The following is a 70589-nucleotide window of genomic DNA, read 5'->3' as shown; positions in this document are numbered from 1 at the left end:
AGGACGTGCTTTAAACAAGATATTTCAACGCGCACGAGCAACCAAAATGTGTATAGGTCTCTGCTAGAAAATTAAGATTTCAACCTCGTACATAAGTAGAGATAAAGTCGAAGATATTAAATGTATTCTTTCATTGCAGTTTTTCTCAGCTCTTTGTCGCGTAACTTGATTCAATGTGGGTGCAGACATTGGGAGAATTAGCTGAGATACCAGCTGTTGGCAGAAACTACCACACAGACGTATTTAGAAGTCAGAATGTAGTACACGTCTTGGTGGAAATGACCAATGCCCCTAACGCGATGAGGGAGCTAAAAAAACTCAAAACAAATCGGAATTATGTATCGTACCTCATAATACACACCGTGTACCAGGGTAATAAACTGTTTTATCTTGATTTCTTATGGGATTTGAGAGATTGAGGGTACTGTGTGCCATTGACTCCTGAATTTCCTCATTGAGGTCGCTTTCAACAAGGCTCTATTCATGTTTGTGATATTTCTCGCTTGAAAAAATGTTAATTGCATCGTCATCAGTGTCTGAACACAAATCAATTTAGGTAAGGTTGCTATGTTAATTTTGGCTAAAGAAACCCTAATCCAAGATGCGTAAACTTACATCAGAATGCATCTGTGCGCGTTCGAGCTAATAGTAAGTTGTGGAGTTTGTTTTTTCTTGCAGAGGTTCAGCGTGCACAAGGAACCTGAGTGAGAAATAATCATAAAAAATCAAATCGAGAACTCGACCTCGTGCATGTGTATAGGCATAGAAAGTGTCTTAAAATGACTAAGAAAATATCCTGGATAAACCAGAGGCAAAGCGTTTACCTCCTAGCTTCTTTAATAAGCTTGTTTTCAAGAAGCCGGGATATATTTACGTTTAAGATCAGTAGTAGTCACTTGTTGAGGTGATTTCAGTAGCACTTGAATTTCAGTATGAAAGTGTAGCTCAAACTAGTTATAAGTGCATAAAATTCTCGGATGAGCTGAGAGTGAATAAAGGGCCACCATCGAGGTTCAAACTATCTTCAATCTTTGAAAGCAAAGGATGACATAAGAGACACTGGTGTGTTCCATAAAGATGTAAGTAAGTGGCCCTGCTTTCTATAGTTTTATTCTAGTTTGCATCACAAGACATCTTCTTTACTTTTCTTGAAAAACTCTTGATAAAAGCTCGTGGTAATTGGATGGAACGAGCTGCAGAATAAGGATTTCTTGACATTTGCTTTAATGTACTTAGATAATTCAAGAGTCTGCTGACTCCCAAATTCTCGTTTTCCTCAATCATTACGCCAAAAGTCTGGTTGATTTATTGAAAGGAACAAAAAGAAAAAAGCTTGGTAAAAGGGATGACTCCTGCTTTAAACCTATCTCATCCGCCGATTTTGCAAGATAATAGATACCAGTGCCTTATGTCTAAAAAACCATATTGCATCGTTTTTATGCACCATTTTGTTTGCAGTGTGTCCGTTTGATGTAGCATTTTAAGACGTGCTCAAAACAAGATCTTTCAACCCGCACGAGCAACCTGAATAAGAATAAGTGTCTGGTAGTAGTTTAAGATTTCAACCTCGTGCATCTAGAGACAAAGAAAGACGAGTGAGAAGAAGTAAATATCATGGTTCTGCTGCAGGCTTAGTGTTCACCGCAAAAGTACAGTCTTCTTCTCTAGTTTCGCTCCTTTGTTTTCGGATTGGTTTTTAAATCGAATGCTATCCATTTCATAGGTGTTTAGCTCTTCTGTCTTTCTATATATATATGTTTTTCCCAAAAAATGAGGACTCTGTATTTAACGAGAAGGTAAGTTAAAATATTAATTTATAAGAGTGTTTCCTTGAAGTTAAGACCAGTAGCACTGAGAATTTAGAATAAGAGTGTGACTTCGCCTCACCAAGTTATTGGTGTATAAATTTCTGGGATGAACTACAGATTGAATACAGTGCCATCAAGGTCCATAATATCTGCAATCTTTCAGAAACGAGGGATGACACAAGAGACAATAGAGTGGTTTAAGGGTTTCTCGAAATTAAGTTTTCGGATGAGCTAAAGATTGAACAAAGGGCCATCGAAGTCCATATTATCTGCAGTCTTTGAGAACGAGGGATGACAGAAGAGAAAGTGGTGTGATTCAAGGATTTCTCGACAAAAAGTTCTCGGATAAACCACATATTGTAAAAAGGGCCATCGAGGTCCACATTATCTGCAATCTTTGGGAAAGAGGAATGACATAAGAGACACTAGTGTGTTTCATAAAAAATGGAAATAAGTGGCTCTGCATTCTATTGTTCTATTCTAGTATGTACCACAAGACATCTTTATTAGTTGCCTAAAAAAACAATAAAAGCTCGTGCTAATTGAATGTAACAAACTGAAGAGCAAGGATTTCTAGACATTTGCTTGAAAGTACCTGGATTATTCAAAAGTCTGCTGATTCCCAAATTTTTGCGTTCCTATCATTACGCCAAAGCCTAGTTGATTTATTGAAGGGAATAGAAAGGAAAAAGGTTGATAAAAGAAACAACTCCTTGTTTAAACCCATTTCTCTTGCCGATTTCGCATGATAGTTCATCTCTGTACCCAATGTTTAAAGAACCACGATGCATCCTCGCAATGCGCAATTTTGTTTGCAGTGTGCCGGTCTCTTGTAGCATCGAATCGCATAGAACTCTGTTTTCATTTTTTCAATTCCATCGCTAACAATCCCGAACATAAGTTGTGCCATCTTCTGCCATCAAGGAAAATATCTAGTTATAATTTAAGGCGTCAAGAGATATATAATTTGCCACGTTCTCACACAGAACGTTTTCGACGCTCTTTCTTTTATGCTATGTTCCAGGGTGCGCACAATAGCTCCTAAAGCTTCAAAGAAAGTCGACTTTAATCTTAGATATTCATACATATTCTAGATTTATTATATTAAGCTTCTACATTTATATGATTGTATTTAGCTCTGTATTTTAACCAATGTTATCTGTAAAATACGCAATTCAGTTTTACGACGGCAAAGTATTATTCAATAAACGATCTATCTATCATCTATCTATCATCTATGTATCATAATTATAAGACGCGCTTTAAACAAGATATTTTAACGTGCACGAACAACCTCGATATGAACGATACTCTGCTAGAAATTTGAGATTTTAACCTCGTGCATGGGTAGAAATAAAATCATAGAGAAGTAAATGGACTGTTTCATAGCAGTTTTTTTCAGCTCTTTGTCAGTGTAATTAGGTTCAATCTGAGTGCAGATATCGGGAAAATTAGCGGAGATACAACCTTTAGACAGACGTATTTCAGATATAAATCGGGTCAGAATTTAATACACTTCTTAGTGGAAATGATTATTTATGAGTTGCTCGCTTGCTGAAAAGGTGAATGCATCGTTCTCAGTCTCTGAACACAAATCGATCTAGGTACTGTTACAATGTTAATTTTGGCTAAAGAAAGCGTAATCCAAGATATGCGTAAGCCTTCATGAGAATGCATCTGTGCGCTTTAGAGCTAATGGTAAGTTTTCGAGTCTGTGTTTTCTTGCATAGGTTCAACATGCACGAGGAACCTAAGTGAGGAATAGTCTCCGGAAAAGAAATAAAAAATTCGACCTCGTGTATGTGTAGAGGCACAGAAAGTAACTTGTGTATACTTAGTAAATGTCCTGGTTCAGCTAAAGGCAAAGTGTTTACCTCCTAGCTTAAGAGCTTTACTTTAAAAGCTGTAAAATTCTTGGCTGAAATTACCGACTTCCTAAACCGATCAAAAAGGTAAAAAACAAGCTAAACTAATGTAGAATTAGGCACACCACACACCACACATCACAAGACATTGTACATCAGGTTAAATAACTACTCAAAGTGTTTTGTTTTGATCTGTTTCAGGATTAGAGAGAAGAGAATTTCTGTGAATCCTTGGCGGCTGAACTTGTTTAGTAAGCTTGCTTTCAAAAGGAATTATCAACGTTTGATATTAAAAATGCTCACTTGTTGAAAGAAATGAGTCTGGGTGGTGTTACAATTTTTTTTTGGCTGAGCAAGGAGCTATCCAGAATTCGTAAGTTTACATCTCTGGCGTTCGAGCTCATGCTATGTTTTCGTGTTTGTTATTTCTTGCATAATTTAAACCTGTACGAACAACCTCAGTGAGAATTAGCCTCTGGTAGGAACTAAGATTTCTTGCGAACTCTGCAGTAATAGAATATGACTTAGCTTAAACTAGTTATAGGTACATAATATTCTCGGATAATCTATTAGAAGGCCATCGTGGTCCACATTATCTAAATTCTTTGAGAACGAGGAATGACACTATAATTTTATTCTAGTCTGTAATATAAGAAAACATTTTTACCTCCGTTAAGAATCATGCACTCTTGGATGTACGAGGATTGTTCACAAGTCTGTGAATAGTCTGAATTTTCGTATTCCTTTCATTTCTTAAAGGTCTAGTAGATTTGTTTCAAAGAACAGAAAGAGAAAATCTTGATAATGGAGATGACACCTTGATTAAACCCATCTCATTCGCCGATTTCACATGGTAGTTAATACCAGTGCCTAATGTCTAAAGAATCATGATGCATCACTGCAATGTGCCATTTTGCTGCAATGTCACCGTTTCATGTAGTATTATAAGACGTGCTTAAAAGAAGGCAATCAACGTGCATGAGCAACCTGAATAAGAATAAGTCTCTGTTAGAAACTCAAGATTTCAACCTTGTGCATGGGAATAAATATAGAAAGTTAAGTAAGAAGAAGTAAATATCATGGTTGTACTGCAGACTTAGTGTTCATCACAAAAGTACCTGACTTTTTCTTTAGTCTCGCTTCCGTTGTGCGTTTCTTTGTTTTCGGAGTGGTTTTTAAGTCAATTCCTATCCATTTCAATTTGTTTTAACCCATATCATTCGCCGATTTCGAATTTCAGTTCAGTGACACCCGTGCCGTATGTCTAGAGAACTATTCTAGTTTAAGGTTCAAAACAACTTCTTTACCTTTGTTTCTTATGATCCTTTTCTGTTAGAACTCTTAATAATAGTTCGTGGTAATTGGTTGTAATGAGGTTCAGAGCGGAAAATTCTCGGATTAACTACAGATTGAATAAAGGACCATCGTGGTTCACATGTCTGCAATCTTTGAGAACGAGGGATGCTACAACAGACAGTAGTGTGTTTCATAAAAATGAAATACGTGGTCCTGCATTTTATAGTTAAATTCTAGTTTGTATAGCAAGACATCCGTTGTTTACCTTTTTTTCAAAAAACTCTTCATAAAACCTCAGGGTAATTAGATGTAACAAGCTGCAGAACAAACTGAGGATTTCTCGATGTTTGATTGAATGTATCAGGATTATTCACGAGTCTGCTGATTCCCAAACTTATGCGTTCCTATCACTACGCCAAAGTCTAGTTGGTTTATTAAAAAAAAATATAAAGAAAAAAGGTTGATAAAAGACATGACTCTTTGTTTAAGCCCATCTCATTTGCCGATTTCGCATGATAGTTGAGACCAGTGCGTTATGTCTTAAGAACCATGATGCATCGTTGTAATGCGCCACTTTTTTTGTTTGCAGTGTCTGTTTCGTAGAACATCATAAGACGTGCTTACAAGAAGATATTTCAACGTGCACTGGCAACCTGGATGAAAATAAGTCTCTGCTAAAAAATTAAGTTTTAACCTCATGGGTAGGGATAAAAGAAAGATAAGTGAGAAGAAGTAAATATCATGGTCCTACTGCAGGCTTACTGTTCACCACAAAAGTACAGTCTTCTTCTCTACTCTTGCTTCAGTTGTGCGTTTCTTTGTTTTCGGAGCGGTTTTTAAATCGATTCCTATCCATTTCATTGAGTTTAAGCTCCTTTGTCTTTCTGTATATATGTTTTTCCAAAAAATGAGGGCTTCGTAAATAATGCAAGGCGAATCGTAAGATAAGTTTATCGGTAATGTTTTGTTGAAATTGGCATCGGTAGCACTTAAATTTTAATATTATAGTGTGACTTAGTTTGAACTGGTTCTAAGTACACGAAAATCTCGGATGAACTACAGATTTAATACAGGGCAACTTTTTTACCTTTGTTCTTGTTGACTCTTTTCTATCTGTTAGGACTCTTAACAATACCTCGCGGTAATCAGTTGTATAATGAGGTGCAGAACAAGGTTTTCTCGATATGAAATTCCTTGATGAACTGCAGATTGAATAAAGGCCCATCGAGGTCCGCATGTCTGCAATCTTTGAGAACGAGAGATGACAGAAGACACAATAGAGTATTTTAAGGGATTATTGAAGTGAAATTCTCGGATGAACTAAAGATTGAATAAAGGGCCATCGAGGTCCACATTATCTGCAATCTTTGAGAACGAGGGATGACACAAGAGACAGAAGAGTTTTTCATAAAAACGTAAATAAAATGCCCTTTCTTGAAAAACGCTTAATGAAAGCTCGCGGCAACTGGATGTAACAAACTGTAGAGCGAGGATTTCTCAGCATTTGCTAGAGGGTACCTTGATTATTCACGCATATACTGATTTCTAAGTTTTCGTGTTCGTATCATTCCCCAGTCTGGTTGATTTATTAAAAGGGATGTGTGGTTGATGAAAGAGATGACTCCTTGTTTAAACTTATTTCATTTGCTGATTTTGATAGTTGACATCAGTGCCTTATGGCTAAAGAAGCATGATGCATCGTTACAATGCGCCATTTTGTTTTCAATGTCTTTTTCATATAACATTATAAGACGTGCTTCAAACGAGGCGTTTCAATCTTTCAATTTTCTGTTCGGGCTTCGTGGGATGGCTGTAGGGCAAAGTATTTTTGAGCGGTTTCGAAACTCTAGAAAATTACCGTCCAACCAACAGAACGCCATTCTGTTTTCAATGTCTGTGCTATGCAGTATTACAAGGACGAGACGAGACGTTCCAAATTATTTCAAATACGTAACTTTAGTGCACATCTTTGTACTGCTAAAAGAGCTCCTAAATAAACTGAGTCATGAATGTCGATTGCGTAAATAGAAAAATTCCGAACAAAATGAATTCTTTCAACGTGGCTGTCTCATAGTGAGCTTTAATGTTGCGCAATGCCGTCTAAAGGGATGAGATGGTGGTTTTCAAGTTTCAAGTCGATTGGAAATTGAGCACTTGGTTTGTAGCCAAAGTGAATCATCTTGCATGCAATCAAAAATTACCCGATTAACATTGGTATTCCTTGCCGTTCGGCACTAGCAAAGAGGAGAACAATTCCTGACGCAAGTTCAATTTTTTTCTCGGTCCAAATAACATATTTAATTCCACAAAGAAGACTATCCCAAAAAATGCGAGGTGAAAAGAGCCTGTTCCACGTTGCTTTTTGATCAATTTTGTCCAGTTGAAAAGGTGGGAAACACACCGTTACCTAACAGCGATAATCACGCGACAATACCACGGACAACTCTCGATTGGAACCCCTTGTAATCCTGGAAACGAAAACGTGGCAGACAATGGATCTAATGAATATGAACATGGCTATACGCACGTGTTTATAAACTCTGCGAATTTCTCTAATCTTCCTCTGCAAGACAAAAGCGCATTTTGCTTGACATTCCCAGTTAGTTCGCATGCTGAGCTGAGGAGTTAACCGATCGATGCCTTGAGACTTTCGAAAAACGTAAGAGTTTGCCTTTCAAGCGTTAGTTGATTTAAAAAAGTCGTTTTTCTTTGTTGATGCTCTCCATTTTCCCCTAAAAGCCAACTAAAGAACACGCAAGGAAGTGATAACTTTGACCTCTTGCAGCCATTTCGCTTTGTGTTTGTAGAAAGGCAAATGGTATGCCGGACATCTTGAAAATTATTGAGGTCAATAACATGAAAATTGTTACGGTTTGCTACCGTGGTGAAGCCACGTTCTTATATATAAAAATATGGTCGTTGCCTTAAGATTGTTAGACAAACCATTATACTTCATATGAAAAGTATTTAGGTGTCAAAAATCGAGCAAACCTACGTAATCACTTTGTATCTGCTCGACCTAAAATTCGATGAAAATAACAGAATATGCACTATTCTGTAAGTCACCGTTATAGATGCAAAAGAATATTGAGTTGAAGAAAACTTGAATTCGATGAAAAGAACAGATTCTGTAATTCACCGTTGTAAATGTAAAGGAATATTAAGTTAACTGCCCTCATATTTGATTAAATGAGTTAATTCATATTGAAGTCAGGACATTTGTGTTAAACAAGGATTGGCATCTGCGTAATACTTCTTGACTCTTCATTTCCAAATAAATCAAAGATAAACTCGTCATAGAGATGAAACACACGACCGTTAATTCTGTATGATAGTTACAATCAAATAAATTTACCACTTCCAATTGTAGCAATGTTGGGTAAGCGGTAACAGCTGCAATGTTTCTTTCTCCCTATGCAAAGGGAATTGGGAAGTAAAACAGAAATATACGTTAGTTGGAGCGTTTGAGACTCTTCGTTTCATTTCAAAGCGGATTCCAATATCATTTCTTAGCCGCAACGGCCCATTGCTTCTAATAGGATCTTCAGAAGAGGGAAGCCTCTTGAAAGCATGGTCTCATTTCACGCGAAACTAGCTGTAAATCGTATTTGTCCCATCATGCTGGGCACTACTTTGATAATCAAAGCCATGGATCCTATAACTCAATCATCATAAACAATTAAGGTACAATTCTCATCATTTACCAGAGACTGCTATTTGAATAGTCCCAGTTACCAGCACAAGAAGAATCAGAGTTTTTAGGGTGTCCATCTTGTCTCAATGGATTCGAATTCGAGCAGACAAAAGCAGTCAGAGAGGCAAGGCGTCTACGGGCGAGTTCCACCCAAAGCAGGAATTTAGCTAACTTTCTCCGCCCAACCAAGAGCCAATCACAAGAGCGGGGCGCTTAATTTACACAATATTGACACATGTAACCGCCGCCTCCCGATTAGCTCAATGGATAGAGCGCTGGACTGTTGTGTGGGAGGTCGAGGGTTCGAGCCCCAGCCGGACCAATACCCAAGGTCTTTAAATGATTGAGAAGAATATGCTACCTTTCTATTACATCAAGAAATGTCTTCTCGGTTTCGGACGAATAGGGTTAGGGGTAGGAGACGTTAATTTCCCACGTACTATTACTGTGTGATGGATGGGTGGGTTGGGGTTGATTTAAGCGGATGATCCTAGTAGGAAACTACGGCGGCTATTGTTCTGTCGCCTGTACACTGTACGAATCTTTAAATACAAATATGTTTGAGTTGAGTTAAGGCGAATATTTGCTTACGTCTTGTTTATGTTTCCCTGACAATGCACCGTGGGAGTTGTTGTCCCGCAGCGTCAAAGCTACGATCAGTCGTGTCGATGCTGAGACCACGATTCAATCCTTTGGATTTGGAAAGCAAACCAGCTTCACCTTCTGATACTTATTGTGATGACCTTGCAGCATCGACCTTCAGTGCTACAGCCAGTGATGGCGACAGTGTGATTGAGACTGGCGGAGAAAATGAGGCTACGATTCCTTTGGGTTGAGGAAAACGAAAAAGCTGTCCAAACAGACTTTTCCTGCTGCGAGTGGAAAGTACATGCACCTAAGCGCCGCAATGCGGCAACTGCACCTTGAAGTTCAGAAATAAAGGGATGCTGCGATCCTCTAAAAGTAAGTATGCGTCCGATTAAAATTAGAAAACGCCTAACTGTCCCATTTATTAACGAAATCACATTCCTCAGTATCCCATCTTAGAAGAAAGCAGCTAATAAAAAGTACTTTACAGGTGAGTCAACCGTTTAACTCCCAAGATCTGATTGTTCATTCTCCCCTCAGTGTGCCTGTGACACATTTCCATGTAAACAAGTTAGAAGAATTTGGTGCTAGATCAAGATAACAACTTCTACAGGATAATGCTTGATTATTAAAGAGAGAAGTTAAAGGTTAATCACCTCTGGGAGTTCAAGGGGTTGACCATTCATTATTGAATTAACATGTAGGTGTTGCAAGAAAGAGTAGAAAGTTTTTTTTATGTTTAAGGAAAGAGTAGAAAGTATGTTTTTAGAATTATTTTGCCTAGTTTCAAATAAAATAATTTTGGTAATTTGGAAATATCAAAGGTTACACCTTTCAATGTTGGGTCACTCTGGGGAGACTCTCATCAGCTTCTGAGGCTTAGGGGTCGGGGGAGGGGTTGGCAAGTCCTTGTGTTTCCCAACAGTGGTTAAGCAGGTAGTGATATTCACAGGGGGGGGGGAAGGGATCACCTTTCAGGTCTATAAGTTAAGAATCTGGTATATCGAGGGATTTCTCCTCAATATTTCTGATAAACCCCCCTTTTTATTTTCTTATGAGTATCCAGAGGTATACATGTGGCTGGAAACTAGTTTTACCACAGGACACGTTCCATTTCGGGGGGAGTAAAAAGTTTGATTGTGGAAAGTGTTCATTGTGTCCTAAGAGTTGTTTTTAATAACTATCCTCTAATTCATTCACACAATTGCTTCATATCTGATGATCAGTGACTTTTGATTATCATATGGCAGATGTTTGAAGTCAGAACATATTTCAATGGATTGGGGGGTTGGTATCTGGTTGATGTCTTCCGACATCATGTGCAAAGTTGAGTCCTGCAGATAAGGTTTTGCTCATTTGAATGGAGCAAAACAAGTGTTTAGCATACCGGTGAGATGATGGGGCATGGAAAAAATCTGATTTCCACCGTTTCAAGTGGAGAAAATTATGTCTCCATTATCAAAGAGTTTAAGGCGTGGGTTTAAACACTGTTGAAGTAATAATAGTCATATATTTTTTTCAGGTTTAACATCAGTGAAGATCAAACTTCAAAAGTCATTAAGCTTAGTGTAGGTACAATTGCAAATAAACTGAGGTTCCTGATTGTGGCCAGAAAAGGGTGCAATCATGAGGAACATACCAAAGGCATTCAGAGGAACAAGGTGTTGATTAGTATCACCCCATCAGGTAAAATTTCTTTTATCTCAAAATGTTAGGGTGAAAGAGTGTCAGACGAGGGGCTAACCATTAACAGTGGCTCTCGAGACCAATTTGAAGACCTTGAACATGGAGATCAGGTAACAGGTTCTTTTCAGAACAGAGTACATGAGGTTTAGTTGTCAATTATGTTGTTCCCAAGTGCTTATTTTATTGATTTGGTTAATTTATTTTCTTTGAAACTGTGAAATACACATTACTTTGTTATGAAGCATGTAGGGGTGGGGTCAGAGCATAAAGAAATTTTATGGGTAACATCTCGTGGTGGTTAGGTTGCTCCCCTTTTTGTCATTTTTATCCCACTTCCACTAAACTAATCGTTTGACAATTTTTTTAGGGTACTCCACAGAGAGTTATTCGAGGGGGACATTGGAGCCTATTAGAAACCACAAAACCGTAGAAAACAAATCATCCAAAACCGAAAAACCGAAACAAAAATCGATGAAACCGAAAAACGCATACAAAACTGTCAAAGCCGACACATTTTCACATCCCAGTTATCAAAACCCTGACCGATCCGATTAAGTAGCGACAAGAGGAGCATACAGAGTAAACTACACTCATTTCATTACAGTATTTGTGAATGCCATGGACTTGACATTCGTATCTTCTATCTGTTTAAATTATAGGCTATATTTCAGCTGCTCTCTCGAGGTCCAATAAGACTGAATCGTCTTGTAACGCTCTTTTTTTTTTCTTTTTCTTTGCTTTCCCGTAAATCAAACAGAACAGTTATAAATGAAGTTGAATATTGTGGCCAAAAATCGGAGAGCTCGTTGGAAGCTGCAGAGATCTTCAATACATTTTTCTCGGTAATTGGTACAAATCGTAGTAAAGATGTTGCAAAGGCGGCCATTAGCTATTCCGAATTTCTAATCGAAACTGACAAACGGTTTTCCTTTTGTGAAACCACCCCTGCAGAGTGAGTCGCCGTGAGTCGCTATCATTGATATTTAATCAATCATTTAACACAGGCCTATTTCCGAATGATTGGAAAAATGCTAGAGTCTCCCCTCTCTACAAAAATTCGGGCAAGCGCAATGATCCATCCAATTATCGCCCTATTTCAGTAATTCCTGTGGTAGCAAAAGTTTTTGAGCGAATAATCTATGATCAACTGTATGTCCATCTTACGAAGTATAATCTTCTTTCCAAACATCAGTCCGGTTTCCATTCATTACACTCGACGGTTACGGCTCTACTCGAGGCAACCGATAGCTGCGCTCTTAATATAGACCGTGGATTGATCAATGCTGTTGTCTTCTTAGATTTAAAGAAAGCATTTGATACAGTCGATCATGAGATTCTTTTATCTAAGCTTCGTTCGTACGGAATTCGTGGACTAGCTTTGCGTTTGTTTCGCTCCTATTTAGTTGACCGAACACAGATCTGCCAAATCGATTGTTCTAAATCGACGCCAAAGTTCTTTAATTGCGGTGTGCCTCCAGGCACGATTCTGGGCCCGCTTTTATTCTTACTCTATATTAACGATTTACCTCAGTGCCTTAATTTTTCTCATCCTCGAATGTATGCTGACGATACCAGCATTACTTACGCTGGCAGAGATTTAAATGAAATTGATGATTATCTAAGTTAACAAAGATTTGAAATCTGTTCATACCTGGTTGTCTTCTAATAAACTCACATTGAGCCTGACTAAGACCGAACTCTTAATAATAACTTCAAGGCAAAGGCGAGTTTACTTGTCAGACAATCTGTCTCTTACCATTAATAATTTTCCCATTGAGCAGGTGTCGTCAACAAAGTCTCTCGGTGTATCTATCGATGAAAACTTAAGCTGGAATACCCAATATTGAAACTGTTTGTAAGAAAATTTCTTCAGCTTTGGGCTTAATTAAGCGCATTAGAGATTTTGTACCATTCTACACTCTTTTGAACATCTTCAATGGTTTGGTAAGGCCCCAGTTTGACTACTGCAGCTTAGTATGGGATTGCTGTAGTGCAAGTCTGGCCGAAAAACTTCAGAAGCTACAGAACCGTGCGGCTCGTATATTGTTGTCCGCCCCTTATGATTCTAGTGCTCTAGACCTGTTCCGTAGACTTCATTGGAAAAACCTAATGAATCAGAGGCTTTTTGCCGAAGCCGTTATGATGTCCAAAATTCTAAATAGACAGACCCCTGATTATTTATCAAATAAATTCATCTTTCATAATGATACTACTAGTTATAGATTGCGAAGTAGTGAAATGAGGCTGGCTCTTCCGCAACCTCGTACCGATTATGTTCGTAAAAGTTTCTATTATAGCGGTGCCGCATTGTGTAATAGCCTTCCGACTGATATCAGAGTATCTAAAACATTAGGTGAGTTTAAGACGAAGCTGAGTAACTTCAGTTTTGAGTGAACTAATGACACGGCGTCCCTGAAAAGCAGTACTTTTATTTTCATTTATTTTCATTCTAATAAGAAGTTAGTTCAGTTCGTTTAGATTAGGCTTTTAATCTTTGTATATATTTTATAATGATTATATAGTTTTAAGTTTTACATTTGTAGGTATATTGCTTGTATGCGACTGAGTGGAATTTACCGTGTATAAATAAAGTGATCTATCCATCTATCTGTCTATCAACCTCGTTCTCACGCATTAAATTCAGCACCAGGCCATGGAACAGACGCTCACGGTAATTAGTCATGATCTTCCTCACCGATCGCGAATTTCCAATTTATCATAGGTGTAGATATCGCGTGTTCCAAGTGTATAAGAACTGTTAGTCTTCTTTAACTCTGTGTCTTCCTAAACGAGCCACATAATATATATATTGCAGGGGCGTAGCGTGAGATTTCGAGGGTCACGGAAATGACATTTCGAACTATTTCCGCGGAACTTTTTATAAATAAAAGCGATGGAAAATGCAGTTGTTAGTTGTTTATTTTACCCATCTCTAGAGTTTTAACGCTAAAAGGGCTGTTCGCTTCCTAAATTATCTAGAGAGTTGACAAGTTTAGGAAGCCAAATAACGTTTCTTGTCGTTTATGGATTAATGAAAAGGCACTGGAACTAGAAGTTTCAATGTGAAAGTGGGTGCTGGCGTCAGAGCTTGAAGGAGATAATGATAGCACGATTTGAAATAAACGGTATAATTGGGGTTGGTGTGGCTTTTTGAAAGAGAATTACGATTTTTCAAACTAGTTTAGTTTTAAGGGGCTTTTGTGAAACAACAATGGAGCACCCAATTTTTTTTCTTGAGTTAAGAAAAGAACGAAACAAATGCCAGAACTCGGTTCAAGAGACTCAGGAAACCTTTAGTAGATGTATTTCCAGTGTGTCGTCAATGAGTTGTACATAACTGTTCTCATATTCTTATCGCTTTCGACATAAAACAGGTTGGCTTCAGACCTTCCACCCTTTTCAGATGGCCAAAGTCTTGGTCGTCATTGCACAAACCCCCTAGGGATCCCTACGATATTTCAATTGGTTTGTCACGCATTCCTCTCAATAACATTTGCGTTTAGCGGCTATTCGAGATCAGTGGAGGCGCGTGATTGCCGCTCAGATCGAAGAGAAACCGAAACCCAAATAGGTCAAATAGGATAAGCCGAAAACCGCATCGGATATCAAATCCGAAAACCCGTTAGTATTTTTCGCGTAAACCGAAAACCAATGCTTAAATACAGAAAATCCGCAAACCGCAATGAGTACCAAAACCGAAAAACCGACGTTTTTTAGCACAAAAACCGCAAAACCGTTATAAAAAATGGTCAAAAACCGCAAAACCGAAAATCCCAATGCCCCGCCTCTTATTCATTTACCTGCAATCAGTTCTTAGTTACCCATAATAATATTATTTTGTTCAAACAAGGAAGTTACATGTAATTTTATACATCATTTTAATGAGCATTTATTCAAATGGTTTCACAAGAAGTTAAGGCTGACAAGATTCCTGATTAAGGATGAACTTCCATGTGGAGGTGCTAGCCTTGTCATTCCAGCTTTTATCAAAGGGAAAACCAGCTGAAGATGACAGAAGTGATGACATCAAGGAAAATTGCAAATGTCAGAATCCATGCAAGAAATACCAGCTTCAGAGGCCGTGATGGAAGCACTAGCATTTACATGTACACATGTACATACAACACAAAACAGTCAAAGTTCCTGAGTTTTACATGGGTAAAACATTAAATGAAAAATGTTTTTGTACGTTTAAATGACTTTATGCTTTTGTACTCTTGATGGTAAGTGGGCAGCTTTCAAGTCAAATACCATTTTGATCCTTTTCAGACTGATTTACCGCTGAGTTGATTATTGTAACATTTAATAGAAAAAACATTCCATATCCAAATTTGCTCTGGTTATGTAGCTTTCTACCATGTAACAGTTCAATGTGGTATATTATCAAAATTAAAAATTATTTGAAAGTGATAACCACACAAAACATAGCTACAATGGATTTTGTTCTTTTTTAATTGACAGGTGGAACATGTCATTAGTCAAATGAAAAAGTTCCATATACTCAACACAACTTGCAAACTAGATTTGGTACACAGTGCAAGTGACATACTTGTTGTGATAGTGGCACTTGTCAATCTTTTACCACCCCTAGTATGGTAAATTCATGTAAGTGCTTTAAAACTATGTGCAGTTGTCTCAGGGGGAGGCAGGGCTGTCTCGGGTTTCCAAGATCATATAGACAAGGCCTTACTGTAGCTAGTACATGCATACATGAAAGGTTGTCAAACCAAATGTCATTTTGAAAGATCTTCTTAAAATAAACATTTGTATTCTGTCTACTGCCTCACTTGTCTGCATGCATACTCCTAAATGGCAACATATTTAGGCAAAAATAATTTGTAATAGAAGTGACTCAAATAATGGACAGCAGTTTACCAGAAGTTAGGATCAAAATAAATTTGCTCAACAACTGTTATCCGTACTCCAAGAACCACAAAGAACTCTTAATAACTAACGCTTCTAGAAGAATGTATTTCTTGTTTCTTTTTACAAAACTACAACAGCTTTTTTGTAACTGTCCCAGATGTCGCTACGTCAAAAGTCACATGTTTCCATTACGTTTACTCCCTAACAAACTTCCCCCTCGAAGAAAATTGTCGTCCCTGACACTTGCACCTAAATAGGCGTACGTGAATAGCACACATGCATAGGTTTCACGCCCGTAAAGGGGAATGATACTGAAGGTTACACATATCTTCTTGTGAAATAATAGGATCCTGACGTGTCAATCTCTAATAAAAGGCTACAGCAACTGAAATCCATGGTAGCATCTCCTGTCCATAGGATACAATCGCATCATTTGGAAGTATGGGAACTCAGACGTAAATCTAAGTGCATTTTTTTAAACAACCTTGTTCACTAAAAGTTCGCTTAAGACACAAAGCCGGGTACAGGTATGTGCCCAGAGTTCATGGCTACGGGTACTTGCATCACGTCACTCCTTGGCTGATACATGATAGGTGAGGGAGCAGGGAACTGGTTAACCGGATGGAACACAGGTGGAGGCATGGGTGGATACTGCAGGTACGTTCCCAGGTAGCCAAAGATTACTGGATACTGGGACAAAGGTGGGTATGGGGGTAGCTGAAACTGCTTTACAGTTGGCAAACCTGTTCTTCAATGAAGATTAGAAGTGCCGCACTGGGGTAATTGACTTCCAGAAACACTGTCGGCGGCTATGACGTGTACAGCAGCTTGGGTCTCATACATGGGATTGCCAAGTGTGTTGTACGTCAGAACTGCTGGTGGGTGTCTCTGTCGTTTAGGCCGAGGTTCAGTTCGGGACTGTCTGGTGAGCTGTTGTTATCCTGGGTTAGGGGATCTTGGCCATTTCCGTTCTCTAATCCGCTTTCTTTCGTCTCTCCCAAAACAGTGCGATCGCTGATTACTTTCCCTCGATGGGCGTTGTCCGATATTGCATCCTCCGACTGTGTCGGTTTAGGCTGTTTCTCTTTAACCGAAGATTTGGCGAGCTCCTCTGTAACCGCCCCTTCTACGGTCCGCCCATGGTAGGGGTTCCCTGGGGTGATTGTATATTCATCATTACTACAAGTGCCATCTTCCAAGTCTTCGGCCTGTGGTACAGGTATCTGACAAGCAGTGTTACGCTTATATTTCCCGATCCTTCTTTCTCTCCTCTGACTAATTCCGTTTGGGATGTTAATGGAAGATTATTTCATGGCAATAGCAAGTTCCTATGTAGGGTTCTGTTCCTCCCAGTGCCAGCATTGGGCTTGACTTCATACACAGGGCTATCTTCTCCCTTACGGCTAACGACTATGTGAATCTGATTCTCCCAATGCGCGCGCAGCTTCCCCGGTCCACCCCGTTCTCTTAGATTGCGTAAAAGAACTCGATCACCAGGTAGCAATATAGAACTTCGTACAAAACGGTCATAACGTTGTTTGGCTCGTGTGCCTGCTTTACTGGACTTCTTGCCTGCCAATTGCAATTTGTAAGCCTCTGTCATTGCTTTTCGCCACTTCTCGACATATTGTGAATGGTTCACGTGGTTGGTTTCATCTTCAGTTCCAAACATCAAGTCTACCGGCTAACGGGGGTGGCGGCCGAAGAGGAGGTTGATTCGTGTTTCGTGCATTTATAAGCGTATACCACGGGGTTCAAGTGTTTTGCCCAACGTGATTTTTGGGTCTCTGGCAAGGTACGGAGCATTCCCAAAAGTGTCCGGTTGAAGTGCTCAAGTCAGTGACCGTTCCCTTGGGGATGATAGGGGGTAGTGCGAGAATGTTCCACGCCGCACAGCCTCTCGAGCTCCCGATGAAGGTAATTTTCAAATTCTCCCCCTTGATCATGGTGAATTCTGAACGGAAAACCAAACCGCAAAATAAAATAATTGTAAAGTTTCTGGGCAACTGTCTTAGCTGACTCGTTTCTCATGGCATAAGCTTGGGCGTAGCGTGTAAAATGGTCTATCACAACGAGAATATATTCGTACCCTCCTCTACTCTTCTCCAAATGAAGGAAGTCGATGGCGATAAGCTCAAAAGGCGAGGTAGTCACAATGGGATTTAGTGGGGCTGTAGTCTTAAGCGAGGGGGCTTTTTGTTTTGCGCATTGACAGACATGTCCAATATGGTGTTCAATATCTCGCTGCATGCGGGGCAATAGAAGCGCTCTCTAGCGAGGTCTAGTGTGCGGTCCACCCCAACATGACCCATGTTTTCGTGGAATTCCTTGAGGATGCGTGAACGAAGCAGTCTGGGTACAATAACTTCAGTCCTAGTTCCTTTACGGCGTCTAAGTAGGCCATCCTCGTCAAGGGATAGTTTATCCCATTCATGCAGGAGAAGTTGCGTCTCAGCCAACTCACGTTTTCTCTATGCTGTTGGTGGTTGTTGACCACGCTAGATTAAATCCCTCACTCGACAAACGACCTGGTCAGTGGCTTGTGCGCGCTTCAGGTCTATCCTTGGTGCTGTGAATTCTTCATTTCTAAATGGGTCAGTCGTTAAGACGGTGTGGTCTCCTATAAGGGCAGACAACCAGTTCACTTGTCCTCGGTCTTGAGATTTTGCCGAAAATACAACGGCCTGAAGGACCTCCTGTGGTACTATTTCTGCGTAGCTGTGTCCTCAAAAGGCATTCGAGATAAAGCGTCGGCATCAACGTTGGCTTTTCCTGGGCGATAGTGTATGATAAAATTGAAATCAGCTAACCCTCCAATCCAGCGCAAACCGGTGGCATTCAATTTTGCTGAGGATAAGACATAGGTGAGTGGATTATTATCGGTGAACACTTTAAAACTTGGTGCGCAATAGAGATAGTATCGAAACTGATCGCAGATAGCCAATTTGAGGGCTAAGAATTCCAATTTCCCGGAATGGAAATGATAATTCTTCTCGGCTGGAGTCAAGTTGCGCGACCTGTATGCGACAACACGGAGAATAAGATACAATGAAATATATGAAGTTCATATATTTTGAACTGCGGCATTAGATACGTATGATGCACGATCCTCGCAGTAGATGGCGCTATTTAAGCAATAGCGAAATTCGATCGTGCATCATACGTATCTAATACAGCAGTTCAAAATATATGAACTTCATATATTTCATTGTATCTTATTTATCACTTTCACGGGTTTATTACGAATCAACTTAACGGCCTGCTCCCAGTTGGCTTGTTAGCTCAATTGGTAGAGCGCTGCACTAGTATCGGAGAGGTCAGTGGTTCGAATCCCGTACAGGCCTGATCTTTTTCAGGTCTGATTTTCGCTATTGCTTAAATAGCGCTATCTACTGCGAGGATCGTGCATCATACGTAACACGGAGAATGTCATCCTGATACTGATACAACACGCCGCCCAAGCCATCCTTTGAGGCGTTTGTATGGAGAACGAATGGTTTCTGAAAGTCAGGATACGCCATTACCGGAGCACTTGTGATGGAGTCGATAAGAGTCCGCAAGGCAGATTGATGAATGTCAGTCCAATCCGCCGGGTGTTTTGTCGGTAATTGGCCATTGTTACTGCGGTCCTTCCTAGGTTCGTCCAGCTGAACTTGCTGCGGAGAGCGACTAGGTGTCATCACCAGATCATAGATAGGCTTGGCACTTCTAGAAAAAGTCTTTAACATATCGCCGGTCAGGAAACCTATAAGAAAACCTATAAGAAAACCTATGAAAAAACCTATGAAAACCACCGGTTCAGGAAACCTATAAGTCTGCGCACTACACTAACTGTCTTTGGAGCCGAGTCTCTGAGTGCAAAGACAGGCTTAATACTGAATGGATCTAGCTTGTAACCCTCTTCCGACACATTGCGCCCGAGGTATGTCACCTCTCCCTTAAACAATTTACATTTTCGATTTCCGGAGAGCTGTACGAGGATGATGATTTCTTTATAAAATTCCGGTTTAAGAAATCTTCAATTTAGGCCCTGACCTCTGGGGGTAGAGTGGTTTAGGTACTGCTAAATAGTTCTTCTGTACAGGTGTCTGGTCCTCTAAAACTAGGTCAAGTTCAAGGTCAGGGATGCATCCAACATCATTATCATCTTTAGCAAAAGAATCAGTCTCCTCCGTAAGCAACTTTACAGCCATCTCTTTATGACCGGGTGTCAGACCTTCCAGGTCTATGTCCCTGATATGCGATGGATTCTCCATCGGAATCCCTCCTAACCCTTTATCAACTGTTTGGATTGGCTCTGTAATCCCTGATACCTGTACCCCCTTCGGTTGGGAGTTGCTGGCACTACTATCAGGCTCTTTTGTCTTCACTTCAACTGGTGTCACCGACTGGACAAGTTGTAGTCGGCCAAGTAGGGTCCGTCCCCGAAGTACGATCCCATGGATGGTGTTGTTGGTGATGTCAATGTCCACTTGACTTGATTTTCCTTTCTTTACAGTCAGCAGGGTCTTGGAGAACTCCAAACCATTTGGCCATGGGCTGGTCTCATCAGGTTCAAACAGCACTGGCGTAGGTCTTCTCACTGGTCCCGTGTTTGCTCTGCAGGTGGCTCTTTGACTCTGCTTTGGTGGTATAGTGGTGTCACGCTCGCTAGTTCGAACGAAGCAAAGTTCCTCCTGATTAAGATTCTTTATAAAATTCACAAATACCGGAGCCGTCTGGCTGTCAAGGTCAGGGAAGCTGGAGACGACAGCTTGGGACAACGCCACTTCCCCATTATTATCTCTAATAATTTCTTCTATAATATTAAAACCAATCAACAGTGAGTCCAAATGTTGTTCCGTAACAAGAAATGGAACTTTCAAATCATGTTTGTAAGACGGCAGTCTGAAATTTAGCTCCATCAATCCGACGAATGGCATCTCGCTACCGTTAACAGTAGTCAAGTTCAGTTCAATGTTGAGTAATTCCGAAATATTTTTAACAGCAACACCAGGCAAATTCCTCCTCAAGAAGTCGTTGGATATTATCGAAACCTGGGCCCATGTGTCCCACAGTACATCTACTGAATGATCACTGATTTCTCCTTTAACAGTGCAGCTTTTCCCCACCAATCATACCCCTAGGCAGCGCTCTCAATTATAAAATGGTCACCATAAAAAAAATTTAGTCGCCCCCTTCCCCTCCCCCTAAAAAAAAACAGAAGGGAAGGACACTTCATGATATATTACACGATGGGCTAATGCGCCGAACGGCACGTTTTATCACTTAGGTTTGCTACTGTAAGAGAAAGAAAAGGAAGAGACTGTCTAGTAGCAAAAACGATTTATTTCAACATTACAAAGCTGCTGAGACCGTGCAACATTGCCAATTGCCCCTTCAAATCGATCGAATTTGCCATTTTTTTACGCAGTCGAGTTTCTGACGAAGAGAGGCGAAAAGAGAAACACAGGTGATGCCACCGCTTGTACTATTGATTAAATTCGTCCTATTGTTGATAATTTTTCAAGCAAGTTTCTCTTTTAATCTGTTGGTCGCCAATTGGCGACTTTCGTCAGAATTTTAGTCGCCAAATACTTTTTTCACTCTCCATGGTGACCAAAATGGTCGCAGCTTAGAGCGCTGCTATGGCATGTTGTCGCGGTGTCAGATGACTAACAAAGGTACTATCGCTAGGGTCCAGGGTCTTTGGCTCCACTTTGTTTAACAGGTGTGAAATTGCCGTACATAAGATTTTGTGGTCTGGCCACTGTTCTTTTTTACAAGCCTGACTACAGTATTTCACCAATTCACAGTCTGAACATTACAACAACTTTACCCTCTCCAACTGAACTTGGCCACAGCCGTTACATCGGTGGGACTTGTATTTGTTGCTGTTGACTATTCTGTGTCCCGCCTGAGTAGTCGCTGGTCGTTTCCCAACCGACTGGCCTGATTCCTTCTTCTAGTACACTCACGAGCTACATGTCTTGAGATACCACAAGCGAAACAAGGGTCACATTCCTCTCCTCTTCCACGCTCTTTACAACTTTGACATCCCCATCTTGGGTTCTTTGGCTGATAACAACCTTTATGGTCTCCGTATAGGGGAACCGGCCCCAGTTTAGTTTTACCTTCTGACCCGTTTGGGGCATTAACTCTACCTTTCAGTGAGGGCGTTAATTTCTGATTTCATTTGCCGGGTTTCATAAAGAATCTGTTGGCTCTCGTCTGAACTTGGGTTCCTGGCTCTCTGTTCCCCTCCCTCCCTGAAGGCGTCGCAAGCGTTTACCTTGGCCCTTTTTTGGTGTTCAGTGGCCAATTTTGTAGCTCGTTCATCTTGCTGTGAAGCTAGTTCATTAACTTGTTTCATAAGTTCTTCATCAGTCAGCCCCGGGGTACGAAGGGTGGTTCTTAAGTTGGACGCTAAAATATCATCACGAAGAACAGCTTCGAAGGATTTTACAAATGTCTTCTGGATCAGAGAGAGGCCATAGTTAAATTCACAATCCGATTCCTGACCGGCAAAATTTACCTTGTTGCGCAGGTCCAAAGCACGGAGTAGGAATTGCTGCGGTGACTCGTTGCTTTGTTGGCATACGGTTGCAAGCTGTTGATACACCTCAGATGCAGCTTTCTCCCGGTAGTGGACACGCAGAATTCGCCGTAATTTTGAGAGGGAGAGGTCACTTAATGTTTCCCCATAATTTCTAAGACTACTATGGGGCGATATCGCACAAATCACGGCATCCACAATTTCACTTTCTTTTAAACCACGTTAAGACCAGAGTCTATCTGATGCATTAAGGGCACAAAGGTCAATTTTTATGTCTGTCCTGGTTCGCAAATCTGTCCCGAAAGTTTATATTCTCTACGGAGTAACGAGGAGACCGCTTTTGTTTTCACCATTTGAGCCAAAATATCCTCCGCCCCTTGTTCGACTTGTTCCTTTTTTTAACTTTCCCTGGGCGCTCATTTGTTCGCTCTTTACTCCAGCAGCTACTTTTGGCCCTGTCTCCTCAGTTTGTTCGAGAGGATCGAGGTACAGTTGCTTTAATGTACGCGAGTAGTTGTTCCAGACAGGTGCGTGCGACCTTTTCATCGCTTTCCATTTTACTGTCAACTTCTTTCCTGATAATTTTAATCCTCTGCATTTTAGTTTTCCCCGTTACATCGTCCTCGGTTCCTAATAGATCTATCATTTCAGCTAGGCTGCCCTATCTAGATCAAACAGTAGCGCTTCTACTTGCAGTTACTCCATATCGAAATGCCGTACAACGCGGCGAGCTCCAAAACACAAACGTGTAGTTCAAAGTGTAGATATTCCAACAGAACAAATCAAACTATCCATCTAATCGACTCCACAACGGAATTATCTTATCGGCCACGATAATTCAATTGATGCACTCTTACCGTTGGAGTCTGACTGCTAATTCCTTTCACAAGTCCACGTGATCGTCTCCACTCGCTCGCCCGGCACTCGCCTGAATTCTTCGCTCAAAATCCACGTATTCTGCTTCACATAAATCCAAGAAATAAATCCATAAATCACATAAATCCATAAGTCCAACTTTCATATATTCATTGTATCTAATTTATCATCACGGGTTTATTACGAATCAACTTAATGGCCTGCTCCCAGTTGGCTTGTTAGCACAATTGGTAGAGCGCTGCACTAGTATCCCAGAGGTCAGTGGTTCGAATCCCGTACAGGCCTGATTTTTTTCAGGTCTGACTTTCGCTATTGCATAAATAGCGCTCTCTACTGCGAGGATCGTGCATCATACGTATCTATAGCCGCAGTTCAAAACATATGAACTTTCAGATATTCATTGTATCTGATTTATCATCAAGGGTTTATTACGAATCAAGTTAACGGCCTGCTCCCAGTTGGCTTGTTAGCTCAATTGGTAGAGCGCTGCACTAGTATCGCAGAGGTCAGTGGTTCGAATCCCGTACAGGCCTGATTTTTTTCTGGTCTGACTTTCGCTATTGCATAAATAGCGCTCTCTACTGCGAGGATCGTGCATCATACATAAATCCAAGAGTTATTCTCCAAAACGCGTGATCCGCGGTTAGTCCCACCAGGGGTGCCAAATTGTTACTTGTACTCCAAGAACCACAAAGAACTCTTAATAACTAACGCTTTTAGAAGAATATATTTCTTGTTTCTTTTACAAAACTACAACAACAGCTTTATGTATATGAGAACGATTCTTCGCAGTAAAGCACTATTTGAGCAATAGTGGAAATCAGACCTGAAAAAAATTTCAGGCCTGTACGGGATTCGAACCACTGACCTCTGCGATACTAGTGCAGCGCTCTACCAATTGAGCTAACAAGCCAACTGGGAGCAGGCCATCAAATTAATTCGATATAAACCCGTAATGATAAATCAAACAACAACAAACATATGAAACATATGTGTGAACTGCGGTTATAAGACGTATATGAGAACGATTCTTCGCAGTAAAGCACTATTTGAGCAATAGTGGAAATCAGACCTGAAAAAAATTTCAGGCCTGTACGGGATTCGAACCACTGACCTCTGCGATACTAGTGCAGCGCTCTACCAATTGAGCTAACAAGCCAACTGGGAGCAGGCCATCAAATTAATTCGATATGATTTCCACTATTGCTCAAATAGTGCTTTACTGCGAAGAATCGTTCTCATATACGTCTTATAACCGCAGTTCACACATATGTTTCATATGTTTGTTGTTGTTTGAACAACAGCTTTGTTTTGTAACTGTCCCGGATGTCGCCACGTCACAAGTCACATGTTTCCATTACATTTGCGCCCTAACAAACTTTGTTAGGGCGTAAACCACACCAGCTCAGTTTGTGTACACCACAAAGTCACACCATTTGGCTCCACTTATTGCCATCTGACCCTGGACTAGAAAATAGTGTTTCTATGTGTCTGTTTGAGTGTCAAAGTCCCATTCTCATCTACTTCACTCATGTAATTCTTCACTGATGCTACTCCTTCACAGGGTTTATTGTTCCCAGCTGTGTATGGACTTTCTACTTCCACAATACCTCATGGGTCTATTTCTTTGCTGTCATAACATATACTGTTCGATGTTGCAGCTAAAAAAAGAATCTTCTGGACTTATAAAAAGTCCACATGTTATAATATGCTTTTTATGAGCTGAGGTAGCCCTCTATACACTTGCATGACAGTACTCTCATTTTCCCTTCCCATTTTAATATATGATCTACAAAGGTAATGGGGGGCTTTGGCTGCAGGAGATCTTTTACAACCAATTCATGCTTAGCTCTTTTGTTTTGCACTTTTCAACAAATTTTCCCAAAGTTAGAGACAGCTTTTCAAAAACATATTACTTCAAAGCACTGTGTCCATTCAGCTTGCTTTTATGTTTCACATTGAAGTCTGTGAGATTGATCATAGGTCACATGAAATAATTCAGCATTATCTAGTAGTTTGGCTGTTGTGTCTGATGGAATTTCTAACTATTTTTTCCTACCCATTCTTGTAATTTCTCTCCTTTTAGTTGAAATGGAGGTGGCCATGTAGGTACAATTGGAGAGGGGGAGTAGCACTTGTACTATTGCACTAATAATTATGATTGGTCCACCATAATTGTCACATCAAAATAATTAACATCTTCACCTACGTTGCGACCAAAACGGCTCAAAAAGTTGTACTCTATAGAGAGGGGGATATGGGGGGTTCTGAATACCCCAATATTGCAAACAAAATAGAACAAACACTGCATCACCGCAAGGAATTTATTATCAACACACCAACTACTTTACTGCAAGGTATTTATTATCAACACACCAACACCCTGATGTAAGTAGTCCCAAGATCTACCTCGGGTCTGGTTTCTCTCATCTTTACTATGTGCTGGTCTTTGGCTTGCCAATAGCGCATGTGATAGAGGCCCTACACAATTTGTTTCTTTCCAGTATTGAATAAATATTACCTGCAAGCCTCACTTGTACAAGCTGAAGCTTTTATTCCAATTCTTACTCCCGTCTCAACTTTGAACATCAAAGCAACAACATGGCTGCATGATTCCTCAAGACTGAAAAAATGTAAATGATACAACTTTAGATTGCATATACACCTTGTAAATACCACAAAAGGACATTAAAGGAAACATATAAGAACCGTATAGTCGCAGCGTCCAGTTACAATTTCTCCCTTTTGCTTTGCACTTACCCAGGGAAGATACGATTCTTTGCAGGATTCAGCCTAACTGGGTCTTACTTCGGCTTTTAGCACTACATATTTGGTAGGGTTGAAGTTTGCTGTGAAGCTGTAAATTGGCCCAACTTTTCTTGAGACAAAGTAATTGTAAGCTTAAAGGCTCTCATAATCTTTCAGCTTTTTTTTTTTTTTGTGAAATCACCAAAGCTACCTATGAGATGATAAAAAACATCGCCGTAACCCATTTGCGGCCACGACAAAGGCGAATCCTACCAGAAGTTCTCATCGTCCCAAATCTTGTAAGGGTTTCGGATCTCCTCGAAACCTTGTCCAACGGAAACTTTTTGCTTCTCTTTCAACCTTTTTCAGTCCTCGGGTGCAAGAATCTGTAAATACTCCCTCTTTTTACCACTTACTTTCTTACACGCACAAGAAATCTCCACCACGTCCGCCATATTGTTTGATCTTTTTGCTACTCACCAAACAGTGCATGCGCCTCAAGATATAAACAAAGATTCGCCTATTTTGTAAAAAATCATCTCTTTTACTCGAGATCAGAAGAGGTAACTAATAAAGGCTGGTTGTCATTAGCGACGGAGTCGGAGTCTGAGTCTGAGTCGTAGTCGGACTCGTAAGAGCGCTTATGACCTAGTGAAAATCGAAGAACGGGGTAGTAATTGGAGTCATAAGCTGGACGGAATCGGAGTCGGAAGAATCAGAACGTTTCCATTTTCTTCCGATTCCGCTTAGACTCCATCGCTTACGATCTAGTGAAAACTGCATTGTCGGAGTAGGAAGCGGAAGCGGAGGAATAAACCAATCACAATGCTCGATTCCAGGCCCGCGAAAGTACAAATTTTGGCGCCAAAGACAACATGGCGGATGAAGAGCGACTTGTGCTTTGGCTCTTATTAATCATTATTTTGCGCAGGCAGAGACAATACAGGAATGATATCGTTCGAAAAAGAAAGCGATTTTGGGTTCGTGATATCTATCGACGTCGAGCAGCTTTGGGAGAGTATGCTAACCTCATCAGCGAACTAAATAAATAGTCTTTACTTCACTGATAAAATACATATCAAGCGTTACATATGGGTGATGCTATATCGAAGGCGCTCGTCGAGGGTCGAACACACAAATTTATAGTACAGCGGTTAAATATAAAATATGTCATGTAAGCTGTACCACTTATTCCCAACGAAAAGTTCAAACCCGAAATGTGTAAGATCGCACTGAACAAAGTATAAAGATATACAAAAACTAATACAAATGTTTTCAGTGTGTTTGAGCTAATTTACAAGGTTGTCAATGCGCTAATAAACCTAACAGTAACGTTTGAATTTTAGACGGTAGCTTCATCTCTTAAAAAGTAAAGTTTGAGAGAGATTCTCCTTGGAGCGTTAAGTTAATTTTTTTAGTAATGTAATACGAAAAACTTGTCAACACTGAAACATCAAATGATTCGTAAAATAACGAACAAGATTTTCAGGAATTGTACACAGCCTAGCCTAGTCTTAAGTCAGTCCCACACCAGAAAGAATCTTCTCCAATATCAATTTACGTCACTAATCTGCAACGATGATATCCTCGAACTCGTCTCTTTTCCCATCGAAATAACCCAAAAAGTACTGGTTTTTAACAGAATAATTTTCAAGGTTTTCCTCAAGGAACTCAATCTCCGATTTGTTTAGAGACGATTGAATAGTCGCCGCCATGATTACCCATTTTAGTGTCTCACTGAAAAACTGTTTTCAGTTTTAAATGTCATCCTTTCGCGGGCTTTCGCAAATATTCGTGGGTTTCATAATTTCCTCGCTGACCAAACTTACCGTTTACTCTTACCCTCGACGAGCGCCTTCGATATAGCATCACCCGTTACATATAAAGTGTAACGGGCTAAAATATGTATTAATTACTTACAGCTAAGTTATGCTTAAAACTAAGTCTATTAATAAAAGAATTTTTAAAACACTCAGTATTGCAAAGTGGATATAAAGCGAACTACGACTTGATGATCATGAATTGTACTTTCGGTAGGTTTCGAGTATTTTAACTTCTAATTTCGTCATTTTATAGTCAAGCTCACACGTTTAAATTTGTTGCGGCTATTTGTGCATTTTGGAAAGATGGAATCGAGCATTATGATTGGTTTATTCTTCTGCTTCCGCTTCCGACCATGCAGTTTTCACAAGATCGTAAGAGACGGAGTCATAGGCAGAATCGGTGTTCTGCTTCTAACTCCGTCGGTTTGAGTTTAACTAGATCGTATCGCTCCGTTTCTTATTACGACTCCGACTACGACTCCGTCGCAAGTAAAAAACCAGCCTTAAGAAATCTTCTTTGCTACACTGAACACCTTTCCCCAACCCATACCCACACCTCCCTCTCAAGATGAAAAGAAAAACGTCCGAGACTACTTCTTAGTCCAGTTCATGCAGCAAAATATTTTTAAAATACGTTTAATCCATTTGTCACGCGGGTGGGACAGAGAAAAAGCCGAGTCACCGAAATTAACAAGCTAGGGCACCCTGAATACTGGAAGCACGCCCTACCGTTCAGCTTGGGGAACTACTGAATTGCATGTTAACATGAAATCTTGCAAACTGCTTGAACTCGCTGAAAGCAAATATGTCGAAACTTCTGGAAATCAAACATGACAAAATTAACTATCCTCAAATAACGAACCGCATATTGCCAACAATAATCTTTTTAAATATTGAGCGGAATTCAAATGCGCATGAATTTTTGTTAGCGATAATTCCACAGAATACACAGTTAAAATAAATCTAACATTTAATTTTGCATTCCATTCTTCTGGGCAAATGCATCAACCAGAGTTAAACATCTATATTATAAAGAACAAAAAATTATTCACAAAACGTTACGGGCATTCTTACAATTTTAAGGAAGCGAGTGTTAAGATGAGAGGGCTTTCAGGGCTGTGGTCTAGCAGTGCCCGGTGGCCCCCCAGCGCCTTACTTTTGTTCTTGGGCGACTCAGGAATCTTAGTTTTTTTCATAAAAAGCATATGCTGGGCACCCTGGATTTCACAGTTTCTGAGCACTGGGCTCCTTTCGATTTTTCTTAGAACACAGCATTGGCTTTATAAAGATCTCTACTCTGTTTGTATTCCTGCATTCTACTAAGAAGGCTGGAGTGGAGTTGAAACGTACCAGTTTTACAATTCATGGCGTGGAAATAGATAATTATTTTTAAGAATAAAACACCAATCAGGTCAAAATTTAACGCCACAATTTCATCTAATTTTGAATTTACTGCCCGTGGATTGTAGTCCAATTTGCGCATATACCGTTCATCTAAGAATGGAAGAAGTTTTCTATCCTATCCTACTTACACAATCATGTATCCGAGAGTGAAAAAAAACCTATGTTAAATTAGAGAAAAAATGAAAGAGAGCCGCCGTAAGAGCTATACCCAATCACTTCCGGTGTAGTGAAGTTTCTAATTTCATTCATCGACGATCGTTCAATAATGACTTTTAGAAGAGTCCTGAGCAGAATAATCCTTAAGAGCCTTGATCACATCTCTCCGGCTCAGAGGCATGATGGCGCCGTACGAGATGTCCGTCGGCCATGCGAAGAGAGAGTGTAGCATTTTAAAATCACCAGACACGGGGTCAACAAAGTAGAATTCTGCTTTGCGCTGTCCATCTGCGCATGTGCTGAAGTCAAGGATGGTGATAGCTCCATTGATACATGTCACGTACGGTCGAGTGATTTTCACTTCTTTATACATGGCAGGATCTAATGTCTCAGTGCCTCGCCTTCCGTTTTCCCTGCTCCCATCAAGATGCAGAAAGGATCCTTTGTCAGCGCGTCCTTTGAAAGTGAACAACTTGTTAACTTGGATGTCAATCATCTGCCAATCGTCTGTCACGGGATCATACACCTCGCAGTCATTCGGCGTGACGTCTTCACCTCGTTCTCCTCCAATTACAAAAATCTTTTCATCGTGGACGAAGGCGAACGCACTAGATCGAGGCTGGTGCATGGGCTTCACGTAAGACCAGCGGTCTTCCATGGGATCATATCTTTCTACAGTCGTCAAGCACTGCCTGTCGGCCGAACCATCGATACCACCAAACACGAAAAGGTATTTATCTTTGTAGTTCACCGCTGTGAGCTCATATCTTGGTTCGCACATGTCCGCCACCGATGCCCACGTCTGCCTTTCGACATCGTACCGCTGAACTGTTCGCTTCACCTCTGCAACCTCCTGCATGGACATTCCGCCAATCAGATAGATGTTACGTCCCATGGTAACAGCGGCGCAATCAAATGTCATGGGTGCGGAAGGCTCAATGTCACATGTCGGTGCCACGCCCGAATTTGGAAAGAAATGTCGCGCAGTCAGCGGATTCCTGTGAAAGGCCAGTTTGGGATTGTTCCAAGGCACTTGGACGTACAGTCCAGAATTGGTGTAAATAAGAGGACTTCCATTAGCCAGCATCGACTTGTTATGGGGGACACGAGCAATGAGAGACCAAGGTCCTGCGAAGGGGAGCCAGTAGCAGAGATTGTAAGAATGTGTGTAATGCAGCCGGTGTGTTAATCCAAATAATGCCACATTGTAGAAATGTGCTGCCTTGAGAACATCTTCGTCGGAAACATCATTTTTTAACTTGTAACCAGAGAACGACGTCAACTCATCGATACAATCGTCAGTTGTCAGTTTCTTCAGGAAAAGATCTGGAATGCTTCCCATATGAATGAGATTAAGAAGTCTTTTAAAAGATTCTTCCCTCTCCAGCTTAGAATATTTGTACCAGCGAATTAAAGATTCTAGCATTAGTGCTTCGCTCGCCAAAATATCGTCATTTGATAGAAACCACCTCATATCTTGCTCAGGAATGTCAAGAAAAACGTCTGATGAAGCTATACTCCAAAAATGATTACACACTAGATTCAATAATTCTTGGTAAATCTCATTGAGACAATCAAAGCTTCTCACGAGAGAATATACGAGCCAGAAGTTTGACAACGTCGAGGAATCTCTCACAAATTCAATAATCCTTCGTTGCAAACGCTCTATTAACAAATAATCACTCGCTTGTAATAAACTCCTTACGTTGTCAAAATTGATAGTAATCTCTCCCCTGTAAACGAAATTTAACAATTCGTCGGTGACAGCCTCGTCTATTACAGCTAATTCCACATTACTTTCATGAACTTCTTTCATTTCAGAGCGAAAAAGCCCCTTAAAATAACAGCTTACAGCTGCCAGAATATTCTTATGTACAGGAATAACTACACCACTTCCCGTTGTTAATGTTAAATCACAGAATAATCCCTCACTTTGGAAAGTTAAAAGTTTGGACAACATATTTCCCTGATTGTGTGAATTAAACATTTTTCCTTTAAAAGGAGCTTCATCATTCGTCGTTTTATCCGACGCCAAAGCCTTATTTTTCTCCAGTGGCTCCAGCAAATCTTCTATTTCTAAAACTTTGGTTGCATGCAACATCATTGTCGCGTTGTGTCGATCCACTTTACATTTCCCGGTGTATAAGAAGTTAATGACATTATCCATAGTGTTCGGCTCCAATTTAGCCAGCTCGTGTAGAACTGAATTAGAACCATCATGTTTAGAAAATAGTTCGTTAAAGAAACCACAACTTGCGGCCAGTACATTTTTGTGGACTGGAAAATCCTTGTCATTCACTTTTAACGTAAAATCTGTAAAAAGCTTCTCCTTTCTAAAAGTATTTAGTGTTTCAAGCAGGAAAACTTGATATGGAGCCTTTTCAGGGTCTAAAGGCTCATCGCTGTTGTCCTCTGTTGCCACTTCCCCTCTATTGTTCTCCTCTTCACCTGCCAATGTCAGGTCCACTTGGTTCGGTTCTACAACTTGTATAGGGTTAGCTTGCTCCCCTGCAGAAGTTCCAACACATTTTGCCAACAGACCACCCATTTGATCACCACTGTTCTCAGGATTAGAACTGACCTGCTTGTCACACAACACCAATCACACTAACACTAAGTAATGTCATGCCACATCATATCTCCTTGACAATATCCTATTTTCATTTAGAAGCAGCTGAAGCCACTTGTCACTGTTATGACCTAGAGGGTGCAAAAGAAAATAATCTCAGATATACAGGTTCTCAACTGGTGTCACCTATACTGTTGCCATAATAATAACTTTTTTTTCTTCCCATAGTGATCTGTATAGAGAGAATTCTGACAACCCCCCTAATAAAAATGGTAATCACTCCATCTAAGCAGGAATAACTATCATCAGACAAAACTTTTATGTAAGTTTCCTAAAATAAACAGTTGGATAGCTCCTTCTTTGACCATGCAACAGTCAGCCTGGATGAGAATTAAATTTAGTTGTCTAAACCAAAGATTACTGATTATTGCATATTGTAACCAAATAATGACCTGAGTTACAATCACTGTCAAAACTGTTAGGAACATAAGCACTTCTCACTTTGCTGTATTCTCTCCCCTTCTCCCCTTTTTCAAATATTACAAAATAGAAGTATTTGAGTTTTAAGTTTGATCCTGCATGTTCCAACACTGAATGGGGTAAGTTATAATAACAGAGGAGATACAATATTTCAATTCAATTTCAAGAGAAGTTACATAAATCTCAGCACTGATGGAGTTATTCCAATTCTTCAGTTATTTATTTTAGTGAGCTAACAGATCATGGAAATAAAGGAAAACAATATGATCCAATATGCTGTAAACTCTGCTTTTGCTTTCTGTTTAAGAATTACCCATGTTCCAAGGGTTGGATTTCAGAATGATGTGACTTGAAATGAAACTTTCGAGCATTTTTCTTGAATTTAAAATTCATGGATTCAGAATTGTTTAAGATGCATAAGTTTGGGCATCTTAAGTCATCTTAAGTCATCTTGATAGTAAGTAGAGGGAACTAACTTGTGAAAAAAAATAAAAACATAGGCATGCTATGCATTCAAGAGTAATTTTATTGTGTGGGTGGGTTGAAATTGGACACTTGGACTTGGAACTTGTACTCCCAAATAGCTAGGCTAACACTGGGAGATATAGAATAACTAATTTGTAGTGCTAATAATCTACAATAAATATGTGAAGTCTAAAAGAAACAATAAATGTAAATAGTTCAATTCTATTAGAGAAATGTTTTCTGCATGGACTTGGTAAGTAAGTAAACACTAAGTAAGTAACATTTGTATTTTTGTAAAAGAGAAAAAGCATTTACTTTCAAAAGATTCCAATGAAATATCATTTAATATAGAGCAAAGAGAATCCTTCCAATTCACTGAAATAAACTCAGACATGTATTTTATGGTATATTACCTCTGGTGTTTGAATAATTGTTGGCAAAAACTAAACAGCAATGGTACCACACTTCCTCAAGTCTCCTTCACAGTAATTGTTGTTTGGTTTCATTATGCAATGCACTTGTGTGACAAGATCAAACAACGACCCACTCACAGGATTAGACTATGCTTACTGCTATTTCTTCGTCAGAGAAAAAATCAGAAACTATCAACTTGGCTGCAGTTAGTTGCCTCAACAGTATTCTTCACAAAATTTTGTGGTGGAGAGCAAACCAGAACTCTATTTCATCTCAAACAGCCTCTGACCAAAGATATTTTGGAGTCTCCATTCTTTGAATAAGTGAAAATATAATGAAGGAAGATTTTAAAAGCTTTCTCACAGGCATAAGAGCACAGGCTCTTTATTTTCGCTCTGACGAAGGGCTTACGTTCGAAACGTCAGCTTTTGTAATCGTTACAGTGGTCAATTTACCATTTCAACTTTGTTGATATATCCAAATTATTTCTTTATTTTGTTGTTGACTATCTGGACTTTGCCCTGTGCATGCGGAATACATGATAAAATGCAGGTTGTTTACAAGGAGTTGACACATGATGGAATGGAGTCCTGGGTGGCTAAATGCAAATTTGATTGGTAGAAAACTTCTAAGCATGTGAAAATTGTGAGAATTGACTAACAGAGTGTTTACTGGAAAATAATATTCATCTAAGTAACTCTAGTCCATAACAACATATACCAACCTAATTATATTGAGAAAATACCAAGATTTACTATCCAACTACACCTAGACGAGTACAAATAATGCCATAGCCAAGTACAAATATCACGCGGTATTTGTACTCGTCTATTGTAGAGTACCGGTTAAACAGGTTTTCTCGCATCGTGCAAGTGAAGAACTGGATTGTAGTTACAAAAAAAAACCAAATGGCAGACAATTTGAAACATATTTCCGACGATGAAGAGTCAGAATGGCTGGCAAATATAGATCCAAGTTCATTAGATGAATTGAACGAAGAAAAACAGCTTGACGACCACAAAATTTCTTCACGTAATGAAGAAAATAAAAACAGCAACACAACACCGCGCCAATTCCGTTTCGCTTCGCATACTTCTGTCCGCACTCCCCGTAAATAAATGTCCGCGACATTCGCCCACACTGAAATAACAGTTTGGCGTGTTGGATAATAAATAACTTATAAGACGTTTTGTTATGTAGTATCGCTGAGTATTTTTACTCGTTATTGGTATTTTGACTTGCCCTACAGGCTCGTCAAAATATGGCACAACTCATAAAAATAATCAGCGACGCTACACAAGAAAACATCTAATAAGATATATGTAATCCATAGAGAGCAAGGAAATGGATATTTAATATGAAAGTTGTTGCAGAAAGTAAAAATAACTTCCTGATCTTTTCAACCTTTGTGAATACTTTGCGCAATTTTTTAACTGCGTCAGCAAAACAAGCCCTTCCAAAAAAAATTGCTCAAGTGATAATTTAGTGTTAGGCCTTTAGTTGACATGATATGCATTGCAAGTGGAGTGGCACACAAAACACATTTAAACTACCAAATGGTAAAAAAATGTCCTGATGACTTAGCTAACCCCAACAGATCATAAGGGGTGAAGTCCTCATGATGGACATGAGCCATTACACTGGGTAGATTAGCTCATTTCTTTGTGTATGTCATTCTTGGTGTGTGTCTATGTTGGTTTGATTCCATTACAACACATTACAGTACTGATGCAATGCATAAATAGTGCTCTCTACTGCGAGGATCGTGCATCGTACATATTACAGTACTCTAATTTCATGACACAATTGACATGAGGGGCAATACTCTTATTGGTGTGAGCATACCCCAATGCTGTGATACATACCCTTATGAAGCAATCTGATTGGTGTGTACTATATCTTATTAACCAAGCGCGATGGCCGTTCTGGGAGAATATTGGCCCCAGGTCTTGACACTATGGACCGAGCGCAGCGAGGTCCCTACAAAAAAGACCGAGGGCTGATATTCTTCCAGTATGGTCCCGAGCAAGCTTGGTTAATAAGAGATTTATTACACGACTGAAGTTCAAAGGGACATAAGTGTGGTATCATTCGGGACCATTCGGGACCATTCGGGACAGTGCCCAGTCCAATACTAAGAGAATATTGACCGGCAATAGAGCATTTTGATTGGTTGATTTTAGTTATTGGCCCTCTGACTTCCCGAGTCGTGTAATAAATACATGGAATCATTTCTTCTAGTATCATCCTTATTATATGTACAACTAAATAGTTGCATTTCAGGTTTGTAACGTAAGTTACAGACCAAGTTTTTTATTCCTTCAATTTATGGCCCAAGTGCAAAGTGAGCAGCTCATAAATCAAAGGAGGAAAACAAAGATCGATAATGTACAGTACAGTCCACCAAGAAGACAAGGTTATCAAGAAGTTTATTTTGTCTCTATTGTGTGTATAAAAAGAAAGAAACAATTTCTTTTCATACTGAACAGCTTTAATTGAGCAATGTGCGCTGACAGTCAAACAAATATGTTCAAAATTGTTGTTCAGACTTTGGCACACAGCACCACGAAATTATTCTATATCCACATTGATTGTTCCAAAAATGAATTAAGAAATAAATGGTCCTCTAACTCATTGACAGGAAAATTACTTAAAATTTATCACAAAGCATGAAACAATGGAGGAGGTTAATCCTCTGGATTGAAACTTAATTGTGTTTTGGGCAAATAATTTGAGTAGTTTGAGAAGAATTCTGTTAACTAATTGTTGTGTCTTTCTACTCAATCAGGAAGGAAACTTATCTTTCTAACTTGTTGATTCTTACTGACAGTCTACAGGATGAAATGTTAAAAGATGGATTTTCAAGTGAGTTCCAATGCAAAGAATACACAAATTGAAACTTGATTTGCATGCCAAGAATTTCCTTTATTTGACTGAAGGTAGTAAATATTTGAAGTGTTTTCTCTCAAGAGAATTTTTCAGGGCAAACTTACTATTCAGTTACTATTTGCACAATGAACAAAAATCAAAACCCTCAAAATTTCAATGTAACACAGTCCCTGTCTAGCAAGTTATGGCCCTGTAAAATAAAGCTGTCAAGTTTTGACATGTGCAAAATAATCACTTTAAAATTACTTACCATAAGATGTACAGTCCAATACCAAACTAATCACTTTAAAATTACTTGCAATAAGATATACAGTCCAATACCGAGGAATGACCTTAAACCAGGGCCTTCATTGCCTGGGACTCCCAAGATCTTAAAACTGTTTTGTACTTTACAGCACATATTGATCACAACTGGTATTTATCAGTATTTCATTATTTCGAACTCTCCTTGGTTGATCTCAAGCATATTACGATAAAAATAACAAAACCACAGTTGGTCCTTTTCAAAACTCGAATAACTAAATGTAAGTTTAACAGTGTGGTATATATAATAAAAAGTACCTGTAAAACATTTTTAATTTAGTACCGTCACGCCTGAAGTCTTATGTATCACTTTTTTCCCTCGATTACATTTGCTGCCCTTAAATTTCACAGAAAAGATTTCAATCATTACATCACCATGTTCTCGATCTTTCATAAAAGCGTTATAAAATTTTAATAAATACTAGTCTTATCTTAAGATTTGAGGGTGTGTTGATCAAACGTTCGTGACATTTCTAGAAGCTTACCTCGATTGGTTCTCTGCGTTAGTCCTCCAACGCCGATTTTACTGCGTAGAATTTTATTCGATATCTTGTAAGATCGACTGTTCATCCAAACGAAGGATGAGGTATCATACAACTTATGAAATTGTGTCTAGTGCGGTAGAATTTGGGCATTATCATGGCATGCAATATTGAGTTATCGGTCATGAGACTGGAACGAAATAAACGACAAAGTCCTCGTCCAGTTTCGGTGAACTTCGGATATGTTCCGACAGTCCCCGGAAGGATAGTTTCGGAACCCTGTGCATTCACCAAATGCGAAGACATTCAGGTATTGTAGTAGTTACACTTGGCATTCTAGGTTGTTGTGGTTTTGTATATGTTTAGAAGCAAGTTGATGATTTCCAGCATCCTTAAGTACGGTAACCGTGTGTTGGGTAGGGTAATATATGTGAATTTTATTTTTGTGCTTATTTACACTTGGGCCAATAATTAACCTTAGAGGAAATGAAAGTGATATCTAAGAAAATTTGTTTGTCTTCTAAAAGTCCCTTTTGACAGTAAGTGGTTTGCACGTTACGTCACTGCCGCCATGTTGGTGGACATAAACAATAGATATCTCAAATACAATGAATATATGAAGTTCATATATTTGAACTGTGGTATTAGATACGTATGATGCACGATCCTCGCGGTAGAGAGCGCTATTTATGCAATAGCGATAATCAGATCTGAAAAAAATCAGGCCTGTACGGGATTCGAACCACTGACCTTTGCGATACTAGTGCAGCGCTCTTCCAATTGAGCTAACAAGCCAACTGGGAGCAGGCCGTTAAGTTGATATCTCATTAGCTTCTTTTGTTCGTCCACCAGCATTTGTTCCTTTCACCATTGTTACCTGTGTCTCTAGAGATTGGTTGCAAACCACCTGTGTATACATGAATGAGTTTTAGTTTTCCAGCTTTTCACCACCCCAGATGCCACCTAGGTGGCCCTTTCCATAGCTCTCAAGCGTGAGACTTATGGAAACCAATTTAATCTTATGCTCTCATGTTGAAACTATTATTTCTCATACATATCATTTCTGATCTAAACTGTTCATTTTGAGATGACATTACAACTGCATGCCTCAGCTAAGTACATATAAAACTAATTATCCCTCAAAATATAAATTACTCCTTGATTCCTCTGAAATTGCTTTGAACACTTTTCAATGGTCACATGGAAATTCTCACTCAGAAAAGGATGTACAACCTAGCTCTTTCATTTTTTCACAATTTTAAGGGGAAGTAGATCCCTATACCCCCTCCCCCAAGTAGATAATGCCCACAGCATCTCACTCTTTGCCAGCAAATCAACTAGAGTGTTCTGCCTTTCCAACAAAATTATCTCCATCCTTAATTTTCTTTAAAATTCATCAAATTTTCTTGTGAAATTTATTTAATTTTTACTCATATATCATAGCTTTTTTGAAAAGATTACAGGGCAACACCATGTAGCAATGAGTGTTTTATTCTTGACTTGAGCTTTGACCCAACAAGAATTTTATGTTAATTTTTAAAGGAATGATTATTTGCATCTATAGTTGATATTCATAGAACAAGTGCTGATCCATGCCTATGATAATTATTTATGTCTAGGATTGCTATACAAGTGCCTTTGTTTCCCCTTTTGATTATTTCTAAATTATTAACTAGTATGTTCAAACAGGAATAGATTGCTGATCCATTTTTATGTTTTCATCATGGTATCACTGGTTTGGATTGTTTCGCAAAAAAAAATCTGTGGACATTACAAAACCATTTAACTGCGTATTAGAGTAAGAGATGGTGCTGGTTTTGTTTAGTGGCTTACAATCAGTGGTTAAAGGAATTATACTCTGTCCATATTTGAGACTCCACAAGATCTTATGTGGTGGTTAATGCAAAATTAAAAAGAGAAATGGAATCCTTCTTCTTTACTAGCCTCTGAATTGGGATTGAGCCATTTCTTAATGGTCCTATATTCTGTCAGCTATGGAGTTTGAGACGGTACATGTTCTTTTTTTATGTCTGTAGGTCACTCCCGCAGATTGATTATAATGGATCAGCCATGGGGGCATTTTAACACTCGACAGAAAACAAAATAATGGGAGTATTAACATCAAAGTGTAGATGTTTATTTTCAAATGAAAGTCAAGGGGTAAAAGAAGTTTCAACAGAAGTTTCAAAGCAAGGAGAAGCATCTGATCATGAAAGGAAAGAGTTTCAGTATCAGAATGCCAACACTGGGTTGTACATTATTACTGTTATGGAAACTCTCAACAGCCTTAGACATCAGGGGCTGTAGGTTGATTTTAGTTTAGCAGTTGGTGGAAAGGACTTCCCAGTGCATAAGAATGTACTGGTGGCAAGCTGCAAGTCTTTTAGAGACTTGTGTGAAGTATCATCTGCTGCATTCCATTATGAACTCTCCAATGTGGATCCAGTTGCTCTAGAGGACATTCTTAAAGGGGAACTGAAGCCTAAAATTGGTATATTGTTTGCATTCATTTCTAGTTAGCTTTAGAGAAGTAAGATAAAGTGTCGATATTCATTTTCGTTCACTTCTTGTTTTTTAAGAGAAAATTCGATTTGAAGTTGCCTTTTTCTCGCTTTTGGGTATGTAAAACCGTCGGCTCAAAATAGGTCAGCAGCGGTCATTTATGATGTCAGTGGTGGGGAACCAACTTAAGAAAAACAACTGTTACTATTTCATTTTCGTAGTTAATCCCCATTACAAGTCACGCAACTTTCATAACTCCATAACCAAACCAAATTTCTGTAGGAAGAGTACAGGTTTATTATCTTTCTTCCCCACCAGTGATGTAAGAGCGAGCTAAAATGACCGCTGACATCGCTTTTCTGAGCCGCCTTACTACGAGGCCAAAATACCACTTTACACTATTTTTCTGAGGCAACATTGGGCCCAAAGACTGAAAAAAACCCTCTTACATTGCTATTTGAACTATAAGCTGCAATTTAAAAATGGTTCATTTTTAGGCTTCAGTTCCCCTTTAACTTCTTGTATACTGGAAAATGTAGACTTACTCAAGAAAAGGCAAAAGCAGTACTTCGTATTTCAGATATTTTGGTCTTACAGGACTTGAAAGAAGCTTTAACAAAATATCTTTCCTCAACAAGCGATAGCTCTTCTTGTGGTGGTACATTTAGTGAAGATTTTGTTGTGAACTGAGGAGTCCATTTTTAAAGCAATGATGGACTTTTGGCATAAAGGATTGTTTTGTGACCTCAGACTCATCACTAGTTCTGGAAGGACTATTCAAGTTCACAAGAATATTTTGGCAGCTGTCAGTTGCTATTTTCAGGGGCTTCTTAGGTCTGACATTAAGGAAGTCCAGGAAAATAATGTACACCTTGAAATCATAATAATTTAATATTTATATTGTGCAAATTAACACGTGGATATGATCAAATGCGCATCACAACACTTTTTGGGGGAGTTTGGCCAGACTGCATCAGGAGTTCACAAACAATCAAAGGAAACTTATTTGAAGATGCCCTTTCCCCCCAGTTCCCAGAAAACAGGCCAGACCACATCGCAGTAATCTCATGAGTGGGTTCTTTAACATCACCAGCCTAACCAAATTAACTCATTAATAGATGCAGGAGACAGGACCTATGGTTTATTCATCCTTATCCGAGAAGACTAGAATGTCTATCCATTTCTTGATATTATAGAAAGGTAGCGCATTCTCCTCAGTTATTTTAAGACCTTGAGTGTTGGTCCGGCCGTGGCTCGAACCATCAACCTCAACCTCCCGCACAACAGTCCAGCACTCTAACCAATTAAGCTAACCAGGAGGTGGTTACAGGTTACAGGTTTCACATCATAGATGATGTGATAGTAGACCAGTTGTTGAATTTTATCTATAGTGGAGAAATTACCATTACATTTGAGAATGTAAAGAGCTTGTTGCATGCCTCTGACTACCTTTATTTGAGGAGTTAAGAAAAGCAATTATTTTGTTGAGTAGTTTTTTAGAGAAGCTTTTCAAGATAAAAATTAGTGATGATAATTTTGAGCGACTTTTCGACCTCGATGAGAATTAATTTATTCATGTTGTCTCCTTTGCAATTTTATCACCTCTATTTTACACCTGGCATTTACATATTTCCATACTTTATCGCCTTTATCGTTCCCACGTCTTGAATTTAGTACATATATGTAAAAATTTTCCTTCTCATCAGCTTGAAAATGACCTCAGTGAGGTTGAAACGTCGTTCTAAATTATTATCACTAATTTTTATCTTGAAAAGCAATTATTGCATTTTTAAAAAGTTCTTTAACTTTGTCAAATTTTTGGTTTTTATATGATCTTGCCAAGTCCTTTCATTTCCTGTCTGAAATTAAAGCAGATGTTTTAGAGATGAGTTGTAGCAATTATTGGCAAATTTCACAATCTGAACAATTCTTAGAGGTAACAGAAGGTGACTTGGAATTATATTGTCTCCAGTGAAACTTAAGTGCTGGAATCTCTCATCCAGTGGTACAAATATTTAAGAAATGAGAGAGGAGGATCTCCTTGTCCCTGCACTCTTGATGAGGGTCCCTCTGTTGGAACAGAGGATGCTACTGCAGTTGTATTGGATGGTTTCATTTATTTTACAGGAGGAATCTTCAGTAACAAAGTCAGTAACAGCATCCATCGATACAACATTATTAAACAATCTTGGGAATCTGTATCTAATATGAATGAACAATGCTGCAACCACTCTGTAGTTAGTTATAGAAATAAGTACATTTACATGTTTGGAGGTTTTGAGCTAAATGATAACTACATTTACAAATCATCAGTGGAAAGATATGACCCTCAGCAAAACTCCTGGTTTTATGTGGCTTCCATGCACCAGCCTCAACAAAAAGATTCAGCATTTGTCTATGGTGACAAAATCTTCTTGATTGGTGAACATAATCCCGAATGTGTGTGAGCATGTGAAATTTATGACCCAGTCACCGACAAGTGGCAGATGGGTTGTTTTCAGTAATCACAAATTTTCTCTTTGAAAACAAAGAAATATTGTGGAACTTTAAATACACAAATGTTCAGGGCTGAAAATAGCAGTCTTTGCAGTGTTCTCAATTCAAAAACACTAGAATCAGACCCTTTTGAACTCAAAAGATGCCTACCAAAGGAAGAAGACATGTATGACCATTCTTACCTTCAAAGACCACCTGTAACGTATTACAATGGATTTGTTGTTGTTTTTTACTTTGATTCATTATGAACAAGAAATTTTAGATTACCAATTTACTTTGTACACCCAGACACTGGAAATTTTGCAGTCTTGTATTCATGACCATCTTGGCCTTATGAAACAATCCGTGGCACTACTATGCCCTGAAGTCGCAGGGACACGATCAAAGCACTGACAGACTACCCTGGCAATGCATGCTAAGCTATTAATTTTGAGTTTATCTGATGAACACCCTAGCCCATGTGAATCTTGAAAAACTGTGGAAACTAACAAACCAATTTTCACTCCTGGATGAGGCATGGAGAGTAAAGGAAAAGTCTTGAAAAAGAGTACAGCATTGTATGGATTTTTTTTCCAGAGCAGCAACAATTTTTGTTAGGTTCTCGTTAGGTACCTAAATTAACGTAACTTATTTTAGACAAATTTTCAACTGAGTGTCGAAAATAATCCAGGATTGCATTAGAGTTCGTTTACTTTGTTCTGTGATTGGTCCAGTAAACTTACGCTACTCTTATAACCAATAAAAACTAACACCAATCACGATTTGGTCACACGCGTTTAACCGCGGTTTTGGCGCTTGGGGTTATATTTTACTGTGATTGGTCCAGTAAACTCATGCTACTCTTATAACCAATCAAAACTAACACCAGTCACGATTTGAACGTCCGCGTTTTACCGCGCTTTAGGCCCTTAGGGTTATATTTTACAGTAAACCAGAGATTCTCAAGGATTTTTGTGAAACAGTAAATTTTATCCGGGCTCTGATCTCAAATGCTAACCGCTTCACTGAAATGGAAGGTGTGAATCTGTTTTAAAATTTTACAGAACTTCAAAATGCAATATCTAATTTACTATTTCAAGGGGATGAATTATAGATAGGGAAGGAGACACGGTTTCATATGGTCTCAGAAGGCACAAAAAGGCATGCGTGGTAGAACGACTGTTTTGCTTTCACTTTGTTCGGGGCAACGCCAGAATACCCAGCCTATCTTTGTTGTTTTTTACTCGGAGAAACATGTCAGACGATGACATGGCAATAGTTCTGTATTTTAAGAGATTGCTATTGCTATGTTCAAAATTTTTTGATATTACTCTTTCAACTTTTCTTCTTTCTTCTACTAGACTACGAGCAGACTCTGCTTTTCGGCGAAGTCCGTCGCACGAGACAGAAAATCAGTGAAAAAAACGCTGTTAGCGCTCCTCGCGGAGCTCTGGGAGTGTGGTACACGAAGAGTAGGGACTACTATGACAGTTTAAGCCATAGAGTCCCTCGCGGCGCGGTGACATTTTTTTTCTCACTGATTCAGTTTTTTTTTTTCTTGCACGACGCATTTCGCCAAAATGTAGGGACTAATCATAGTCTATTCCTCTCGCCGCTTTGTTTTCATAGCTGACCGATCACACCTTGTGTTGCTATTGCAGATATAGGAGTTTCCGTGCTCTCTATCAATCCCAGCTCGCCCTGAGCGCCGGATATTTTGGCAGGAAATTCGGAAGAATAGCTTTTTTTTTTGCGTACGAAGGTGACCATTCCTTCAAACATCAAAGAAAGCACTATTAAAAAAGCATTTAAGCACATTTATTTATTTGTTAGCCTAACTCTCTCCGTAATGCCTTCTTTTTTTTGACCGCATCGTTAATAGAGTTGATACAGTAGGGACTTCACTAGAGAACTGGTACCTGAAAAATCCCGTAAACATCTCGGAGAGCCGTGACCCGGACAGTGTGGCACCTTGAAGCAAGAGCAGGTTTAACTGTTTTTCTTTTGCCACAACCTTTCTACCCATCGAACAAAAAATTTTTCGAAATATCACTTCACACCCAGTAAATAAGAAAACAGGCATCAATTCTTAAGTGAACATTTACGATTAAATGTGAATCGCGGGCGAATTTGTTAACAGCCTGTACAATGTCCAAATCGGTCTGTGGCGTTATGCTTTACACACGTGAAATGCATAGATTATGATCTAAAATTAATACGTTAAACCGGCACTGAATTGAGTTCAGTAAGGTTTGGGAGTGGTTGTCTCAATTACTTTTTTTGTTCTCTCAACATGGTTGGTTGCTCTTCGTTAGTCTAGGAGGTTTTGGATGGCAAGTGAAACGAGTTAAAGGGGTTTTTCCCTAGGTTCTTCTCAAGGTAACTTTTCATGTTTTGTTTCCGCGTTAAGTTCTCATTTGTTTAATGTACACATTACCAACTGTAGCTTCAGTGATTAGACTTGTGCGTATTCTGAATTTAAAAGGTATTGAAATTATTGATTCACTTTCATGATTGTTGCATTTCGGAAATTTCTGTTCATCACGGCCAAGAAACCTTCCTTAATTGCTAGGGTTTTTGCTGTAAAATTCAATGAAGGGTTTAGAAAAGTGTACTACTGATTAGATTTAAGAGTAGATCTCCAGTCTGATTCAGTCGGTGGGTACCTTCGTTAAAAGCTCACAAAAGCGACAAACCGGTTATTAACTGAGTTCGTGAAAATCATAATCATGGCAGAAGTTTATGATTTTAACGAACTCAATTAATAACCGGTTTGTCGCTTGGCGGCAGTCAACCCACCTATAGGGTACTTCTTTCTAATCGGTGGCTTCCATCGGATTTCCGAGGCTGTTTTTTTGTTGAAAACAAAGCACCATGAATCTGTTTACTATCCCTAAAAGTTCGGTTTTGCATCTTAAGCCTGTTACTGGCGTTCAGATCGGCCTTTCCTTCATTTTCCTGCGGGTTCCTTTAAGTTCTACTTATTCAGACAAACAAACCTGCCGGACTGCTCACTGAAAAACTGCTTGCCTGGTACAAAGGACTGTTTTGACAATAGATCACTTTCATGTGTCTAACAACTCCCTAGTTCATGCAACAAGCTTTTCCTTAAACAAAATTACATCCTCCGACCACCCAGCAGATCGAGATGAGATTCAATACATTTAATAGTTTCAAATCACTTAAAGTTGTAACTCGTGTCGTATTTCGGTTGTTATCCACGCTTGCACAAAATAGCCTGATCCTCAGTCTGTTAATAGCCGTTCCGAATCCACTTCAGGCGACCAACTTCAGACCGCCCCCCTTGGGTAAGGCCCTATTCAAAAATGAAAACCACAAATAGGGAGACGCATACATGCGTGCTGCTACCAAAGTCATAAAGAAGAACTTGAGGGTTCGCAGTAAACCAAGTATCACGGAAGTGAACGGCGAGATTCAATTTTTTATAATTCAAAAATTTACTCTCAAGGCCTCATCTCAAAAGGGAAAATCCTGAAGTTTTGAAGAAATCTATAGAGGAATTTCTGAGACCTCCCCCAAAAGTAGTTTTATGGGATTTCCTATTAACAATAGCATAATAACAACGATTGCTATGCTACGTCCACTATTTTATTGTCTTTGAAAAGCCTCCTTTGGGGAAAGTCAATAAAGTATGTATGTATGTATGTATGTATGTATGTATGTATGTATGTATGTATGTATGTATGTATGTATGTATGTATGTATGTAGATCCTTAGGTTACCGCTGGAACGCATGTGTGAAGTTAGTTCGAATGTGAAGAGGGTAAGTTAGTTTATAAGCACAGTATGTGCCGCAGAAAATTGTTTCTAAAGCAGAAATAATAAAGCACAAAAAGATGATACATCATATATTCCTGCAACAATTACAATATTATCGGGCCAAGAGATTAGTCTCTTTCTTGGGCCCAAATCCCACGCACGTTGCTCTGAGGTGATTAGCGAGGGATATTCGGATTTTTAGTAGCCTACCAGAGTACAACTTCAATACTGTCCACGGTTTTAAAATATTTTAAGGGAGTTTATGGACCTCTCGATAATAGCCTCTCATTAAAACATTTCTTTTCTCCAGACCAGTTAACCAGCTAGTAATGCTTTATTTAACCGAAGAAGCTAAGCTTGGTATAGTGAGCGGGGCGATAGCAATCCTTATTCTTATGGTCGTTTGTATGGTCTGCAAGCTAAGTCGACTTCATAAACAGCCAATGTACAAAGACTCGTCGTATCTCAAGACCACTGCTGCCAAGAATACCGCTGCAAAAGTGCCTGTCGTCCCATTCCCGAGCTTTGCTACTGAATGCAGCGAGTGTGAGCTAGAAAAAATAAACAAAATGAGCGGAGAAATAGAGCTGCAGACTTCCCAAAGGCTCAGTCCGCCAAAGAATAAAGGAAGAATTAAATTTTCTATGGTTTATCAGTCTGAAATGCAAACTCTTTTGTTGACTATCATCGAGGCGAGCCAGTTGGTCGGAAAAGACTTCTGGGATAGTGTAGATTCTTACGTGAAAGTAATGCTTCAACCCGATGAAGAAGGGATTTTGAAGGGACAGACAAACGTCCTCAGGAAGTCCACAAATCCAAAATTTGGGGATAGTTATGAGTTTAACATGTCATTACAAGATGTTCAAAATTCTTTACTCCATTTGTCTGTTTGGGAAATTGACAAGTATTCCCGGCACCACATAATCGGAGAGGTTCAAGTTGAGCTTCGCCATGTACTCAAGGCGGATGAGTCAATAGCGTTAGATAAGGAACTGAGGTCATTTCAAAAGGTAAGTGGAACATCCATAAGATATATTTGACATTAAGAGATGCGAAATATGAATTGTGAAAATGCTCCGAGTCAAACAAGACAATGACAAATAGGTGGTTTGCAACCAATCTCTAGAGACACAGGTAATAATGGTGAAAGGAACAAATGCTGGTAGACGAACAAAAGAAGCTAATGAGATATCTATTACGTATGATGCACGATCCTCGCAGTAGAGAGCGCTATTTATGCAATAGCGAAAATCAGACCTGAAAAAAATCAGGCCTGTACGGGATTCGAACCACTGACCTCTGCGATACTAGTGCAGCGCTCTACCAATTGAGCTAACAAGCCAACTGGGAGCAGGCCGTTAAGTTGATCCGTAATAAACCCGTGATGATAAATCGGATACAATGAATATATGAAGTTCTCTACTGCGAGGATCGTGCATCATACGTAAATCACTTTGTTATCATGCTAAGTAGATACAGGTCGCTATCACAACAAGGTCACCTTCAGCCTCACTCTGAATCAAAGGCTTGGCAACTAAGTACACAATTGTAAAATGGCCTATTGTCAGAGAGACGTTAAAGTACACAAACAGGGTGATAAGCAGAAAGACGACCAGGAGACGGATAGTCATAAAGACAAAACAGACAGACAGACAGACTAGAATAACCAATTCATTGAGTAACTGACAGACCAACTTACTGACGCAATCACTAAGAACTGACTAACCAATTAACCAAGCTGATAAGCTGACTGAATGATTGACCGACGGACTCGCTTGCCCTCTGACTCACCGGCCGACTGATTCATTGATTCGCTGACTCCTGACTGACTGACTGACCCGCTTACTTTCTGACTAACTGGAAGACTGAATAACTAAATGACTGAATGACTGAATGAATGAATGAGTGAATGAATGGATGCCGAATGAAAGAATGACTGACTTACTGACTGAATGAATGAATAAATAAATGACTGACGGACTGACTGAACGACTGATTGACTGACTGACTGAATGAATGAATGACTAAATAAATGACTGACTGACTGACTGACCGACTGAATGAATGAATGACCAAATAAATGACTGACTGACTGACCGACTTAATGAATGAATGAATGAATGAATGACTAAATAAATGACAGACTGCATGAATGAATGAATGAATGACTAAATAAATGACTGACTGACTGACCGACTGAATGAATGAATGAATGAATGACTAAATAAATGACTGACTGAATGAATGAGTGAATGAATGACTAAATAAATGACTGACTGACTGACTGACCGACTGAATGAATGAATGACTAAATAAATGACTGACTGACTGACTGATCGACTGAATTGATGAATGAATGAATGACTAAATAAATGACTGACTGACTGACTGACTGATCGACTGAATTAATGAATGAATGAATGAATGACTAAATAAATGACAGACTGACTGACTGATCGACTGAATTAATGAATGAATGAATGAATGACTAAATAAATGACTGACTGACTGACCGACTGAATTAATGAATGAATGAATGACTAAATAAATGACTGACTGACTGACTGATCGACTGAATTGATGAATGAATGAATGAATGACTAAATAAATGACTGACTGACTGACTGATCGACTGAATTGATGAATGAATGAATGAATGACTAAATAAATGACTGACTGACTGACCGACTGAATTAATGAATGAATGAATGAATGACTAAATAAATGACTGACTGACTGACTGATCGACTGAATTGATGAATGAATGAATGAATGACTAAATAAATGACTGAACGACTGACTCGACGACTGACTGAATGATTGACTGAATGACTGACTGAAAGACTGAATGATTGACTGACTGACTGATGACTAAAGGGGGTAAGTTTCTATAGAAACTGTGGTGCTGCGTTGGTGGGGGTAACAAGGTAATTTGGCATAGTAATATCAACTAAGTTGAAATTGTAAATTGGCCACTGTAAAGAGTTTAAAAGCTGACGTTTAGAGCGTTAGCCCTTCGTCGGAGCAAATGGAGGAATTGTGGGTTGTGTGTGAAAAACAAGAATGAATTATTAGAATGCGGAAAAGCGTTCGTTGATACCTAAGGGATTAAGAGTGACTGACTGACTGACTGAAAGACTGACTGAAAGACCTAGTGAATGAATGAATGAATGACTAACTAAATGACTGACCGACTGACTGATCAAATGACTGATTAACTGACTGACTGAATGAGTGAATGAATGACCCACCGACCGACCGACCGACCGACTGACTGACTGACTGACTGACTGACTGAATGACCGACCGACCGACCGACCGACTGACTGACTGACTGACTGAATGACCGACCGACCGACCGACCGACTGACTGACTGACTGACTGACTGAATGACCGACCGACCGACCGACTGACTGACTGACTGACTGACTGAATGACCGACCGACCGACCGACCGACTGACTGACTGACTGACTGAATGACCGACCGACCGACCGACCGACTGACTGACTGACTGACTGACTGAATGACCGACCGACCGACTGACTGACTGACTGACTGACTGAATGACCGACCGACCGACCGACCGACTGACTGACTGACTGACTGAATGACCGACCGACCGACTGACTGACTGACTGACTGACTGACTGAATGACCGACCGACCGACCGACTGACTGACTGACTGACTGACTGAATGAATGACCGACCGACTGACTGACTGACTGACTGACTGAATGAATGACCGACCGACTGACTGACTGACTGACTGACTGACTGAATGACCGACCGACCGACCGACTGACTGACTGACTGACTGACTGACTGAATGACCGACCGACTGACCGACCGACTGACTGAGTGACTGACTGAATGACCGACCGACCGACCGACCGACTGACTGACTGACTGACTGACTGACTGAATGACCGACCGACCGACTGACTGACTGACTGACTGACTGAATGACCGACCGACCGACCGACCGACTGACTGACTGACTGACTGACTGACTGAATGACCGACCGACCGACTGACTGACTGACCGACCGACCGACCGACCGACCGACTGAGCGACTGACTGAGTGTATGAATGAATTACTGATTGATTGACTGATTAACTCACTGACACAAAGTTGTCATGCTACCGCGGTAGGCAGGCTGAAACAAACAAAACAAAACACGGAAACCAGCTGAGAGCTAGGTGTGGGGGTATAAGCACTCTGTTCCCTGTTTTTAGTAATGAATCTTCTTTCTCATTCCGCAGACAAAGGCCAATCTTGGGGAGATTTTATTTTCCCTCAGTTATATGCCAACTGCCGAGAGGATGTCCATAGTATTGATGAAGGCCAGAAACCTTAGTCCACCATTCAGTGACTGGAACACTGAGTCAAAACCAATAAGTAGGTATTCTGTTGTTGGTTTGTATTCCCCACTGTCTTGAGTTCGTCTTTACGTTCTTTTGTGATTGTAATAACTTATAAGAACAGAAAAAATCAGAAACAAAGTAAAAAAAAAACAAAAACAAAAACAAAAACAAAACAAGTATCTTGGGCTGATTCCACCATCTGTCTTTCATTGAAAATAACTATTATTTCAAAGATGAAACAACGGATGGAATGGCCACTCGGAAGCGTTTACTTGTAATTTCGCCTTATTGACTCAGATTATCGTGCATAGGCAAAACACGTTACAGCACTGAATTGGATCTGCGCCGTGTCACTTACAACTTTTAACAATGTATTCCCGTTTTACTCAGATTGAAATGATTCCAACTCTCGGTACGTGAACACTTCCAAGAGCCTCTTTTACAACTTAACGTTCGCTGACATTTGAAACCAATCCATGATACACGTTTTTTTGTTAATCTTATAGATCCTTTCATAAAAGTTGTACTTTTATTCGATGGCAAAAAAGTGAAGAAAAAGAAAACATCCACAAGGAAACAGGAATCCAATCCTGTTTACAATGAGTGTATGATGTTTGACGTCCCCCCAGGCCTCCTCCACAGGGTACTGTTTGTCATATCAGTTGCTGACGCTAAATCGGTTTCCACAAGAAGTGATGTGATTGGCCGAGTAGTGATAGGCTCAGCAACCAGTGGAGAATCACTTAGGCACTGGCATCAAATGTTGATATCGCCGCGGAGGCCTGTGGCAGCCTGGCACCGACTCAAACTTTAGAGAGACTAGTACTAGAGATACAACAAATGACATAATTTTAACTTGGCTTATTAAACTTGGAGGTATTTTGGACATTTGTCACCCAGTGAATTTTCAGTAATTGATACTGAAAACAGTCATCCATAAAAGACAAATTCTGCTAACGAAGATTACAACTAGCAAACCAGCACTGAGAGTCTGAGATCTGGTAAATGGGGAGTGACAAGGTCACGCCCTATTGGACCTAAAATCATGAGGCCTTGCGTGCCTAGGCGGGCTACCTGTTTGTGACCTTTTGGGAACGTTAGACGAAAACAAAGGCCTAGTAAAAAGGGGCAAAGTAGCTCTCAATTTTCTGCACGCCATACTTTTCGCCCCTTTTCTGCCAAAAAATTCCCACAATTTTATGGCCAGCCCCGCCGCCCACTGCAGTTTTTATGATTGTTGTTGCGCTGTGTTGCCAGTAGTCGGGTAGGCGGCTATATTGGTAATCGAGTCATGGAATCTGGAATTGTAAACGACTGTCGCTTGATACTGACCAACATTACTCAAATACTAAAAAAAAATTAATACGATTCGCTAGCAAAGATAAAAAATAGTGAGGTTCAATATCGGAAAAATTCCGTTGTAATCAATTGTTTAGGTAAATTTTTTAAGTCAGTGATGGAGTACTTCTTAGTCTGGACTACGATCCGCAGGTAAGGGAACGGCGAAATCGTTCATCCAGTATAGCTGATAATTTACACCTTGTTTGGTGACACGAGATAGTTCCGTCATTAGCCATTGTCAACCTGCCACCTTCTGAAACGGAATTCAAGTTTTCAGCCTTCAACTAGTTATTTTTTTACCTTGATAGTTTTAATCTTAAAGTTTGCTAAGACCTTCGCATACATTATGTGTAACTCACGTCTCGACCAAGATGAAATTACCGTGCATGTATATAAAGCGTCCCTTTCAAACCGTTTTCTCATTTGAGTATTTTACCTCCAACCAACGATTTCATCGGCGTTTCATCAAACCTATCTCGCATGTAGCACAATCGATAGCGTTTTTCCAGAATTAATTAACATTATTGTGCGAGTCGTGGCCAATGTATTTTCTTGATATCAGTTTTTACAACAAATTTGTTTTTTTAGTACTACAAAAAACTTTAATTGCTCTTTCAAAAATGAAAATACTGTGACTTCTTCACATAATCATATAGGTTGAAAAACATTGAGGGTATGTGCGCGCGCTATTTTTTTCTAGAAAAATGCTTAGCCCGCCATAACTAGTTTGTCCGGTTTACGAAACAATATACGAGGAATTCGTCACGTAATATTCGCATATCCTGAACATGCTTTGCTCCAGATAGTACCGCCTAAAATAAAATTTCTTCCATTTTTCCGACACTAGAAAAACAGAATAAAAAAAATAAACCCGGGAACGCGCGCAACTTTTGATTTTTATTTTAACCATAACGTCAACAACAACCATATTAAGCTCTAACAAAATAATAACAAAGTACTCCAAGGAACCTGGCACCATAGTTAACTATGCTGGCACAGTATTGAGTAGATAAGAAGTCTGTAAATTTAGCACCTTTGAGGGAGTTTTCTTTTTCTGGAAGATTTTTGCAATCCATGACGAAATACACGTTATGATAGGTTACTAGCAGAAAGCAGTTGGCGCACGTGACACTACCCGCAGAAGGAAATCTACCTTTCAATAGAACTTGGTTTTCGAAAATATTGATGTTTTGTAAAAGTCGGATTTGCTTTAAATGATCAACTTTCCACTCTGCAAAAAATAAACTACTTCCTTAAGTTAATTACATCAGCTTGGCGTAGTATATAATAGCACTTTTGATGCGATCATGAGAGGCCGTACAGGAAAGCGATAAAATCTTTATGAACCGTCGTAGAATATATGCCAATCGCCGACGTTCCTAGGTCAACACTTACAACAACCATCTACGGGTTTATGTCGAATTAATTTGATGGCCTGCTCCCAGTTGGCTTGTTAGCTCAATTGGTAGAGCGCTGCACCAGTATCGCAGAGGTCAGTGGTTCGAATCCCGTATAGGCCTGAAATTTTTTTCAGGTCTGATTTTCACTATTGCTCAAATAGTGCTTTACTGCGAAGGATCGTTCACATATACGACTTACAATATTGCTCATAACTGTATCGATGTCGATCGTGATTAGTGAAATTTTCGCAAGACACTAAATTGGTGTTTAATTTGCATCTGAATAACCAACACTGTCTCAATTACGTGAATGGGTAGGCGTATTAAAGATCTTATTTATATTCTAAATTCCTGTCCCCCTTAAACAAAACACCTGTCAAAGAACATTTGCACTCTTTAATGCACAGGATCTAAGTAATGAGTTGCATCATTACAGCCAAACTTAAAACGTCTGGGCCAAGGAAGGTGATTCTTTTGAACTGTGATCCAGTCGCGCACACCCGTTTTGTGTGTGATCTCTATTGACTCAAAGAAATTTCAGAAATCGCCGCTGTTATTTGAAAAAATTTAGTTTAAGTTTCTATTTAACTTTCACTGACTTTGACTCTTCAACAGACGGAATCATGCAGCCTTTACAAAGGTGAGTGTGATTTATTCTCTGGTCACATTGAGTGTTGACGATAAAGGGGTATTTAAACTTAAAGCACTACCTCGCTAAAACTCTCTTCTCCACTCAATCCAGTATGTGTCGCTATACTGATGTAGAACAACGCAATCATTTCAAATATCTGAGCCACAATTGCTTGATGCAAACAGACACTAAATGGAATCTAGCTGCGTTTGAGAAACAGTAAACAAAATTGTTATTACTTTTTCCCGATATCCTATTGTTATACCTCAATGCAGAAAAACTAATCCAATCGTGCGTGAAAAAATCATCTAAAATAACTTCCCGCTAACCATGCATCAATTTTGCAAGGCATCTGTCTAATATAGCAATTGCAAGATGCAGTAATAGAACAAATGTTCCGAGCTGAACATCCATTCTCGTGGACGATTAAATATTTAAAGGGTTTATCTCTAACAACGTTAGATCAGACTACAAAAATGCCCTCGACCGCATGTTACAGAAACAACATGGCAGCCTTCAGACGGTAATTTTTGATCTTTCTTCGAGGAAAACAGTTTGGGTTTGCAAAGTTTGGCTTTCACTGAGGTATAGTTTGTTTCATGGGTGTTTATATCTCGAAGAAATCATCAGCGTAATTACGAAGTCAAGATAAACACATTGGATACCACTTGTGACCGGTAACGTATTGACCTGTCTGTTTCACGCAATTGAACAGTCGGTAAACGGGGTGTTGCGTGCGTTAACGCTACTGATATAAAGCTTTTTCCAATGGTAACTTTTTACTGTTTCGTACTTAAGTAGCTAGCGGAAGAGCAATACAGAAACGCATTATTAGCGCTGCGTTTTTCACACAATTTCTAGAATGTATTCACGCATGCAATGATGATCGCGATCTAGCGGAAAATCAACTAATTTCCTGTGAGGTAGAGGGACGAGATATATCCCCATTAAATACTCGTACTGATAACCGAATATCAAAGTCGATTTCCCCATAAAATGACCTCTCTCCGATCTAAGACTAAATACAGTTTTTCACGTGTGGAAGCAGATTTAACGGGCGAATGACAACCTAACAATATCTCAAAAGTATCTTATTTTGTCACAAGAACAGAAATCTATATCATTACCAACATTCTTCTACATCTGGCAAGTATTTCCCTTTTGGGGAAAAAAACAGCACGTTCGACCTAATTTCTTTTTTTTTTTTATTTTTACTATTTTCAAAGTAGTAGATGTATTTCTTATCGGCTCTCGCACCAGTCCTTTCCACCAGCTTTTTAAATCGGCGCGGGAAAAATGATAATTCTCTCTGTTAGAGTCACAACCGTTACAATGGTTGTTTGCGATCTGGTTTCGTTGTAATAAACGAACGATAACGAAAAACGGCCAAGTTCTCCCACAACTGGTGAGTGAATTGCTTTGAAAATAACGGATCGTAAAATTATTTAAGACATTGCTTTGTTTAAGAATCATCATTCGCGTGCAAGCGTGAAATAGTCCGAAACGACCCGTGACGAATTTAATGTAAATCTATTAAACCTCTCACGAATTTTGTTTATATTCCATTGTTGTGTTTGAATTGTAACGGTTTTCGGTTGCTTGTTTTACGAATTGCTCTAAACACTAGAAACATCCACGCTGAAATTGATGCCAAAACTTAATTTTAAAATCAAGTGGTCTCTTGGTACGATTTCATCCATCTGTTTGGAACAATGCGCAATGAAGTACACACAGAACATTACAGTAGGTGTTGGCTATCTTCATTCAGATCACTTGAAGCTTGAAATGTTTGTATTGTTCTCGACTGAACTGCATGAAAATTTGAACAGTTTTTGAACCCACACTTGATGAAAAACTGTTTACATCCACAAGCATCAGAAACATTTCTCAAGTGACGAGTTTCTTAGGTCTGGTACCAGCTACAGATTACATCAACTGTACGGCTAAAAGTGGTTCTACACCAAGAACAATGATTCTGATTCAACCTGGTTTATCATTTTCAATGGGTACAGCGAAAAGTTGGAAGATTTTACTCCAACATGTGCAACCACACTTGTTTCAATGTATTACTGACATATCATATTCCAATTTCAGAACCACTGAGATCATATGGGAATTACAACACTTTCCAACCGAACTGTGAAACACAACAAAAGTGATAAAGAAGACAGCAAAGGGCCAAAGACAGGTTCAGCAGTAAAAGAAACCACCACCACTACTACCACCACAACCACAACAACAACTACCACTGCAGCCACTACTACACCTACTGTCAAGCCACAAAAAAGTATGACTCCAGTGCCTCAGGAAGCAACTTTTGAAGGAAGTATGCCTCAATTTCATTTTTTTTTTAAGAGAGTAAACTTTGATGGGAGAAGCAATTAACTCATGGTCCTGAGCATTTTATTTGCCTTGTTCAGGAAATCTAAGCACTAAGTTTTGACTTATTCACACTTTTCCATGTCATGCAATTCTAAGGTCAAGATGACTCAAACATAGCAAACAAAAATATCCCATACATATGAAAAGAAACCAAAATCAAAATAAAGAACTCAAGCTTAAATTACTGCCACATCTTTCTTTTACAGTACCATGGTGGGCAGTATTTGCAGCTGGTGGGTTAGTGCTCATTATAGCTGGCATTTGCTGTTACTGTGTCTGCTATCGTCAATGTTGCAAAAGGAAAAAGAAAGATGAGAAAAAAGCTGTGAAGGAGAAGGTTGACTTGAAAGCCGTACAGATGCTGGCTGCCAGTTACCAAGAGAAAGTTCAGCCATCTGTAGATGAGTTAGATTATAACAGTGATGAATTCCAGTCTGATGGCAGCTCAGGAGTAAAGATAGGTAAATCAAAAAGGGCAAAAAAAATTGTGATGTATGATTTTATAATTTGAACATGCAAAAACATGGTTGGTGTTAATTTTATCTCAAGAACCTCTACCTGAGGCGAAAAGGTTAAATACAAGTTAAAGGCTGGTGCGAGTAATAAAACAGACAGCAAAGAAGTAACAAGATAGGCTCTAGAATACACCAAATGCAAATATGGCATCCAATTTGAATTGCCATCATTCTGGACTCACTAGCCTCTCACACATGTAATAATCCTTTTGTGTTTCCATGTGAAGATGAAGCTAGTGAGTCCAGAACAATGGCAATTCAAATTGGATGCCATATTTGCATTTGGTGTATAATGACAGACATGGTATAATGGTCACTGTTGATTCTTTTCCTAGACTTGATTCACTTTATCCTTGAAGTGCATTATAATGACATACAAAGCATCATAGTGACATGCAGGGCTTGACTTTTGATTCTTTTTCCAGGCCGCATTCACTTCACCCTCGACTATAGCTTCAATGATAACTATCTCACAGTTGAGGTAATAGAAGCTCAGGATGTGCCAGCTAAAGATTTCAGTGGAACGTCTGATCCATATGCAAGAGTTATGTTGTTACCAGACAGGAAAAAGAAATTTGATACTAAGGTAACAAACAAGCTAACTTTTTTTAAGGGAAAAAGTTTTGATAAAAATTTAAAACAGCACACTAACATGGTCAGATCTTCCTTTTCTGGTAAACTTCTGTAATCAAACAACATGGCTTTCAACAGGGACTGTTGCCAACATAGTAGTTGTTTCCAGTTCAATTTAGCCAAGAAAAGTTGACTAACAGTGTGGGGAGAAAGAAGCATAATTTTTTTTTTTGCTTGTGCCTTATGACTTTCTATAGTTCATGCTTTGCTCTTGTTTCTCCTGCCTGGCTAGAGGAAGATGAAAAAACTCCTTTGAAGGGTACCAACCTCAATTTGTTCCAATTCTCGTCCTATCGTTAGAAGTCCACTTGGTCCAAGTTCACCCTTGATAACCCTTGATAGTGAAGTGATTCAGTTTACAGTTATGCCAAAACATTGTATGTTTGAGCACAGGCAACCCATACAATACATGAATACGAATGGTACTGTAAATTAAGGAAGTTGAGGAAAATCTTACTCATGAAATTTCAAATTTTTAGGTTCACCGGAAGACTCTAAATCCAGTTTTCAAGGAAACATTTGTTTTCAAGAACATTCCCTACAGTGACATAACAAATAGAACTCTTTGTATAGAGTTGTATGACTTTGATCGGTTCTCTAGACATGATATCATTGGAGAAGCCAAGCTCCCTCTAATTGATGTAGATTTAGCTACTAGCATCGACGAGTGGCGAGCTCTAATTCCACCATCATCTTCAAGAGGACTTACTGGGGTGAGTTCCCATATCAAGGCTGCATAAAACAAGAACAAAAAAACAAAAAAATACACACTTGTGCATGTAATTTGTTCTTCCAAAGTGTTTTAAAAATATCCCCACTGGTGCAAGTTACACCAGCTGGCTTTCTACAAAGCAAGGCAAAAAAGAAATTAAAGTGAAGTCAGGACTTCCAAGAAACAAATGGCTTCGAGTGGTAGAGTGAGGCATTTGAAGTTGGGCCCTTCAGATTTTAAATCCAGTGCCATCAACCAAAGTAAAATTATCCCATTGCACTCCAGTAAATTGTTACTTTACTAAACTACTAAACCAAACAGTATCCTTATTAATGTACAATTCCACAGACTTCAAACTCTTACATTTATGTAACAGAATTACTGATTTTTCACCTTGATCTTGTTGTTGTTGACGTTTTCTAGCCTCCCAAGTCTGAACTAGGCCAGCTTTGTTTCTCATTGCGTTATGTCCCCGCCACTGGTAAACTTCAAGTGGTAATATTAGAAGCTAAAGATCTTAAAAGTATGGATGTGTCAGGTTATTCAGGTGGGAGTATTAAGAAACCTCTGGTTATGCTGCTCTTTCTACAGTTAAGAAAACTATGAGGGGCTTAAACTAGCCTTCAAGCAGGCCACTCATTATTAGCACTGCAAGATTCCCATTTATCCCCTTCCCTCTCAGGAAGATTTGAGGGGGTTGGGAGAGAGGTTTGCCTGGCACTGTGGTTACTCAATAGTCACCACTGTCAGCATTTCAGTAAGGAACCCGATAAACACAATCTTTTGCCTGGACCATTATTGGATAGAAATACAGGGCATTAAGCTCAACCTGTCTCAAACTCTGTGAGCAAAAACCACAAAATTGTTGCCAGAAATAAAATTTTAGTTGCCAGAAAGAAAGGCAGGAAGTCATTTAGGGCATTATTTGATGTCATTATTTTTAAGCAATTCATTTAGAGTATTTTGACTTAAGTGCATGAATACCATATTACAAAAATGAGATAGCTTGTTTAAAGGCTGTCTAACACTGGTTAACACACTTCTAAAGACCATGATAAAAGTGTTAAAGCTTTCTCAAAGAAAATGAAACTCTAAATGCCAAATGGACAAACAGCCAAAAAGTTTATTAATTTGCCATGGTGACCAAACCAGTGGTAGTTTGGGGCATTGAAATATGGTCTTTGTAAGGTTTGACAGTTGTGATAATAATTCAACTAATTACAATTCTGGTAAGATTTTTAAGAGCTATCACATGTTAGTCACAGTTGATGATTGTCAACCATACAACAAATTACACTAAAGATTATCCTTAATGGTAGTCAGAACTGTTGATCTCTATTAGGAATTGAACACTAGTGCAATAAATAATGCAAATATTTCTTGGAAACATCCTAATTCTAAGTTACCTTCTTGCAATTACAGATCCTTATGTCAAAATAGCCTTGATTCAAGATGGACGGAAACTCAAGAAGAAAAAGACAACTGTCAAGAAGAGGACTCTTAACCCTTACTTCAATGAGAACTTTAGTTTTCAAGTTCCCTTTGAGAACATAGAGCAAACTTCTTTGATAATCTCTGTGTTGGACTACGATCGAGTTGGTCGCAGTGAAGTGATTGGAAAATGTGTTGTAGGTGAATTGTCAACAGGTCCGGATCGGCAGCACTGGACAGACATGCTAGCATCGCCACGGAGAGCAATTGCACAGTGGCACACTTTACATAACTAGGACTAGCAGTTTTTTCACAAAATATAACTCAACCATAATTTTTTTTTCAGAAGAGTATAAAGAGGTTAAAGCTGTACATAACACTGTAAAATGAATAGAATATAAATCTGAAGCCTCTTACTGTAATGTTTGAATCAGTGGTAACATGGTGGGTTGAGTATACTCATTTTCCAAAAAAAAAAATTTAGTTATTGTAATAGCAGTATGATTTGATAAATATGACATGCACTCATTTTTTTTTTTTAATTAAATGTGGTGTAGTGAACTTTCTGAGAGAATACTTCCAATAATTGTAAGAGTCTTAAGATTACATCCCTCTGAGAGCTGTGGTCATTTTATAGAGTTAAAAATATTAGTGACAAGAAACTATGTCATGATTCATAGAGGGATAGTAAATTCTTAAAAGGGAAAAGACTGTACACTAATTTATGCTGTTTAACTTGGTTCTTTGGTTTAAGAAATATTAATTGTAAAAGTGGGTCTATTCACAAGTGGAATTTAGATTTTGAGTGTTCATTTAAGTGAGATTATGTTCAACTTAATCTTTTCCACCGTTGGAATCATTTTCAGCAAGCTGTTTTAATAAAAAATTAAGTATGTATGCAATTGCTTGAAGAGCTATAACACTACTGTTAACCTTTTGAATACCAGCTTGAATGTTCATTTCCATGCTTGAACAAGTGAGATACAACATCATCTCTGCCCTGTCCAGTAAAGCCAAAACTTAGTGTCCCAATAACCCAGTTCATATGCAATCCAACCACACACCAGTAATTTCAAGATAACTAACTCTACAAGTGATTTTAGCTTCCAAGCACCAAAACTGATGACAAATTTTCCCCAATTTTTGATCACCTAATGGGAACTTATCTGGCTGGCCCCAAGACATGCAAAGCTTCCTGTAAAGCTACAACCTTAGGCAAAATTTGGTGTAATAAAAATTGAGCTTCACAACTTCCGAAATATCTTTACTCCCTTAATCCAGTGTAGCAATAAAGCATTACAATATCAGGTATAAAACACATTGTGAACCATGTCTCACTGATTGGAGTGTACTGAAGGCCATGCATGCAAGTTTGTTCAAATAATTTTTCATAAATTACATAAAATGTCTCAAAAGGTTGTCAGAGATTTTGGCAAAATAAGTAATTTGATTCTTTATCAAAAATCTCTGCCATTCTCTGGTATATGTACCTTCAACAAACTCACAACAATCTTTGCAAATTATACTATCAGCCAGTTGTACCTTGTATACGCTTCACTATTGCTTAATTCAGAAAAGCATAAACAATACCACATCTGAAAAACAGCTCCCACTTTTGGTAGAAAACTAAAAACATAACCCTGAAAAAGATGGGAAACCCTTTCTGCAAGCTACACCAAAATCAAAGAAATGGTCAAAAGATCCTAATGCCCCTCTCTAGGAAGGAACTGAAGAATAATGCTTTATTGTATGGGGATGACTTAAAGTCTTACATACTACCAGAAGGAGAAGTAAACAAACCAAGACAAAATATCCCAAATAAAAAGATATATTTACAAATTTACTGCATCACTGCTGTAGATACATGAAGCCAAACACTATCCATTGTAAGCTTGTGACAGTTGATCAATCTCCCTTTGCAATAATTGTTGCATCCACTTCCATTTTTTCATTTTCAAGAAAAGTACCTTAACTGTCCACAAGACAAGCAAAATGTTCCTAGATTATGACTTTATCAATGATGTTCCAGTCCCTTCTTTTTTGCTTTTTCTGCATCCTCCATCTCAAACATAACTTTGTGCCCCTGCAAACATAACACAAATACATCCAGTTGATATTCCAGAGAAAGAATTGATGATGGGTAAGAAGTACTTAGTAATGAAATGATTTCAGTTCAAAGTGAATTTTTTCTGGTTTTATTTGTTTTGTCCTTTGTTCTACCAACATTTCTGTGATCTTCACACAAAGAGAAATACAAATCAAACTAATTTGATATCATGTTAGACTGAAATAATTTTAAACTATGACAGGTGCATTAATCAATAAGCAATTATTGGATGAGGTTGGGCATGATATAATGAATTGTAAAAACTGAGGTCTGAGTTATCTACTGAAGCCAAAGACTGAGGTAGATAACACAAATAGAAGGTTTGATAATTCATGATATCACACAAAAACCAAATTCAAGAATTGTTTTATTATAAATTTTTAAATAATCTGCAAAAGAAAGAATTCTCTTTGAGTTAGCAAAATTTTGAGATCACTACACTAACAAGGGGTTTGGAAACTAGGCAGACTTTGAACTCGACTTCACATGCTATTGTTTAATGATTGAATACTCTCAACCAATCAGATTTTTCATGGTAAGTCTAATCTATAATAATTGGAGTGAGCTGGAGTAAAGGAGCCCATAGCTTCTTTTCCATCTTCAGGTAATGGAGCTATGCCTCCACAGACTAGACAAATAATTGCACCTAATCACATGCATGAACTAGTAAATAACAAAGAGTTAGTCAGAACTAAAACAGAAATAAGCTAGGCATAACAGACTTAAAAGAAAAAAAGAGATATCAACCAAGTGAGTACCAAAAGTTGTTTTAGACTCAGCTCAGATGTCACTTTTGTATTAATAGCTTTTTCCAAACATTTCTCTACTCCATAAGGCCCAAGCATGTTGCTTACCACTATGTCAGCCCAATCGTGTTTAGCTCTCCAAAGCATCCAGAAAACCATTGTCCCACCCAAAAGCTTAGACAGAAATACGTGGACTTTGTTTGGATGGGGCAAAACAACTCGTGACATATTCCTGGGAGAAAGAACAAACCAAATTATTATAAAAACCTACGAGTTTCAAACGAACTTACTTATCTTAACATTAGTTCAAAAGCTAATTCAGAACCAATAACCAATGAAAACCAGGAGCAACGATATATTGAACAGGCTAAACAGCACAGGTTACACAAATTATATTTGAGAACAGTTTAACAACCACAAAATCTCTTCATATGTGCGTCAAGGGTGGGAAAATGTTCGTAAGTATGAAAATTAAAGCCTCTTTCAAATACAAAAACATAATTTCTCATACCTATCCGTCCTAACGAACTAATAAACCAAATAAACAACTGACGATCCTGCTTACGCTGTGACTTTACCACTTTCAATATGGCGACACTACCATTACTAGCTGCCAGACCTCTCACGAAATTCTAACAAACGGAAGCCAGGCTCCTCAGTCCTTCCCTTGGGTCATTGAGGGTTCATTGAGGGATTCTATGAGGAAACTGGTTAGGTCAGATCGATTGCTCTATCTCAACATTCCTTCGAATTCATCGATTGCCCCAGTTAAAAAAAATTATATTGATATGTGATGCGACTATAAAAAATTGGTTCGGAATTCGCCAGCCACGTATGGCATGTGTGAAGTCCAGGTATAAGAGTCCAAAGCGCAAAACGGGCAATACGGGCATTTGTTGAAAGTGAATCTCAAGTATGGAAAGTTTATCTCAGTAGGGTAAAGGAAAATAAAACCAAACAAAACTGCTTAGTGTCGGCAACTGCAATTTACGTCTCATCTCAGTGGGGGTACAAATTTTGATCATAAGTAGCTGATTTTGAAGCATCATTGTTTTTTATTGATAAATGTGTTCACCCACCAAGTCGCCAGCCTATGAGTCTTGCGAGAACTTTTTTCAAAGCAGTTAAATTGATTCATACTTAAGGGAAATTGGGGCCATTGGAGTCAGTTGTTTTGATTCGGGCGGTGGGTAGAGCTAAAAGAATAACTGAAAAAAAAATCAGCTGGAAATCCTGCGTTAGCTATCTTTCATATCAAGTGTGTTATGAACGACTTCTGTAGATTTCAAACCGCAAACAAAATAAGTTCTTCTGGGCTAAGGACGTTATGTTAGCGACCTGATGCATACAAAATGGACCTCACAAATTGTTATTGCGAATATACAAACCATCGACACAGAGTTGCGGAAAATTAATGACGTTAGAAAAAAAAAGATGCGTTCTTTCCGTGTTAGTTAATCTTGTTCATTTAATATCACATAAATTTATATCCGTAATCTTATTATTTCCTTAAATCTAACCGTAAGCAGATGGGCGTGTTTCAGTTACCTTTTGTTTTTCCGGTACATTGGGCTTTCGCGTAGCGTGCGCCATATTCACTTAAATTTGCGGGTTTTTAAGGAGACTTGGACCAGAAAAAAGCCCCTTTGGATGGGGCGTAATCAAGAGAAGACAAACTGCTCGTGTTCTCTTGGTGTATGTAAATTTGACACCGTTAAGAGTCTCTAAAGCTGACGTTTCGAGCGTTGGTCCTTAGTCAATTAAAAGCCCTTTGTCATTTTCTCTGACGAAGGACTAAAGCTTGAAACGTCAGTTCTAGAAACCCTTTGTGGTGGTCAAGTTGCATTATCAAATCAGTTGATAAAATCGAATTATCCTGTTATAACCCCCCCCCCCTCCCCTCCCACCGACGCAGCATCACAGTTTCTCTAGAAACTTAAACTTTTTATTCTCTTGGCATAATTTTTAAATTCACCTGAAACACTTAAGCTTAATTTGGTAAAATCTTCCAAACATTCTTAACATATGCCACTTCACTTTTTCCCGCGCTTGCAGTGCATTTTAGGCGGGTTTTCTGAAACAAACTGAAATATTCAGTGTACTTGATCTCTTGGGATTGAGTTTGCACGAGAATTCTTAATTAATTTCCAGCAGCCGAATAAATTCACTTTAGGGGCTGACCATTTAACTCTTGACGGGGGGAGGTGGGTGATTTTGAAAAAAAATTTCCTGCAAGCGTTTGTTGGAAGAAAAAAATTGCATGCAGCCCAAAGGTAACAGAAAAAATGTAAAAGAAACAAAAACGGAAAAAAATATCCTGCCCAGCAGATTGCTGGAAAAAATTTCTTGATGACCAGAAATCACCCAACCCCCCCCCCCCTCAAATGGTCGGCCCCTTACTACCAAGAGAAAACTCATAAAAACTCCGGTTTAGAGAGATTCTTTTCTCTACCCGTCATCCCTGACCAGAGGAGGAAATGTGCGAAGAAAACGGCCTCAATACTAGAGAAAAATTTTCGGAGGAACATCTTCATGTCGTCACTTAGATACAGTTGAATATACTCAGCAGTTTCATGACATAAAAACTAAGAGATTTATTATCTGTTTTACAAATCAGCTTTTAAAATAAAAATCACGATTCTATAATCTCATTAAGTTGGATTAGTGGCTTACTGTCACGGTGATTAAAATGATTTCTTGTCATAAGTAAATTCCTGCCGTGTCCCTAAGATAATGTACTGGTCTATCAAGCCCGATACGGGTGTTATCACATGCATTCAATGAGGGGCAAGCGTTCGTTATGTACCCAGTATAGAGGAACTTGGGTTAGCTTTACAATCCAGAAGAAGCGGCTCCCTGAGTGAACCTGAAAGTAAAAGATAGATACATGTCTTCCTTGAAGTTCACTGAGTTCTCAGTTGACTGGACTGACGCTTTCATCAGGGATCGTTGATCATGAATTTTCGGCAACTCCGGGCTCTCTTCAGAACTTGAGAGGGAGACAAGTTTTTCGATCGCTTTGGAAATTCGGTGAAACTTAGTAAATTTTAAAGAAAAGAAACTGCTTGTAAAAATTTTAAATTGCAAAGTTCTACGTTTCATCGCTTAGGTAACGAGTTAAAATTTAAACACGTGTTTCGTTCTTACCGCCTTACAGCTTTGTCCTCTATGTGTGACTAAAACCTGCTTATCTGATTTAGGAGCTTGAAAACAATGCGGCGCCGATGTGATTTGCATTAACTTAGGAAAAAAAACGAAGGAAGAAGGGGTTGCAGTTTTATCAAACCGAACGTCAATAAATGAACGATCCTGAAAGAGATTCGTAACATACTCCAGGTAATAAGCTTTTTACAGTATCAAGTCCAGTTCCAATCGAGTCAAACCTTTTTTTATTCATAGGCCTAGGGTTCTCAATTTATCTAGTTCATTATTATAGATTTTAGTGGTGTTTTGATACTCCTGACGATGATTGCATGGCTAAATAAAATGTTGTATGGTTTATGAACGGGTGAAAAATTCGGGCCTCGGGGATTCGTGAGTGTGCTTGGAAAAAGATACCGTGTGACATGGAAATTTTTCACGAGTTATTTTTTCCGGTTCCTGTATCGATTTTTGCAGTTTGTGGGAACAAACTTTTGCGGTTTTTTAGATGATAGAAGTTTGAGCTACTAAAATATCTTTTAAATTTTCTGTTCCGGAACACTGTCAGTTCAGCTGAGCTCGAAATAAACTTACAGGGAAATGCTATATTTTCAGTTTTTATCAACCCGTTTAGTTAAAGGACCTTAAAGCACATTCTATTTATATAACTAAGTCACCTTTCCGGCCTCAAATCAAACCGTGGAAGGTCAGTAATATCTTTCTGGCCAAAAGACTGACGCATATGAACAAAAAAATCAAGCAAAACACGATCCTCTTCGACGACAATCTGCTGAAAATCCGCAAAAAATTAAAATCGCAAAATCTTCAAACTTAGCCCGGCGCTTACAAAGGAGATAGAGATATCAGTTTGGAGTTACTTCATTGCCAGATTACACGATAAAATGATGGGGGACTCATTGTTAGCTAGCTTTAGTGTTAAGAAAACATAAGCAACAGCAGGTAACCACTGACTTTTGAGAGAGGTTGCTGATATCTAACTGAGCTCGAACGTACACTGGAGAGGGCTTCCCGACTGGCCATCATTTCGGTTGTCTGTCAGCGTTGCTGATAAAGATCTGATTATTAGTTAAACAATCTCGTTGTTGTTGTTGTTGTTTTTTCAGGGACACAGTGCATCAGCTGCATGCTACTCTATGCGCTACTGTTGACAAAAGTTCCATATTATAGCTACTTTTTCAAAGGGTTTAGAGCTGAGAATATAAAACATCTTTAAAGAGCTCTTTACGATATTGTTTTATTTTTCCGTTTTCACCTTGCAAATTCAGTAAGATACAATGAAAATCCCAACAAGGGCGTGTGGTAGCGTGACGGAATCACAAAGAAACAAGGCTCGTCAGCATTAGAGAAAGTAGAAATGGGTAACAAAGAACCAACCTCAATTCTTTTAATTCTGTAGCTTACATAGTATAACGCAGCTCTTTTGACGAGAACGATGGTGCAATAAGCGAGCGGAACCACTTTTACAATGGAGAAGACATTTGAAAAAATTTTTTAAAACCCCATAGGTATGCAGCACGTGCGCATTACATGCTTCGTTTGATTTGTCAAAGCTACAATCGACTGTAAAAAAGAAAGCTGCACTTTTTAAGTCAGGTACTGGAAGCAAGAACTGAAAAAACATTGCTCCAAACCTGATTAGTGCAATATTTCTCAAATAACGAAACCACTTTTGGAATCCAAAAACTTTACCAGAAGTAGGAAATTTCATTCTTTTAAAATTGATTTCGATGCTATTCGTCTTAATTATGTTTATAATGAGAAGCTTAGGAAGATAAAACCTGGGCAAGGTCGAAAAGGTGTAGGCAGGTCGAGAGTGGAGCCATGTGCTTACCAGCTGCGGTTTAAAACCTGAGCACGCTTTACAGCTCAGACTTACGAGTGAACCCGCTTTCTAGTACCAAATTATTTATTCTTTTATTCGGTAAATGAAAGTGAATCCGTAAAAAAAAAAAAAAAAAAAAAAAAAAATACTTAAAACTACCTGTTAAGGGACCTCTTCATCAATCGCGCACAAATTATGCAGAGAGTTGTTTTTTGTTTCTTTTTTTTTTTTTTTTTTTTTTTGAACAATGGTCATTGTCAAGACCACTACCTGAGAACCTCACTGTATCCACACGCATGCTCTCCAGATTGTGCTTTCCTTCTTGTTCATTCGATGCGAAAACAAACGAAGTAGCCCTAGAAATGAGCTCAGGACCTCCCTGAGCTGTTTAGTTAACCAAGACAACGTCAGGTAAAGAGATGAATAACACTTAAGTCTATTCCCAATGATCCTTGAAATATTTCTTGAAATGTGTTCTTCTGCTTAGACATGTTGCTCGTGCAAAGTAAACAACCCGTTAATTGAACTTATTGGCGCGCGTGCCACCTGATGACGCTTCAGATCCGCCACATCCCTATGGACTTCCGACTTATTATGACAGCGCGCGACTGCAGGTTTTTGCATAAGGAAACCACATGTCCCTAGAGATAAAAAATTCAAAGCTACACAGACACAATGTGTTTACCATCTTAGAATATAACATGAAAAATGGAAAGTTTTCCTTACATTTCAGTGTCAACATCCACTGTGAAAATATAACACACTGGAAATCGACATCCGAAGGTCTGGGGTAAGTCTGGGCAATTTCTCGTGGAGTATTAAGATTTTTTTCTACGCTTATGACAAAAAACGGATAACATGTCTCAGCACCACTTAAGTTTCTTCTTCACAATAAAAACATTTTACAAAGATGCTAAGACTATGTTTATCGCTAGTATTTATCTTTCTTGCGCCCTTTCAAACTGCATTGATTCAATTCCCAAATAATTCCGTTAGGAAGCTCCAAATGCCAAAAGGTTTTTTATCCCAACTCGTTATCGTGACAGGTCGTATTCCAAACATTACAACTCCTGGGCGGTTAACGACAGCTATTCATGCGCAACACAAAGCACCGCAAACAATTACATGTAACTTCTTTGACCTTGTAATTAACTTCGCACGTGTCTCTATTGTTAGTCGCTCTGATTGTTTTTTTAAGCTCACCATTTAAATTTCGACGAAATTTCAATAAAGCTTTTTCCGCTCATAAGGCTTAAGTGATTTTTCCTAGGATTCCAATACGGGGGGAGGGGGGGTAACCGTTTTCTGGCTGGTACACTTTCAATCTGTAGGTTCATTAGAATGACAAAAGTTAAAAGTTATTCCTCTCCGAGAGGCAGCTATTCAAAAAGCTACTGTGATTTTCCTTGAAACAGGAAAGTTGTACCTGTGAACCAGTTAAAGACCGAACTAGGTACATTTTTAAAAAGATCTGCTCTAACATGCACACCGCTGTAAAAGCTGATTGTAGTCATTGTCTCAGTTCTTTCATATCTTTCTCTTTAGAAAACACGACTGTTTTTGTTTTTGAACAAACAGAAGCTAACTTTTGTGTGTTTTTTTCAGAGATTATGGTTTAATCTGTGAAACGATTGCTTATATATTTTTTGAAAATGCAACCCGAACCTAGACTGGAAGCTGCAACATGTATCAATAGTGAACTAACATTGTACCATGCTGCCATTGCATTGTAATAAACTCTGTTACACTAAATAGAATCTATTTTCTTTATTGAGGATACGGTGTGTGATTGATGGCTTTGGGAAATGAATCTTTATTGAGTCACAAAAGTCATTTGTTCAGCCCGTGCGATCGCATTCTTGTAAGTCTCACGCCACGTGCAGCCAGTTAGAAACAAAAGAATTCAACGGACAAAAGTTTACATTGAAAAAAAAAGAAGCAATTTATTCCAAGAAACAAACAAACAGCGTCTTAATATAAGCTTAAGCAACCATTTCAATTATTTTAAACTATCTCGAGATAAAAAGGAGGATCCCAAAGCTTTCTAATTCGTTGTTTAGCTGGGTGATTTGAATATGACTGGCTATGTTGCCGATGGCTGGAATGTTTCAAGTTGTGGTAGTGATGCGAATGGTGGCAAATTTGCTTGAAGGTCTATTGAAATGTTAATACACACGTGTCGGGCTGATTGAGAACATCTGCAGTCTACCAATTTAAATCACGTCTTTGTATCTGTATTTTAACCAAGGAAGCGACTGAGAGCATAAAATTTTGCTGATAAATTTGAGTGTACAGTACAAGAGAAAGAAATCAACGCCTCTTCGTTGCTGATGACGACATTTTTCAGAAATACGTCAACATGAATTACGCACTTAATACCATTACTTGCGTGAAATATCGAAACTTGATTCAATTCTTTGAAAAGACTTTTCGCTCTTTCGTTTTCATTTATCAAAAAGACATCGAAAGGACAATAGGAAGTTGATTGTGAGTTCATTTAAATATCTATTGTTTTCTCGACTAAAGAGTGTAAGAATTTCTCGCGCCAAAACGTCTTAACAATGGGTTGTAGTCATAGAAACAAGCTATCGACCAATAAGGTCAGCATTACTCACAGCTATTTATTCCCGTTGCGTATTTCGTAGTAGGCGAGTGTGATAAGTGGTCGAGGTGGTTAGTTGATCGGTAAGCGTTAGAACACGGATATGACTGCTACTAAAGCGATCTTTCTACCACAATGTCCTCGACGAGTGAGACCAGACATCACTCCCAGCCGTTCAGTATGCAGACAGCTCTTTGGACCCGTTAACCACGAACAATTGCGAGCAGATTTACTCAGCGAGAAGGAGAAACTTGGCGAAGAGAACAATCAGATGTGGAATTTCGATTTCGAAAATGATGTTCCTTTGGTAGGCAAGTACGTTTGGGAGAGACTACTTCCCAAAGTTAATGGAGGAAGAGCAGTCACACGTTTTACTGACCAGGTCAATGAGATGGAAACACCGGGAAGATTGAGTCGCGCTTCAACGCAACTTACTACTACAACTACTACTACTACTACTACTACTACTTCGATGAGCTCAAGCACGTCGACATCAGATGGTTCGATCTCTGCTCAAGAGATTGTATCGAAAGACAATAGAAGTCACTCACAAACTCGCCTAAGACATATCAGGAAGACTAGATCTACAGGAAAAATAACGGGTGAGCGAAGACATATTTCTGTGCGATATGTTGCTGTTATTTATAATTCATTTCTGGCTCGTTGTCCTCGCTCATACCCGTTGATGTGACATGTTCAGCCCGCAGTGATAATGTTTCAGTTCAGTACTAAATCGGTTTACAACTTTCTTTTTCAAGATTCCACTGATCTTTTTTATTCCGTGAGAAATAGCTGTCGTTTTGTTCGTGCATTTGCTATTAATCTACTGAGGCAAGGTTATTATGTAGTAATGATAATAGCCTTTTGTCAACTGGGTCAAATGCGACAATAAGCCAGGCCGTTGGTAACGATTTGCATTGATTCTTATAAATCCTTTGTAATATCTCCTTTCAGATTTTCTGCGATCAGCTAAAAGACAAAGAACGAGTGAAAAGAGAGCACGATGCAGTAAACGGAGATCAATCCCGAAA

The 70589-nt window shown here is 39.0% G+C and overlaps 6 protein-coding genes, 3 long non-coding RNA genes and 1 pseudogene across 29 annotated transcripts in view; 7 read left to right on the top strand and 3 right to left on the bottom strand.

Annotated features, from left to right (window-relative positions):
• The window catches only part of LOC148741215 (uncharacterized), a 23460-nt gene extending 16644 nt beyond the window's left edge, over window positions 1–6816 (top strand). For 9 of the 16 annotated variants that reach the window (XR_015992682.1, XR_015992698.1, XR_015992693.1 and 6 more), the window contains one exon: window positions 1–3035. This exon is cut by the window's left edge. This is a non-coding gene — a long non-coding RNA (uncharacterized LOC148741215). Of the gene's footprint in view, window positions 3036–3874; window positions 4047–5558 lie in introns of those variants that run through there. The other 7 variants (XR_015992702.1, XR_015992699.1, XR_015992691.1 and 4 more) reach the window with 4 other exon arrangements.
• LOC111336991 (uncharacterized) overlaps window positions 1–8818 on the bottom strand; it is a 37535-nt gene extending 28717 nt beyond the window's left edge. For both annotated transcript variants that reach the window (XM_088736705.1, XM_088736708.1), the window contains exons 1-2: window positions 8674–8818; window positions 8325–8381 (exon numbers count right to left, since the gene is read on the bottom strand). In XM_088736705.1, the coding sequence (XP_088592831.1) occupies window positions 8325–8381; window positions 8674–8740 (124 nt within the window). In that variant the 5' untranslated portion in view covers window positions 8741–8818. The remainder of the gene's footprint in view (window positions 1–8324; window positions 8382–8673) is intronic.
• A 1519-nt stretch (window positions 8819–10337) lies between these two features.
• LOC148741214 (uncharacterized) lies at window positions 10338–13544 on the top strand. Its single transcript, XR_015997127.1, has 2 exons — window positions 10338–11047; window positions 11305–13544. It is a non-coding gene; the product is annotated as an uncharacterized LOC148741214 (long non-coding RNA).
• A 15193-nt stretch (window positions 13545–28737) lies between these two features.
• On the bottom strand, window positions 28738–37089 carry LOC111336989 (kelch-like protein 23). Its single transcript, XM_022943188.2, has 2 exons — window positions 36951–37089; window positions 28738–32045 (listed from the first exon to the last, which is right to left on the bottom strand). Exon 2 carries the CDS (start codon window positions 31891–31893, stop codon window positions 29449–29451), a length of 2445 nt encoding a protein of 814 aa, XP_022798923.2. The 5' UTR covers window positions 31894–32045; window positions 36951–37089; the 3' UTR covers window positions 28738–29448.
• Window positions 37090–37104: 15 nt separating this feature from the next.
• Window positions 37105–40380, top strand: LOC148741213 (uncharacterized). The gene is made up of 2 exons (XR_015992668.1): window positions 37105–37257; window positions 38984–40380. It is a non-coding gene; the product is annotated as an uncharacterized LOC148741213 (long non-coding RNA).
• On the top strand, window positions 39054–42706 carry LOC148741212 (kelch-like protein 38; annotated as a pseudogene).
• A 1031-nt stretch (window positions 42707–43737) lies between these two features.
• LOC111336990 (synaptotagmin-6-like) lies at window positions 43738–50962 on the top strand. Its single transcript, XM_022943189.2, has 5 exons — window positions 43738–44084; window positions 44240–44303; window positions 46015–46714; window positions 49973–50108; window positions 50581–50962. Exons 3-5 carry the CDS (start codon window positions 46034–46036, stop codon window positions 50886–50888), a joined length of 1125 nt encoding a protein of 374 aa, XP_022798924.2. The 5' UTR covers window positions 43738–44084; window positions 44240–44303; window positions 46015–46033; the 3' UTR covers window positions 50889–50962.
• Window positions 50963–51097: 135 nt separating this feature from the next.
• Window positions 51098–59657, top strand: LOC111336981 (synaptotagmin-1). 5 transcript variants are annotated; one of them, XM_022943175.2, is made up of 8 exons: window positions 51098–51565; window positions 53431–53455; window positions 55541–55772; window positions 56035–56289; window positions 56769–56929; window positions 57456–57689; window positions 58112–58235; window positions 59111–59657. In XM_022943175.2, the coding sequence occupies exons 3-8, from the start codon at window positions 55556–55558 to the stop codon at window positions 59413–59415; spliced, it is 1296 nt and encodes a 431-aa protein (XP_022798910.2). In that variant the 5' UTR covers window positions 51098–51565; window positions 53431–53455; window positions 55541–55555; the 3' UTR covers window positions 59416–59657. The 5 variants fall into 5 exon arrangements, with proteins under 5 accessions (XP_022798910.2, XP_022798911.2, XP_022798913.2 ...); XM_022943176.2 differs by lacking the exon at window positions 53431–53455; XM_022943178.2 differs by lacking the exons at window positions 51098–51565; window positions 53431–53455 and adding an exon at window positions 53555–54123.
• A 1272-nt stretch (window positions 59658–60929) lies between these two features.
• On the bottom strand, window positions 60930–62640 carry LOC148741211 (uncharacterized). The gene is made up of 3 exons (XM_088736674.1): window positions 62484–62640; window positions 62081–62204; window positions 60930–61202 (listed from the first exon to the last, which is right to left on the bottom strand). Exons 2-3 carry the CDS (start codon window positions 62198–62200, stop codon window positions 61134–61136), a joined length of 189 nt encoding a protein of 62 aa, XP_088592800.1. The 5' UTR covers window positions 62201–62204; window positions 62484–62640; the 3' UTR covers window positions 60930–61133.
• Window positions 62641–69575: 6935 nt separating this feature from the next.
• LOC111336995 (uncharacterized) overlaps window positions 69576–70589 on the top strand; it is a 2481-nt gene continuing 1467 nt past the window's right edge. The window contains exons 1-2 of the mRNA XM_022943200.2: window positions 69576–70160; window positions 70513–70589. The exon at window positions 70513–70589 is cut by the window's right edge and continues 54 nt beyond it. Coding sequence (XP_022798935.1) covers window positions 69662–70160; window positions 70513–70589 — 576 coding nt within the window. The 5' untranslated portion in view covers window positions 69576–69661. The remainder of the gene's footprint in view (window positions 70161–70512) is intronic.

Source organism: Stylophora pistillata, chromosome 1 (assembly GCF_964205215.1).
Source record: "Stylophora pistillata chromosome 1, jaStyPist1.2, whole genome shotgun sequence".
In the NCBI taxonomy this organism is placed as follows: Eukaryota; Metazoa; Cnidaria; class Anthozoa; order Scleractinia; family Pocilloporidae; genus Stylophora; species Stylophora pistillata.
The sequence above is the reverse complement of the archived record's forward strand: the minus strand, read 5'-3'. Positions and strand labels throughout refer to the sequence as shown.

Excerpts from the sequence above, each read along its gene's own strand:
- LOC111336989 (XM_022943188.2), bottom strand. The coding sequence starts at position 31,893 with ATGGGTGGTCTGTTGGCAAAATGTGTTGGAACTTCTGCAGGGGAGCAA.
- LOC111336981 (XM_022943176.2), top strand. The coding sequence starts at position 55,556 with ATGGGAATTACAACACTTTCCAACCGAACTGTGAAACACAACAAAAGT. Across the intron at positions 56,290-56,768 it reads CAGCTCAGGAGTAAAGATAG|GCCGCATTCACTTCACCCTC; the intron begins GTAAATCAAAAA and ends TTCTTTTTCCAG. Across the intron at positions 56,930-57,455 it reads AAAAGAAATTTGATACTAAG|GTTCACCGGAAGACTCTAAA; the intron begins GTAACAAACAAG and ends TCAAATTTTTAG.
- LOC148741211 (XM_088736674.1), bottom strand. The coding sequence starts at position 62,200 with ATGTCACGAGTTGTTTTGCCCCATCCAAACAAAGTCCACGTATTTCTG. Across the intron at positions 61,203-62,080 it reads ACGATTGGGCTGACATAGTG|GGGCACAAAGTTATGTTTGA; the intron begins GTAAGCAACATG and ends TTATGTTTGCAG.
- LOC111336990 (XM_022943189.2), top strand. The coding sequence starts at position 46,034 with ATGCTTTATTTAACCGAAGAAGCTAAGCTTGGTATAGTGAGCGGGGCG. Across the intron at positions 46,715-49,972 it reads AACTGAGGTCATTTCAAAAG|ACAAAGGCCAATCTTGGGGA; the intron begins GTAAGTGGAACA and ends CTCATTCCGCAG. Across the intron at positions 50,109-50,580 it reads CACTGAGTCAAAACCAATAA|ATCCTTTCATAAAAGTTGTA; the intron begins GTAGGTATTCTG and ends TTAATCTTATAG.